This window comes from Notolepis coatsorum (assembly GCF_963971535.1).
Source record: "Notolepis coatsorum genome assembly, chromosome: 8".
Taxonomy (NCBI): Eukaryota; Metazoa; Chordata; class Actinopteri; order Aulopiformes; family Paralepididae; genus Notolepis; species Notolepis coatsorum.
The window spans coordinates 61,518,445-61,579,392 of NC_140172.1; the positions used below are offsets into that span (position 1 = coordinate 61,518,445).

A 60,948-nucleotide genomic window follows, 5' to 3' on the forward strand; every position below is an offset into this window, starting at 1 on the left:
CACCTTGAACGCCCTGAGGAAACATGAAAGCCTTAAATATATAGTCTACTTAAATACAATTACAATACAAAATTCCTGTGCTCAGACCTTCGGATTCATTTCTGTAATCATATTACTTTAATCCCCATTACAAATAGTCTGAAATTAAAAAACACTGGTTTAAATTAAACAAATATTACCTGGACAAGCTTTCAGTTGTATATGAGCTGGTCCAATGATTTCAGGAGAGCCATCTTGAAAATCTTAAGGATAATAAAATATATATATAATTTAGTTAACAGTAAAAATAATACTTTTGGTTAAAGTCGGTTTCATAAGTTTTTTTTTCTTTTACTTCATTTATTAATATTATAAATGTCTTAACTTTCATAACACAGAGAACACACCTGTTGAGGCATTTGTTAGCAAGATGCAAAGACATCCCAGGCCTGCTGTGAGGACAGAAGACAGGTTTAGACCGGAGCCGTAGACAAGACAAAATGAGTCAAAACAATATGATTACCTGTAAGAAGAACACGTATCAGCTGCATGTTGACTGTACCAGCAGATTGTTAGCATCAACTCCACGACTACCTTGTAATTAGACTCAGGCTATATATACAGTGTCTAGTACACAAACAAACACTTCCCTACACCCACTCAAAGTAGTTACGCATACTTGTGCCCACGCAATTGGTACAGCCATGGAAATTCCACAATGCTAATGTTTTATGGTACAGGCAACACATGAGTATTACCGGAAGACCCTCTCGTGACAACTCAAACAAACACGAGTCACAGTGTTCCAAAGTTAACCGGCAAACACTATGCCTACTGGTTTCTATGTACAGATGGCATCAGAGCATAATTCAAAGAGACCAGCGGCAACAATGGATATGTACATGAAAACCGTGTGACATTTATTAACGGACATCCAAGACAACAACGAATGATAACAAAATAAACAAACACAGGAAATGTTATAACCCTCCCTGTACAGTCTTTTACTGAGCACTGGACAGACAGAAGGACCCACTGTTTCAGAAGAGACTGTCCCTTTTAGAGTTGGCAGTATCTGGCATTTACTGAGACGTGGTATAATATATTAGAACTCTTTTGACTGAGATATAAGATGGATTACCAAATTGTCCAGTTTAACAGAATTGAATCTAAATTAAACAATTAAATTGTTGTGCAGTGAATAAATTAATTAAATCAGATGAATTAATCAACGTCTATTGATTGGTGGTTGCTATGGATGTCTTCACTCTTAAAAGAGATACTTGAAATAACTGAATGTGTTGTTCCTAGCTGAGCACACCCTTACAAAAAAGGAACAAGGTGTTTCCAAAGATGATATGGTGGAAACACCATGATATTGCCATCCATGGTTTAAATTGGATTAGACCACAGTATTACTTGACTACAAAAGTCAATGCATGGCTTTTACCATGGTCAATTATTTATGCAATGTCCAGCACCATGGTCAAATTTAAATTACATCAAACTACCATACTTGTGTGTTGAAAACATGTGTTGCTATAAACATACGTGTTCAGTTCACGCACATCTAACTGTGAAGCTATTTGAGCCAATGTTTTTATTATGAAGACCTGAGAAGTTATTTCATGATTTTATCTTTTTTTTTTTAAGTTAGCTTCCTGAAATATACCCCGTGCTTCCATAGGACTATAAACACCAGCCTGCCAGCAAACGCAGGCAAAGACATCTGCCGAGACAAGACCATAGACCAAAAAACAGACTGCCACCACCACCTCTCATTACACAAATGTTAAGGGTTATTCTGGCATTATAAAGGTTTCTTCACCCCAAATCTATGGTGTTCATCCATCTTAATTGTATATTTGACTTTATTTCACTGCAGTGAAATAAGAGTATTGTTAGCTTTTCACAAGTTTGGTTTTAAATTAAATGTCTGAGTTAAGAATGATGTATTTTTGTTTTTCAACCAAATATTTAAGTAAAATAGTGTTTGCTCTAGTAATTAGGACAAAACTGCCACATGAAAAGAACCATGACAATACTGGACTCTCACTGGCGAGATAGCAGCATATTCCCTGATTCAAATTATACAAAACCCACTAAGAGCCAACCCATAATGCATGTCAAATTGAATTAACATTAAGAAAAATGTACAAGTATCATATCGACACTAATTTTTCAGATTAAAAAAGGTCTCATTTTATTTCAGATGTTTCACCCATGGCTTCATAATCTACCAGATCCATTGAGTGCAGACTTCTGGATGTTTCTAAGGTTTAGATTCCATTCAATCTATCAACCACAAACATCAGAATTCAACTGTGTCTCTGATTTACTCACATTTTCAATTCAACACAAAAAACCTGGCTGATCTGAGGAACACGATTATTGACGAAGGGGTGCCAAACAAATCCAGCCCAAGAATTAAATCATTTGAATGTTTTCAAAGTTTGTGTTTTAAAAGTTTGTGTCTTACCTTACAATTGCGTTTTGGGTGTTACTAGCAGTTACACAGGCTAATCAGATATGTCTACAGACACTAGAGGTGAAATGATACATACCAGGCTAAAATACTTGTAGTTGGTATCGACAACAGCCACAGATTCCAAGTATCTGATGATAATTGGGGGGGTTGATTGGACTCTTAAAGGGGAACTCCAACATTTTGGGAAATTAGCTTATTTAACATCTTCCCTGGAGTTAGACAAGAAGATGCATACCTTTTTTGTCTCTGTGCGTGCATTTTAGCTTTGGGAATAGACGCTCCGTTAGCATAGCTTAGCTTCATCACTGGAAGTGAGGCAGGACAGTAGCCTTACAGTGCCTTACAGTGTATTGCAAGGTCTGACATTGACCGAACTTGATATGCATGACCTTGGTGGGCTCTAGGTCAACTCCTGAAAAGGGGGTCAATGTCAGACTTTGCAATCAAAAGTTAGGGGGCTAATAACCCTTGCCATAATTTCAGTGCGCCCCCTAACTTTTGATTGCAAGGTCTGACATTGACCCCCTTTTCAGGAGTTGACCTAGAGCCCACCAAGGTCATGCATATCAAATTTGGTCAATGTCAGACCTTGCAATACACTGTAAGGCACTGTAAGGCTACTGTCCTGCCTCACTTCCAGTGATGAAGCTAAGCTATGCTAACGGAGCGTCTATTCCCAAAGCTAAAATGCACGCAGAGACAAAAAAGGTATGTATCTTCTTGTCTAACTCCAGGGAAGATGTTAAATAAGCTAATTTCCCAAAATGTTGGAGTTCCCCTTTAACTTAAATGAAACTGTCTCTCTATAAAGAATATTTTCCCACACAAATTTAAACAGAATACACTTGCAGTCTTACATGATCAATATCAAGCAAAGTACTCATTTTGGTGCTTGGTATCAGTGAGTACTCTAAACAGTACTTGGTACTTGGCATCAATGCACCTCTAATGGACCCATCTCAATGCCTGCCCTCTTTTCTCAATGCTCCAATCCCAAATTGTCTGAGGGAAGCAACAGCTGTGATCAGAGGATCAATAAAAGAGGGCCGGGGCTGGAGATTGGTCAATTTATGCCGTTTCACCGTTTAGGGGCTCAATCTGTCAATTTGACAACTAACAAAAATGTAAACATCCAGGGAGTGCTTGGAATGCTCTTCAGAGGCACATGGAGCTAGAAGAGACGTTCTTACAACAAATAAAGTTGTTAGGAGTGGAAGTGAACAAAAAAGAATAAGCCCCTTCAACTACAGTATAATCCTTACCACTCACTGTGGACACCAAATTCATAAACGGAAGCATGGAAGTCGTAAGTTCATGTATATATATATTAAAAAAATTCAAAAGAAAAGCATAACCGAGAACCGCTTTACTACGGGCCATCGAGTGCAGTTTAGACGTAATGACGTATGAAGCAAAAAGACAACCGTAAAACTGGGACAGACATCCAAATTCAGATTTAGTCAAATTCAAATAAATCGTGAATACAGATACTTTGTGCCTATAAATATATACAAAAAGTACGTATATAGACACATTTTATATTGATGTTCTAGTCCTTCGAGGCCCCTAGTCTCTTGAGCCAGTCTGTCATCTTCTCTCCCGCAGTGGTGTTTTGTTGTCGAGTCCATCACTCTGGAGCCCAGGTCATTCCAGACCCAGAATGTAGTTGATGCCTTGTACAAATCCGATGATGACGGGTTGCCAGGCGACTAGGTATCGCAGCCAATCCAGGAGTTGTCCATACATGACATGAGGTCTCTCCCAGCTTAAGGGCAGGTTAAAGGGACAAACAAGTCATTGAAAACAAGTAAATATGCTCAACAAAATTTGCTTATACAATATATATTTTTTACCATTTCAAAAAAAAAAAAAAAACTCAATAAGCTTGATTGGATTTTTTTTTTCTTTTTTGTGATTGTTTTTTTTTTATCCACTTTTTCCTCCTTATTTTTCCTCCCATCCCAATTCTCCCCTCCCCTGTCTCCGGTACACGAGAAGGCAGCTGTGCATCTTTTCACCTGAACAGCGCAATCTCTCAGTGGCGAGGAGTAACGCGTGGGAGGCTCACGCTGCACCTGATACTTCCCGATTCTGCTGTACAGGCGCAGAAACCGACCTGTAGGAGTCGCTGTCCACAACGTCCAATCCCCACCCACCGGCTTTCCCACCCCTAACACTGCCAATTGTGTTAGTATGAACGACCAGCCAAGCCAGTAGCAACGACGAGAGCTGGGCTATAACTGAGCATCTCGTGCGTTAGTGGCGAGCGCCTTGCCCACTGCGCCACTTAGCCGCCTTTTAATGGTGATTGTTGTTAGTTGAGGTGTTGTTGGTGATGATGATGATGGCGATGATAAAGATATTCAGGGTTATACTATTAATCCTGAGCCTGGTAGATATGTTTAGATATTAATACTGGATAAAGATATTCAGGGTAATACTATTAATACTGAGCCTGGTAGATATGTTTAGATATTAATACTGGATAAAGATATTCAGGGTAATACTATTAATCCTGAGCCTGGTAGATATGTTTAGATATTAATACTGGATAAAGATATTCAGGGTAATACTATTAATCCTGAGCCTGGTAGATATGTTTAGATATTAATACTGGATAAAGATATTCAGGGTAATACTATTAATCCCGAGCCTGGTAGATATTTCTAGATGGGTGTTTTTGATGTGTTGTTTCCATTGTTGTTGGGTGTTATTGGTGCTGTATTGTACTGTATGACTTCAAAGTGTTTTTTCCCCGCAAAGTTGTCAAATCAATCAATCAATATATGAATGATGATAAATCACTACCTACTAAGGAATATAAAATATCTATCCATTCATCTCATACAGTTTGTGACTTTGGTTTGTTATGTAATGCAAGTATCGTTGCATGTGGTTGTCATGGTAGCCGTCAAAGACCATTTGTTCACACATAGGTCATAGGTTGTTTTTTTTAACCACAAAAAAAAGGAACAGGAACTTGGCAGTTTTACAACCCGAAAATGTTACAATGGAAAGGTTTCAGGTTGTTTGCAGATAATGTTCCTCGGAGTTCGTTGACCTTGATTGATTTACACTGTCAACTTCCCATCAATTTACAACACACAAACACGTTCCCATACAAGGTCATAGTAACTTTTGTATCGATTCCCAGAGGTCTCCTGACAAAGCAGAGTAGCAGACACTAGTGGTTTTCCCTGGATGTGGGTTGAAGCGTGTGACTTTTCATTGAAGAAAACACAATTAAAGGTGCAGTATGTAGTTTTGGGGGGCTATGTTTTCAGTTCAGAGTTGTGGAAAATGTTACAATAATCTATGCTCATGGAAAAACTGGGGCCCTGGGACATTTAGAAATTACCACTTTACAGCCGCAGGGCCAAGAGATATTGTTTACAAATATATTTACCATTAAAAAAAGCATCTGCTACGCTTCCCGTTTGATTTACAGTGTTTCAAAATATTTTCTTAGAATCTATGATAAAAATTTGATAGTCCAAAGTTGCAGTAGGGACTTGGGAGATAACTTGCGTTGCGTATGTGTGGGCTTGAAAAGTGATGCAGAGATAGCTATATTTCTGCTGGGCAGGTAAACTTACCTCATGCTAATTTCTCCAAAGTTGCCTACTGCAGCTTTACTACAAACAATTACATTATAGTAATGGGCTCTGCAAGTGTATACCTCTCAATAAATACCCTCTCAAGTCTAGCTACATATAAACAACTAGTTTATACCTAATATGAGACATCAATAAATACCCTCTCAAGTCTAGCTACATATAAACAACTAGTTTATACCTAATATGATATCAATAAATACCCTCTCAAGTCTAGCTACATATAAACAACTAGTTTATACCTAATGAGATATCAATAAATACCCTCTTAACTCTAGCTACATATAAACTAGGGGTGTAACGGTACACGTATTTGTTCCCGAACAGTTTCGATATGGGACCTTCGGTTCAGTACGTGCTGTGTGCCGAATTAATACGTTACTTTAACCACTACTTTAACGCAAGTGTGGAACTTTTTTTTGCATGCAGAACTTAATTCAAAACTCCAAGTCCACCCCCTTCCTAAAATATAACTTGTGCAAAGGGCCAGATGTTGTTCGCTCAGCCCACACACACCACTGAGAGATTACCTGTAATTTAGTATAGCCTCATAGTATGGTGACCGCAAAAGACAAGCCAGAGCTAGAAGATCTATCTACAAACCAAGTAATAGCTAAAAAAAATCATAGACACTCCAGGAAAACAGTGAGGTAATGTAAAGAATATGAAGACACCAAAAATCACTGTGCCAAAGAATTAAAATCAGTGAAAGGATACGGGTTACTGAACATCCTTTTCAGGTCCACCTTCTCTTTGCAGTACGGACATGTCTGCTTCTTCCCCACGATGCACCATCCTCTTATGCAGAACTCATGGAATCTGGCCAGGAGTTTAAGGACTAGAGACCGTTTAGAACATAAACAACATTCTAAATGGGCCCCGGATTCACTTCCTGTTGCATTCGTTAGTATCAATAGCCGACAGGAAACACAACCAAGATGGTGGCGTGTGCACAACGCAAGGCTCGGCGTCTCTGCAGTTTTTACAAATCAGCTGTAATATAATTGCTATTGCACTTTACTGTTACATCTGCAATCTGGGTGGATGCCAAACACATTTTTGTTGTACTGTACTATAATGACAATACATTTGAATCTAATCTAAATACATTTGTGCCCAAGCTGTTGACCTAAACATGCTAATGACAATGTCACGATGGCTACTGGTCATTGAGTGGTTAAAACTACACCTGAAATGGTTAAAACCTACACCTGAAAGGGCATCACACACACACAAAAACATTGTGCTCAGTATCAGTTAAAGGGATATTTCACAGCCTTACCTCTATCTGAAGTAATCTACCAGTAAACTAGCAACCACTGCTGTCACTGTCGTCCAGTGTCAACACCACCCAGGGGTCATTCACTTGCATTCATTTTGATAAATATAATACTTCTGAAGTATAGGTTTGAGAGCCTGACTCTTGGGAGGAATGGTGGTGTTGACAGTGGACGACAGGGTCACTAGCTTACTTGTAGATGGACATAAAATGGAGGCAAGACTGGTAGTGAAATAGCCCCGCACTCTGGTCGTCAGAAACAGGAAATGTTGTGAGGTCACTTGTATAGACTAAAGGTCACGTTTACTTGGTGAATTCCCCTTTGGCTTTTTATCGGACACAGTAGACAGTAATGTAGGGCTATGTGAATATAACACACATTGATGAGCTTTATTCTAAGGTGGGTTATTTACAAGACAGTCAATTTAAATTACTCTTCATGTTGGTTACTTGTGAACTCTTTCCACTAGGGATGCTCGATATTGGCTTTTTTACCTATACAGATATACCGATATTGTCCAACTCTTAATTTCCGATACCGATATCAACAGATACTGATATATGCATGCAAAAAACTGAATAATTTCAGGTAATTAACATTACATATGTCTTGTTGTGGAATTAACATAACATTATGCATACTTTTGACAATAAATAAAATCAGAATTTGTTCTTACTTGCTTGGGTAAATATAAAGGTTTTAGAAATGTTAAAAAAAAAAGAAAAAAAAAAAGAAAGAAAAAATCTTTTTTGAAAACAGATAGATATTTTCCGATATCACATTTTAATGCCAATATCGGCAGATAATATCGGTAGGCCGATAATATCGGACATCCCTACTTTCCACTGTTACACTCACTGTTAAGTAGCTTGTCTGTGCTGTTGCATGCGTTGCTCTGGATAAGAGTCTATTGCTCTGGATGAGAGTATGTTGCTCAGGATGAGAGTCTCTCAGGATGGGAGTGGATGTCGCTCTGGATAAGAGCGCATGTTGCTCTGGATACCATGGCGTTTTCGGCTGTCAAATCTACCACCTTCATCAGAAGTATGTTATGATGTTTCCTGTAAGTTCAGTCATGTGGCTGTCTAGCCAGAAGTGGCCAGCCAGCGTCTATTCTTATCCTAACGGATTTACGGCGATCTGATTGGCCACTGACGTTTCTGGTCATGTGACATGTGGGCCCAATCGCGTGACGCGCCCATTTCCGCCTCGAACAGCAGCAAACTACCCAACGCCTAGTTTATCACTGGTTAAGCGTAGGAGACTCTTTCGAAGTTGGTTAAGGTTAGAGTTTGGAATCAGGGCTGGCGTTCTATCGCCCTGCTCTAAGACAAACTCTAACCTTAACCAACTTCAAAAAAGTGCCTAAGCTTAACCGGCGAAAGAACTTGCCGTCACACGATTGGCGTGACCAGAAACGTCAGTGGCCAATCAGAGCGCGAACACGGAAGCATAAATCCGTTAGGATAAGAATAGACGCGGCCAGCCAGCCATTTGACCCCATGATCAAGCCAGCGTTTCCGTTAGCTGGTAATTACCGGTATTTGACCGGCAAAATCTGTTGAAGTCCGACATATTTAATCTCTCCGGTCTTAACACTTTCAGTGCCACTCACGAGATTTCGCGTTTTTTTTATAGGTGGTTGAATGCCACTCACGAGATTTCTCGGAATTATTATTATTATTTTGCGATCTGAAAAATGTTTGCATCACCCGAGCCTACCCGAGTATAGCCGAGGGGCGCCGGCGATCACTGTGGAAAAAAGCGCCACCTGTCGTCTCCCAGATGACATAAGTGATTTTGGAATGGACTCAATGAAAATGAATGGGGAAAAAAATCCGGTACTCCACATTTTCCAGTTCACTGATCCAGCCGGGGTTACTAGAGTTCATTCTGGAGCCTCAGATCCCCGCGGATCATGGAGTTCTACTGTATCGCGTTGGATCCATACACGTATCGATTTTTTCGAATGGTGATCAGGAATTGGAATATACCAGTTGGATACCATCTGATGTCAGGTAAGGACTATGTTATCAGTGGTAGGATAATCAGAGTAAGTTTGATGAAGTTATAAGCTGTTTTGTGAAATGTCTTCTTTCGGTTTCACTGTAAAAGTCTGCGAGGAAATCAACGGAGCGATTATCAGTGCGCGGCCGTAATGTGCGTGCGTGCACGTATAATATTGATCATCTAGCATTTATTTGAAAACGATTCATAAAAAGGCAGACGAATATCAACGTTGTGGAATATTCCACTAAAAGACGATTTTCATAGAATGCTCCAGAATGAGCTGTTTTTTATATCAAAACGGGGGCTTTTCTAACTGCTCTGAAACGGCAACGACGCGATAAAAAAACAATCTGCCTTCACAGCACTGACTGGAAAATAGTCTTTGATAATGCGATGGGCAGATTAGACACATAGCCATAATTTAAAACATAGATTAGGCGATATTAACGTTAACATTGGCGCCGATGGTGGCATTCAAGCGGTAAAACGGAAAACCAGGCGTGGCGCTGAAAGTGTTAATGTCCGGTGAAAATAATTCCCTCTAAGCACAATTTGATTATTTGAATTGTATTAAAATAGGCTAAAATTAAATAGCCTATGCGATGAACGAAACAATCATTACATTTGTTTCATCGTTGCTTCTAATAATGACAACGACGTTGTCAGCGAGAGCTTAGTGCTGGATGTGCGAGTGCATGTGCAGCTGCAGAGCCGGAGCAGCAGCGGCACAGTGCAGTACTCCAATTCAGCCATTGGCAATTCAGCTGTTGGGTGGGGGGCGCTGCTGAGCGGTCCCCAGATAGAGCCAGAAAAGAGCCAGAAAACAGCTGAATCTGCTGCTCTGCATCGACATACTCTCGCAAATAAGTCATTGGGAGGTGGAGAGAGAGAGAGTCGTCACGCAAACCCACGATAATGTTGCCGTCTCTCTGCTAAATTTCTCAGTTCTTCGCTTGATATAATTAATACAAATGTCCAATATAACGGAATTCGTTAGCTCATAAAAATGTGATTATAACAGACTGCTGTTTATTAATGTCGGGTGACTGCCCACAGACACCTATTTGATTTAAAGTCGGCGAGAGCACGGAGTCTCGGGACTTATTTTATTTGGAATATAATGACTATACGCAAAAGTAGCCTAGTTCTAAGTAAAAATATTATAAATCTACATGCCTTGATGATGTCGTTCTTTTGTTTTGTTGTCATTCTTTTGCCTATCAATTGTTTTTAAGCTCAATAAACTCTGACCGGAATTTCTCTCATTTGACCGGTAGATTGAAATCTACCGGACACTGAGGCCGGCACCATTTTTTTTTAATCTATTCTAGGCAGCATGGCAATATCAAAATCGTCACAAACAGAATCGTGACACTTAGGCTATATAGTATTTTAAGTTAAGACTAGTTTCCTATGCATATTTGTCAACAGGAAGGATACACATGGTTGCAGGATAATCTGTAGGTATTCTCGATGATTCCCTCTTCGCTGACATCTACCAGGATGGGCTGACCGCAGACGGCACAGATATTATCCGAGAGGTGCTTGGTTGGCATACCAGATGCACTGTAATACTGAAAAGGGACACCAGGTGGAGACATTATGAAAACTTGAATTACATGTGTACAGCCATTACACTGAGTGAGATGAAATTGAAATGCTGAAATGTACTGGAGTCTGGAGGTGTAACAAATCACAGATACAATAAAATAATGTTTGCTAAATGTCTGCACGTGCACTTCCCTTAAAATACAAATTTAAATTGTTATTTAGCAAATGGGGAGTCATCCAATTTGTTAGCCAAAGCATCCATATCATAATATAAAAAAATATATAATAATTCTGTTTGATTACATTCATTAATTCATTCAATCTATATTTAAACTTGAAAAATCATTGAGGGCACGCCCCCATTTCCAATAATGTCGAGTATACAAACAATATAAATACAATAAAATATACAATCCTAATACAAATGTGTACAATAGATTAAAACAATTACAGATTATGGTGGAATGGTTGGTGATCAAGGACTTAAACTGACCAAAGGATACCAAAGTATTGAATTTTAGAGTTTGTTGTATGATGTTCCATCACAGAACTATGTTTATCAATGAATCAAACAACTAAACATTCATTCGGATTACCAATGTTAACAGATTAATGCAGTTGGATTTCTACATTCATTAACATTCATGTTAATTGTTGCATCACAAAACATTATTTTAAGAATTTTTTCGAAATTTCTTAAATTTTAGATTTAAAAAAAAAAAGTGTACACCCCTGTGTCGTATGTGCTACACCTGTCTACTTACCCCCACTGTTGAAGCCATAAAATCTGCACACATCTCAGCAAAGTCCCGTCCTAGAACACCATAGTACAGACCGTAGAAGAGCAGAGAAACACCAAAGTCCATGGCGTCCTCTGGCTTTATTCTGGAAAGAAAAGGCCATGCTTACTTAGCGGTGAAACAGTTTTCCCCCTTCTTTGGACAGACACTGGACAGGTGGAATAGTACACAACATTGTGGTATTTTTTTGTATGTGCCAAGTATTTATTTATTTTTCCATCTTTAAAATGTCACCGGTTGAAATGTACCTATTGGTTTTTTTTTTTCAAATCACCAACTATCACCAACCCTAAGAACCAACTATGGACTGCTAAAAACTGCTTTCCCCTTTGATGCTTCCAACACCTGGAATGCCCTCCAACTGACTCTGAAGCTGAAGGTTCTTCCTTCTCTTCCTGCTTTTAAAAGTATGATCCCTGACCCTGACCACTGGATGTGTCGACTTAGCAGATTTTTATTGTTTATTCTTATTTGTCTATATGCACGAAATTGCAAAATGTGTCTTGTTTCATAAGCTCGTTGTCGCTGTAAATGAGGGTAACCTCACTGTCTTACGAGTTGAAATAAAGTTTTTTGCTTACAATATAGGTAGCATCATGGTATAATAATGCAATCTCAAATACATGCATAGGTTACAATGTAGATACATACAACTGCACTTTAAGTCTGAACAATAGGCTAGAACATTTTTAATATACAGAATTGAAAGCAAGGTGAAGACTAAAACTAACTAAAAACTCCAGCTTTCTCACGTGAGACCCCCGAAAAGAAATCCCCCTGAATTGCTCTCTTTAAGCAACACTCACATTTACATGTATTGCTACTGTGATCTCCTCTTTTATAAGAACAACTTCTAATATCTGAACAGAAAGTGTCACCCAAAGGCCTGGTGTTGCAATAATGTAAAAAAAAAAAAATTCAATACATACCTAAATATTAAGTTTATGCCAAAAAGCGTAAACATGACGACAGTGTAGCCAACTATTCCTGTGGCGTAGCTGATCTTGTAGAGGAGTAGGAACCATTTGTAGACCAACCTAACCCAAGAAACAAAGGAAAAGGAGACATTTCAATCAAAATGTGAGTTGTTAAATCATATATATTAAAATGCACTACTAGGAGGATTTCACCATCAATATATCATTGTAAATTGTATGTTATACAATGGCATGCAAATTTCTCGATTCTGATTGGCTGAAACAGTCAAGTTACACATGGTTATTTGTCATAACCCCACGCTCTTGGTCCCAGGACCCGCCCACAACCGAATTACTATCACTCCGCCGTGCGAGTTTTTAGAAATGCAAGCAAGATGGCGGACAGTAAACGTTACGAATGGATATGTTGATAGGGTCATAAAGACTCAATCAAAAACAAATCTGTCACGGCGAATGTGTTAGTTTCTTACACAATGTTGGATTATATAATTAGTGCGCCATGAGTCATTGTGGAACAAAATAAAAATCGCGCGAATTGATGAAAAATAAATTAGATTTTTTTTACCTACTTTCTATAGAAGCAGCTGGGAAGTGCGCTGTTTTAAGTGAGCGTGGATTATTGAATTGATTGATTGATTGCAAATTGTATTACTGTCCGCCTTGTTTCCAAATGGTTAAGCTTGGCGACTCTTTTGAAGTCGCTCTCTTTCGAAGTTGGTTAAGGTTAGAGTTTGTCTTTAGAGCAGGGCGATAGACCACCAGTCCTGATTCCAAACTCTAACCGTAACCAACTTCGAAAGAGCGATTTCGAAAGAGTCGCCAAGCTTAACCAGTTGGAAACAAGGCGGACAGTAATAAAATTAGCAATCAATCAATTCAATAATCCACACTCACTTAAAACAGCGCACCTCCCAGCTGCTTATTTTTTTTTTTTTTTTTTTAATATTTTTCCCCCTCCATTTTCCTCTGATTTTCTCCCATCCCAATGTTAGTCGTATGCCAATTCCCAATCCCCTTCCTGGTCGCTGCGCACTTACCCCCCACAGTCAGATCATCTGGGAGAGTGGAGGCTATCACGTGATTCCTCCGACACACGTCCAGCCAATCAACCGCTTCTTTTCACCTGGCAGCGCGGATCCTCCGCGAGAGGGCGTAGCGTGTGGAAGGATCACACTATCCCACTCAGGTCCTATCCGCGCTTAGCAGGCGCCCCGACCGAACTGTAGGAGTCGCTGTTTACAACGACCCGGACCCACCCCGCCAGCTTCTCCCACCCTCTAATACAGCCAATTGTATTAGTGTGAACGGCCAGCCAAGCTGGTGACAACGCCGGAGCTGTGAGCTGGATTCGAACAGGGGAATCCAGCTCACAGCTCCGGGGTTGGTGACGAACGCAATCTCCGCTACGCCACCTAACCGCACTCCTCCAAGCTGCTTCTATAGAAAGTAGGTTTTAAAAAAAAATGTCCCCCCTATAGGGCAAAGAAAACTCTTTTTTATTTTTTTACCTACTTTCTATAGAAGCATCTAAGAATGAAGTTCTATAGAAAGTAGGTTAAAAAAATGAATGTCTTAGTTGAAAGACAGTTGGATGTGTTAGTTTGTTGGATGTCTTACTGAGAACCGTTGGATGCACTTCCGAGCTGCTTCCACATGGAGGCAACTTCTTTTTTTTGGGAACTACTTTTTCTGCGGATGGTTGTCAATAAATCTTCAATTAATGTGTGTTTATTGTATAGCAATAAGGTTGGATGACATCGGCCATTGTATAAAAGCTCGGCTGCGCCTGGGGCCTAACAACCACCCCTAGGCATGGTCTAATGGTCTCATAACGCCACTCCTGCGAGTGATGTAATGCTTTATTCATACCTTGGCAGGATTAGGGAAAAACATGACATGAGAATGTAAGACAATTGACAAGATCGTGACAAATCTATTGATATCCTCTTATTTGTGGGAGTTCTGTTGAAGGCATTATGATGTAAAGGAAAGCTTCATCAACCAAAATAACTCCCATGTTCACGGTTAGCAAGGGCTGTTCACCTCATCAAAACAAATCCCATGCTGGGGGCTGGGACAAATGGCACAATCCTGTTGCAACAGGAAGCGCCGGGTTTATGGGACACATGGTCTTATGAGAATTAGGCTAGCAATTGTTTCGGCAATGGTGCCATTTGTCAAAATGTCCTTGTAGTAGCTTCACTAAATCAATTATTTTCACCTGGGTGTGGTACAGTTCAGTGGCTTGCGAGTAGCACGGTAGGAAACAAACGCTGTGACGACAGAGAAGATGAACCACGTGGTCAGGAACCTCCACCAGTGTAGCTTGGTGGTGAAGTAGAGGGGAACTACCCACATCTGGAAGAGAGTCACCAGCTACAAACACAGTAGAAAGCACGCGTTAGATAGAACACACGTCCCATAGATGGATCCTCTCCTACACATTACTAGCAAGGTGGGCTATTTTGATGCATTGGAAGTGTCCCGCTGCCCCACTCATACCTGTTGGAATAAAAGATGCCTCTGTTCTTTATCAATTTAGAGACAATTAAATACTCTCTTCGTGGCTTCAACAGAACAACTCTAAAGTCTGGCAGCCCTTCTTGGAGCATGTTAGGTCCCTTCAACTTACTGTTGTCCCCATTGACTGCGTGACTCCCTGCCTGCACTGCATCACTATCCTGCACTTTATGACCCAGTACTGTTTCCATGCTAAAAAAATTTATAATAATAATAAAAGGTTGTAGGAACGGTTTGGGATAGCCCCTTACGTGACTGCGATGTGCAAGCCAGGGGCTTTTGTAACCGCATTCACTCTCAGCTATATAGCTACCAGGCTCGTTTGGACCACCAAGCACTGCTTCTGAGCTCGGGGTGGGTAAAAAATATATCAGATTTGAAATTCAAAGGTACCCAGCGTACAATTAGGGTTTCACACAGCGACGCGCTGGGGTCTGAAAGCTCGGAGTTGCTAATAAACATTTAAAATCATTGTTATAAAACGAGTGGTACTCAGAGAGCGAGCAGTGTATTTCCGCCGTTGGTGTCACAGCGCATGCGCACCAGGCTATTTGGCTGCCTGATGCGCATGCGCTGTGACACCAACGGCGGAAATACATGGCTCGCTCTCCGAGTACCACTCGTTTTATAACAATGATTTAAAATGTTTATTAGCAACTCCGAGCTTTCAGACCCCAGCGCGTCGCTGTGTGAAACCCTAATTGTATGCTGGGTACCTTTGAAATTCATATCTGATATATTTTTGACCCACCCCGAGCTCAGAAGCAGTGCTTGGTGGTCCAAACGAGCCTGGTAGCTATATAGCTGAGAGTGACTGCGGTTACAAAAGCCCCTGGCTTGCACATCGCAGTCACGTAAGGGGCTAGGATTGGGAGGTAGGACTAGGGACTAGGAGGGTTTTTATTTTGTGTGGTGTGTTACAACAATGTTCTAAATAAATAACAATGTTGAAATTTACAAGTTTGGACTTACTTTAGAGAGAGTAAAGTACCAGGAAAAGAAATGTACTGTTGGGTGCCGGTATCGATTCCCATCAATATTTTAATTGTTAGTTATTATTTTACATTGTTTGAAATAAACCATTAATTTATTCACGAAGGCTGACAAATTTGCACTTATGGACCAGAGTTTCTTTTGTGTACAAAGTTCAAATGTGAGAAAAGGAAAGAGGAACCTACACTATAGCTTCCTGGATACTATGTTGCGAGTCAACAGTTTTGAGAACTCTACTATTAAAGTTGAGTGATTCAGGAAATTCTTTAGTGAACCAGAGGGTTTTGGTCTCTCCCCTCAACGGTTAATTAGTGGCACAGAAGCTACTTTCAATGTTAGGCACAAATATTGAGCACCCCTTAACTTTAAAATTCTTAATTTACTGATGATTTGTTCCCCTAGAGATGTAACTATGAAAATTTCACATCACGATTATGGTGACCATAATGATCACGGTTATCAGTATTAAAAAATTTGCAGAATTTAAAAATAAATCTTTTGATCATGTTTCACTCTGCACTCCAAAATACCAACCAAAATACACCCACACTTACAAATTCATTGTCATCATCATACAGCACAAGTACAGTACAACGGAAATAGGTTTGGCATCCAACCAGAGTGCAAATGTAACAGTAAAGTGCAATAGACAATAGTAATATACAATGTACAGGTGAATTAAACTGGCCTGGGTATAAAATATATCAATTAGCACTACTGAGTAATAGTGCTAATCAGATGTATGTACAGAGTTGTAGTATTACCATGTACAGTCAGTGATACAGATATAAAGATACTATGGTAGTAAGTCATACTGGCCAGCAGTGTAACTAGTAAGAGTAGGTAAGGGATATGTACAGATATAGATACATCCTCTCAGAAGGCTAAAAGATATCTCTGCATTCCACCATGTTTTCATTGCAAAACAAACCCATGTCGCATGCTGCACCTGTAAGTCTAACGTCCTTGGTTGATGCTGGACAGTATTTACCTCGAGTTTTTCAAAGCGCTGTAATCAAACAGATAATTACATTTTTGAGCTGTATTACTAACCGTCAGGGAGTTTTACCGTGGTTATCATTCAAATCTGTAACTGTTTCATCCCTAGTGCCCCCTAAAGTAAAGTGATAATACCTTTATTTGTTGTGATTTTATGAAGGGCTACAGTCATCAAGATGCCTAATTGTGTCAGTTGTTTCACAGCCTAATTCAATTGACAGTCTACTTTAATAACACCACAAGATATAATATCAGTTCAAAACTTCCCTTGTGAATTACTACATGTAATGAGTTTTGAACATGAAATGTACACACGCTATATGAAGCACTATGAATGACTGGGAAAAGTCCTTAACAATTAATTCTTCAATTGAGCCAGTTCACTGACACAAAGATAGTTTGGAAGCCTGATACAAAGACACTGAAGACAGACAAAAGACATACACACATAGACACAAAGACTAGCCGGTACCAACTATGGTTTGTATAACTACCAGCAAACGCTTTAGCCGTGTGTGTCTTTCGTCTTACATTGTATGACTTGGGGTGCCTCTGTTTCCACTGGACGAGGACCAGCTGTGCGATGACCAGGGTGACGATCAGGATCAACACCATCTCAGCGTGCATGGCCTCGTGTCCCTTGTGTTTAGCATGCATTCTGGCATGTTCCACTCTATGGACACACACACCATCACATATTAAGCTCCACTCTATGAATACAAACACACACACCATCCATTCAATACACACCCCATTAGGGCTGTTTGATATGACAAGATAAGACGACAATACGAAGAGAAAAATGACTATCTGTGTAGATATTTTTCTCCATTGTTTCGATTGCTATTGTTGTAAAAAAGCAGCAGAATTGCTTAACGTCTGTATTTCACTTCATTCCCAACCCTGCACACTTGTGCTGGAATAACAAACAAACATGGAGGAGCGTGACACAGAACAAAACACCGCACAGCTGGCCTGTGATGGAATTAAAGCGTGTTATCTCACTGCAGTGCACGCAGCAATATAAATGTCTCACAAGAGCCCATCTGCATGTGGATATTTTGTAGAGAAATGTTTTATTAAAGTACATTATAAAGTTAAAGTTTATCTGAAATAATATATATATATTTTTTTTTTATCTAACCCTAACTAACCTTATTGTCATGCACTTGGCCTAATATACTAACCTACACTGTAGCACTCAACACTTTGATGAACATTGTTACTCAGCTGATGAGAGTTGTGCGCTTCCTGATGAATTGTCGTACAGAACTTGTAAGTCGCTTTGGATAAAAGCATCAGCTAAATGACTAAATGTAAGTACATTTAGAGCTGCCGCGGTTACCGCAATGCCGCGGTATCGCTGTTACGTCACGCCCACCGCAGCGTTTAACTGAATACCGCATCAACGCTGTTTTTTATAATAATACTCTCAACCAAAGCAATGCAAGGGGAACATTTTGATTGACAGTCGAATCTGCCAATTACGTCACACCGCTTGCACCCGCCTTTGCTGTTACCACCAATCGGCAAGCGCCTATTCGGTTTTTACTTCCTGGATGTTAGCCATTGATCACAACAAGGCTAATAACATTAGCTTCCGTCCCCGCCGGAGTGGACTACCAGAGCTCCAGTCCACAGGAGTACTAAACGAGGCATAATGATTTTACTGCAACGAATGTTATAATAAAAGCCCTTCGTTCTATACACTTGTCTGATTGAAAACTTTATTAACAGACCGCAGAATGTGCACAACTCAGCAGTGCACGCTCTGAGCAAAGGAAGGAACGGAGATATGAATTGAGTAATGCTTGCCTTGCTATGGTCCGGTAAATACGCTGATGTTATTGAACGTGTAACTATATAATGTTAATGCCACAAAACGAATGCCTTTGTTAATCAAGTAGTAACTTTATAATAATAAGAAGAAAGGGTCGGGGGGGGGGGGGGGGGGTAACCACCGGGCGCTACCAGCCTACCACCCCTGCCCGCGACACAGAGTGAACGGCGCACGACCAGAGGGGAGACTTCGAATCCGTGTTTCACTTTCAATAACGAATGCATGCTTGCCGAATCCCAAACAATATTCATGCTGCAAAGTCATCCTCTAAAGATAGACATTTAGACTAGAGGCAGGCTATATGCTATAAAGAGTAGACTACTAAAAAAATAAAAATAAAATGCATTCCAACTTCTTTTGCGGTTATATTGCGGCGGTATGAAATATTACGCAAATTTGTGCGGTAAGGAAAATATCAATACCGCGGCAGCTCTAAGTACATTATATAAAGTACTCTATACACACACCCACCATCACATATAAAGTACATTATATGAAGTACTCTATGGATACACACACACACCATCACATATAAAGTACATTCAATTCATGAGCACACTACACATTAGGGAGGCCAGTGGCTCTGTGGTGGCAAGAAGCACATGTAGAAGCGTCCGAGGGAATCCCACCCCATCAGATCTATCATAAACATATATTCATCACATATGGTCAGTTGTTGTTGGTTAACCTCTTAACTCATTCAGAGCCACGCCCTTTTGACCATATTAGGGCTAGCGTGCCAACACTGAAGTCAATGGGAGGACGGGGAAATTTGCAAACGCTTAAACTATATCTTAAATCATGGCTATGAGTCTAAAACACCCCTCGCTTATCAATGACTTGCTTGCAGTCAACATGTATGAAACAGATGTTTTTTCATTGGTACATTTTCGTTTTATACCGTTTTGAATATGTGTATAGTTTTGGAGATGTCTAGTAATTCCGCGATAATAGCTCTTTAGTTGAATACACGTTGTCATTTTTCGGCTGATTTATGAATCGTTTTCAAATAAACGCTAGATTATCGATAGTATATGTGTACTTATGCACGCTAGAGAAGCAGGCTGAAAAATCGATTACCCATGCCGTGGTCAGTGCTAACATTACGCACACACACTGCGATGGCGGAGAAAAACACATCTGATTAACCCAAGACTGGTAAAATAGAGTCCTTACCTCACATCAGATGTTCTGCAAAAAGATTAATCCAATTCCTGATCACCATTCCAAATATTGATCGTGTTTATTGATCCAGCACAAAAAAAAAATCGACTCTGCTCCGAGCCTCCCCAGTGAATGTGGTAACAGCTACTGCTTGCCCAGGAAGGGAAACCCCGGGACTGGAGTTTTTTTCTGATGCAGTCCCACCCAATCCAATCCAATGATGCGCAATACCATCCGGGAGACGATAGGAGGCAGTATTTGCCCTTTTCGAGCTCAGACCCATTCCCAATGATAATGTCAGGCTGGATGGATGAAAAATTAATAGATATTGCTAATAAAAGAAATAACGATTAAAACCCGAGTTCTCGGGTCTTGGCACTCAACGCATGGCGAGTTAACCCGACTAATCTCGTGGTTGGCACTTAATGGGTTAAGGTCGAGCGGTCAGGTACCGGTACGAGAATGACATCACGCCATAAATCCATCTTTACAAAATGTATGAATTAATGTTGCGTTTCTTTTTCAAGAGTAAAGACCCTAACCCTGTCAAAACAGCAGTCAAAGTGCATATTTTCAGCACTACGTTTGTTTACCAATGATTTTAACTAGGGCTATCAGTTTATCGCGTTAGATTAATTAATTACACAGCTAATTATTGCATTATGGAAATTATATTTTTTATCTCATTCATTCCATAAGCACGTAGAATACACATTTGCAGATTATTATAATTTTTTTATATGGACCATTTGCATGTTCTTGGTATCTGATTCTAGGGACATCTATGGATCTCAGGGAATGTATTCCCAGTGTCAGAAAATACTGTGTCTGTTACTAGGCTTGAGTAAATTGTAATGAACCAAATGAGAATATCAATACAAAAAAAAGTATCTTTGACTGAATAACACCATGCTAAAATTTACCAGACCTGAAAAATCTAAGCAAATGAATAAATGGAAGATGATTAAACAGAAGGTTTTGTAGATACAGTACTGAATTCTGCCATCCGGACACATGCAATTTGAAATATGATTATAGAATATAGAATATCAGGCCTAAAATGGTTATGCGATTAATTAATTACAAATCCTGTAATTAATTAGATTGTTTTAATCGCCTGACAGCACTAATTTGAACTGTTATTAGTAAAAAGTTAAATATGAGTTTATAGAAATCTCAGGGCATAGAGTCAGAAAAAGGTGAGGATTGACGCAAGGATTTGGCGCAACCTAACTTGAGTGTAGTCTTTTGAGAGAAGAAACCCAGGGCTTTCGATTATCAGACTTATTTTTCATAATTTTTTTCCTCTTTATTTTCAAGATCATATCTCACGGGTGGAACAAACCTGAACATTATTGCCATAAATTAGAATGCAGTTAAGTGTCTACATTTCTGTGAACGTCTAGCAAAAAAAGGCGTTGCAATCTGATGAAAATGGTAGAGAAATTTACATTATAAAAAAGTAACTGTAGTTACAGTTCATTACGGTTTTTGCTGCATGCCTGGTGATACTAAATCCAGATTGAACTCTGCCATTGGAAAGGGGAGATTTGGCCGATCCATAGATGTGCGACTTGACCATAATAAGGTAATTTATAGGCCTAATATTCTATATTCTATAATCATATTACAAATTGCATGTCTCCGGATGGCAGAATTCAGTACTGTATCTACAAAACCTTCTGTTTAATGATCTGCCCTTAATTCATTTGCTTAGCTTTTTTGTACATGTGATCTCAAGAAGGTGCTGAATGAGCCCAGTAGCCATTTTTAATTTCTGGTCAAATTTAGCATGGTGGTATTCACCACAAATTTTCTGAAATTAGGGCTAGGGTTTAAGAGGTTATGGTTAAGAGGACTAGCTGGCTTTGATAAAGCTAACTTCTAACTTAAAAATAAGAGCTATTATGAGGAAGAGCATTCTTCAGCCAGTCCTTCATTCAGCAGCCATCAGGCTATACAACCGTGGACATGGACGGCTGCCAGCAGCTGGAGAACTAACGTCTGCAGAACTTGAGACTATTACCTTGCCCATACCTGTACCTCTCCTCCCACATGTTGCTAGGACGCCCAGATTTACCCAAGGGGATCAATAAAGGAATATCTTATGTACCTTTTTTCGGTACTTTATTCTCAAGAAATTTAATTTACCTACCTCGGTCGTAAAAAAAAATCCAAACTTTTCGGCTTTTCATTGCTCCGACTGCTTTGTTGTTGAATCAAGTCAAATCCTAGGTAAGCATATATTGTGCGTGTGAACGTTGACATGAAAAGAAAAAAGTAAAAAAAAAAAAAAAAAAACGGTTTCTCACTTGATTCGATACTCTGTAGTACCGACGTGTTTCGGTTCGGTGCCTCAAAAGTACCGAATTCGGTACCCATCCCTAACACATATACTATCGATAATCTAGCGTTTATTTGAAAACGATTCATAAATAGGCCGAAAAATTACAACGTTTGTGTATTCTAGAATATTCCAGTACAGGGCGTTTATCATGGAATCTTTTAATTTTCCTTGAAAACAAGGGCTTTTCAAAATGCTATAAAACGAAAATGAACCGATAAAAAAAAATCCACTTCGACAATGTTGACTGGAAAACGAGTCATTGATAAGCAACGGGCAGATTAGACACAGCCATAATTTAAAACATAGATTAGGCGTTATTAACACTAACATTAAGTGGATGGTGGGCATTCAAGCACTAAATCGTGCGCCCCCTGCTGGCACTGAAAGTGTTAACAAAAAAATAAAAAAAAGTTTTTCTAGACTTCACTCATCTGTATTATTGATGCTCTCATTGATACTATGTTTGTTTCTGAAGAGTGTGTGTGTGTGTGTGTGTGTGTGTGTGTGTGTGTGTGTGTGTGTGTGTGATATAGAGAGAGAGGAGGGTGAGAGAGATGAGGAAGGGGCAAGAGAGAAAGAGAGCTGGGAGTGTGTGTGAGAGAGAGAGAGGGGGGTGTGTGATTACTCAGCCCTTGTGTGGGTGAATGTAACAAGTTCCCAACGTTTTCTTTCCCCTATTATTTCATGCACACTTTATTCATTGTTTTAAATTATTATTTTCTTTTAAATTATTTTGTGCATCACTCACAATCACATTTGATGCAAATTTGCAATGCATGATGGTCATCCTTTTGTGTTAAATGGCTGCATAAAGCAAGCATTTGTTGACTCGCATGTTGATAAGAGTATTAACACTTTAACTGCTGAAGGTTAAATTCATGATATACCATCCCTTGCCAGCTCTATTTGTCTATGGAGAAGTTCCCCTTCTTTGCAGGGCTATAACTTTTTAAATTCTATTGCTAGATTGCCATTATTAGGGCCCATTCAATGTCCTATATGTATTGTTCAGGGTGTATGAACGTTAAACTTTTTAATTCACATATTCATACTAAAATATGATCTAAAGTATAAGTATGTTTTCATCTCTTTCTGCAGCTTTCTCCAGAACGTGATTTATAGCCCCAAATGCATTATATTGATGATCAAATACAGTTTGGTAGCGATCGGTGCCAGATGAAAAATGTCAAATGGACGTGCTTCTAGAAGTTTCTACGTATCATCTGATGATGACCGGATGGGCGGGGGATCGTTTATAATTCCGTGGGCAACATTATACCATTCATCTAATGTGGGTCAAATGTTCATCATAGCAGTTAGTGTCGAACACGGTAATACTACACGCTAAAACTCACCCCAGTCTCCGCGGGCCGTTGGGCGATCAGCGTGGGGTAGACAGTTTTCCATATGGGATGTCGAAATACCCGGTCCATTTCCAGGTTGTATAATAGTATATACGTCCAAATAACGTTGTTTATTGAGTTAGGGCGAGCGGTCTATTATCGAGTGTTTCAAGATGGAGTCGCGGGAGCTATAGAGAGTGGCCGGAAGTAATATGGGTGATGATCACTTCATCCACATGACTTCCTGTTTGGGGCTTCTGCCGATCGGCCACCAGATGGCGCTCTTGAACCGCTAGAGGGTTGAGAGGAGGCCAGCACTGTGTCTCAGGGCTGCGGAGGAAAAATATGATTTCGATCACAGATTTTTTAAATATTGATATTAAAGACGAGTTAGGGCGTCCTCTGCAACTTTAGCATGGCTAGGAAAGATGCCTAAACACGTTTTCGGCACTTAAAGTGTTAAGTTAATCTGTAGACTGTTTTCGCCTAAAGGTACATGCCTAAGTAAATGGAAGATTGCTCCACTTCTGCAAGGTCAATTTGCATGTTCTTGGTATCTAGGAACATCTAGGGACCTGGGGGTATGTATTTCCAGTGTCAGAAATAACTTTAGCATGGCTAGGAAAGATGCCTAAACACGTTATCGGCACTTAAAGTGTTAAGTTAATCTGTAGACTGTTTTCGCCTAAAGGTACATGCCTAAGTAAATGGAAGATTGCTCCACTTCTGCAAGGTCAATTTGCATGTTCTTGGTATCTAGGAACATCTAGGGACCTGGGGGTATGTATTTCCAGTGTCAGAAATATTGTGTCTGTTACTAGGCTGAGTAAATTGTAATGAAGAAAAGGAGAATATAAATGATGATTTATGATTTTTGCATCTTTGATCAAAAATGTATACGGGTAGGAGAAAATGCTCACTGAGCTCATTCACCACCGTATTGAGATCATGTGTACCCTTACAGTAATGAATGAATCGATTTTAATTATAAATTCATATTTGACCTTGAACTTGACCTTGACCTTATTATGGCCAAATCATACATCTATGGATAGGGAAAATGCTCCTCTTTCCAATGGCAGGGTTGAATCTGGATTTAGTCATTTCCTTGCGGTTTTTACGATAATTAGCATTTTCCGATAAATCGTATAAAACATCTGTAAAATGAAAATATACACTTTGACTACCGTTTTTGATAGGGTTATGGTCTTTACTCTTTGCTACAAAAAAAATATTTAAAAACATTAACCTCTTAACATCCAAGGGCCCACATGTGGACGATTCTTTGCCGACCTCTAGATATATAGATAGAATTAAAGCCCTATTTGTTGTCTGTCGATTGCCCTTTCAGGTGACAAAATCCGTTCAGCGGTTCTCGAGTTACATGCCGATATGTGAGGCGTGCCCCAAAGTACGCAAAAGTACACATTACCACCCCCGACTCCCGGGGCTCTAGTTCCGTCAATCATTTGGCAATCTCGAAAATCTTTGCACAGGGTTGTAGCCAATGTGTGGCTTTCCAATGATACCCCATGATATGATAATTGGGGATCTATAATACGGTCTCTATTGATGATTAAAAAATAAATTAAAAAAGCAGTCAAGCCACTGAATTTAGAAGCAGGCCAGGCCAGTGTTTCTAGTTGCAGCAGCACAATAGTTAGATAACCTAGGTGGGGAACAACCAGGAGATCACTGCAACTCACACAAGTTGGAGAACTCTCTCTCTCTCTCTCTTGCTCTCACACACACACAAAGGGACCCGCATGTGATTGGTGGAGGCGGGACCCTTACAAAAAACTGTTGTTGCTAATCATTGACACATGCTAGCCTGTAATAATCCCCCCGAGAAAAATCTACTTTGCATTTGATATATTGCAAATATATGCCATCACACACACTGGCATTTAAAGGGTTGGAATTATAAAATGAATATGTGGTGTTATGATCAGGGCTGAAGTTGAATACAAGATTGTATTATTTTCAATCCGACATTACCAAAAAAAATTTAAATCCATCAAAATCAGTGTTGTTGCTAATCATAATTATGCTAGCCTGTTTAGCAATAATTTGTGATGCCATCACAAACACTGGCATTTAAAGGGTACAAATAAAAAAAATCCTGCACCAGAATGCAGGAAATGAAGTCTTTGTAACAAGACATTTCCTGGTGGGGGACCCCCCTGCTTAAAAAGTGGCCTGACTGGGGCTATATTTTGCACTATATTTCCTGGCCTGAATGATTTCCCCAGTCCGGCCCTGGTTAAAAGCCTCCAATGCTTATTAGTGTGTGTGCGTTTGAACGTGTGCATGTTTCAACCATACATTTCCATTTATAAAAAAAATTATAATTATATATAAAAAAAAAAAAAAATTACCTCCTATAATAGTGGGGGTCGCGGCTCTCTGACACCGTTATTTGGGGGTCACGGCCTGAAACATTTGGGAACCCCTGCTCTAGTGCAACATCTAGTGACTGAATGGTATCTATAGCACCTTTAATTCAGTTATTCAATGCATTTCACACCGATTACTAAAACCCTACTATACTCTTAAATCAAAATAGGCGTCTACGGGTAGGTAAAATATAGGGATGCCCCGATCGATCGGCCACCGATCGTTATCAGCCGATAATCAGTATAAATATGCGATCGGTGATCGATGATTATGCTTTATTTTCGCCGATCATCAAAACCGATCTCACTCGCTGAGTTCTGTCTCAGACACCGGGAGCTGCACACAGAACTGCGGCGTCTACTCCTCCAGCCCCTCCCGCACGCATGTAAACACGGGTCTAGTCTAGTCTAGTGGGACGGGACCTCCATGAGCTAACGTTAGCTACCGTTACAAAATGACCCAGTCAACTATTCACTTTTAGTTTAATACATGATGAGGCATTGTCTAACTGAACGGTATCTAGCCGGCTAGCTACTGATAGCTCCTGATATCAACAAATGCTCCAGCAATAGTCTAGTATAGTGTATGATACCTCAGTTAGCTCACGTTAGCTTAGCTCACTGTTCAAAACGAAATGTCCCATTCAACTAAATAGTTCACAGAGGGGTTGTCTTAACGTTATATTTCTGGCTAGCAGTAGCTACAGATAGCTCCTGATGTCAATGTCTTATAACACTCATTCGATGCGTATTCGAGCCCCGGCTTGCATCGCAGTCACAAACGGGGATAGCTGAGGGAGTAGGGTATATCTGCAGAGCCTAGGGTATATCGGCAGAGCCGAATGCGATTTGATCAAAGCAGAGTATACACACAGAAAAATAGCGAGCATTTTGACTTTGCGTGGTGGCGTTGTCTCGCAGATAATACAACTACAAGTACAAGTCTAATTATATAATATATATATTTTATAAAAAAAATAAAAAAAAAATATAAAAATAGTTTAATTTTTTTTATTAATCAAAAACGATCGGTATGGGATCGGTATTGGCCGATATGGCTCAAGACGATCGGTGATCGGTATCGGTGGCAAAAAACGTGATCGGGGCATCCCTAGTAAAATAACAAATAACTAGTACACTACTAGATAAAGATGTCTCCATGGTGATAACCTACAACTATTTCTAGAAGACTTACCTCCACTTCTCCTCTGGCGAGAGCTTGGACAAGTCAACCTGCAGAAGGGGGGGGGGAAATAATTGAACAATCGTACCATGCATTAGGGCAGGGAAGTATACCGAATATGAAGGTATACAGTCATGGATCCGCACAAAGGTATGTATTTTTTTACTAGACCATCATTCACAATATATATATATATATATATATACATATTACAAATATTTATAAAAATATATACAAATTATATTCTTTAATCAAAAGAAAATCCTCACAGCAGTATTTAAAATGTTTTATATACCTTTTTGAATGAAATAGAACCATGACAATTGTGTTACAAGATAAAGACATAAGAATGTCATATCACAATGTAACATACCGTTATACCGTCAAAACTAAGGAAAATATGGTGATATAGGGATGGGAATCGAGAACCGGAATAGTCAGATTCCTGGAATCGCATGCCTCCGTGACTATCGGTTCCTCTTATCGATGCCATGTTTTTCCGACAGTTGCGCATTTTAAAACAATATCGTTACGCATGCAGCCATAGCTGACTATTTGATTCCTTGACTAGGAAAACCTAGTCAAAAGGGCTCGAAATTGCGACCGTTTCTATGTGCAGTGAAAACTGAAAGTGCTTTGAATCCTAGTCATTCATTTACGACGTGGTAAACTAAGTTAACATTAGCGCTAGCTAGTAGGGGTGCACCGATGTATCGGTCGGGTATCGGTATCGGCCGATAAGTGCCTAGTTCACTGCAATCGGCCTATAAGCTCGAATGTGCCGATGGCAGTAGCCGATAAATTCAGTCGCGTCCTGCACAATGCCGCCCCCACACACACACACAAGCTACTGCATCAAAGTTACTACTAAATATTCAACATTCTCTTTTGAGACTCCGCTTCAGACTCTTGTCATTTGGCACTAAAAGCTAAACATTGTCACCGATATGGCTGTCCGCAACATGTCATTAATTGTGTACGCGAGGTGGTCGCTCAGTGATGACGCTAACATGAGCTAGCATGAGCTACCGGGAGATGGAAAGACTAAAGTTACTGGTGAAAATGTGATTTACGTTGGAATACTCCTTTGCCAACTTGCTGTACTTTGCTTGCAGGTCTGCAGCCATTATTGCTGGATTATGAATAGCCCCAACTTTAGCCAAGGTAACGTTATGGCTAAACCTTTAACGTTAGTTAACGCTAGCTTTCGGTTAGCTGTTCAATACTAATAACACAACCAAGCGAACCCATCACAGCTCCCCGTCAACACCCCTCTCTCAGGAAGATGGCATTTAAGAAAGTATCTGCTGTTAAAATGACACAAACATTCGTTTTGTGGCATTAACGTTATATAGTTAGTGTTACACGTTCAATAACATAAGCATAGTATTTACCCGAACTACTAGCTCAGTTCCTTCCGTTGCTCATAGAGCCCTGAGAGTTGTACCCAATCCATTCTGCAATCTGTTAATAAAGTTTTCAATCAGACAAATGTATAGAAAGGCTTCGTTTTATTATAACATTCGTTGCAGTAAAATCATTATGTCTCGTTTGGTCATCCTGTGGAGCGCTGGTCGGCGGGCAGCTAACGTATTAGCTACGGTAAGCTTGTTGTGGTTCTCGCAAGCAGATCAATGGCGGCATGCCCGGAAGTAGAAAATGAATAAACGCTTGCCGATTGGTGGTAAGAACAGCAGGAGGTGGGTGCTAGCGGTGTGACGTAATTGGCCGAATAGACTGTCAATCAAAATTCTTCTATTGCATAGTAATAGTATCCAGCTGCAGGCCGCCAGACCATACTGGGAGAGGGATAGTGCTACATGGCATGGTGGAATTAATACCATAAACATATTTCTTGATGTTTCCTTTTTTTAAGTAAGTAAAGAGGCCTACAAATACAAACATACACATACTTACAAATATACAGTAGTTTCATTAAAAAAAATTATATATATATAAAAAGAATTACAAATATCTTTTTTGCCACAAATATCGGTATCGGCCGATTGTGTTAGTTGAACAATCGGTATCGGTGGCAAATTTTCATATCGGTGCATCCCTACTAGCTAGCTAAATAGCCATGCTGATTGCAGAGAGAGACAGAGGCCCCGTCCACACGAACGCTGGGTTTAATGTAACCGTGATTGTATGTGCGCAGTTGCACTGTTCGGCCACACACAACCGGGGATTTGCTACACTGCAACCGCGGTCTTTTGAAACCGGTGGCCAGGGTGGAGTTGTGCGGTTTTGCAGTTGCATGTGGGCATAGCAACCGAGGTTATTCCCAGTGTTTACAGCAGAGCTGTCGCAATTATTCCCCATGTTCACGGCAGACCGCGGGGTAGAGAGATTAGAGCAGAGCCAACTACACCAGTGTTTACAGCAGAGCTGTCCCAAGTAGCGTTATATGAAAATGATTGTAACAAACTTTTGTTCAAAACGTATCGTCTGTGTTGAAGAGTGTTGTGATCGACTGATGTCTGTTGACGCTCAGAGTAAACATGTAGCTGCAGCTAAACTCAACTCATGTGTTGTCAAGTTATTGTTATAACTTATAAGGAACCCAGTCCAGACTGCATCCCCTTAACAATTGTTTGTATTGAGCCGTATTGTATTGTACCCATTCTGCAATCTGTTAAATAACGTTTACATCCATTTCATATCGGTAACGTTACTTCTTCTTCTTCAGTTAATTAATGGCAGATCGCGACCCAACAGGAAGTTTAGTGAGCGTTCAGTCTTTTCTGATTGGTTGAAATGGCCTTCATGTCTGAACAACATCGCCGCCTACTGCTTTGGCATTGTATTACATTGTACTAAATGTATCGGTTGCTGGGTTCCAGCTCTGCCCGTGAGTACGCAGTTATACACGGTTGTCCACCTGTGTTCACCGTGTGGACGGAGTTTTATTTTTTCAAACTTCGGTCATATTAAATCCAAACTCTCGTGTGGACAGGGCCAGAGAGAGAACACTTGAGCTGGCATGGGTGGGGGCTCGGGGGGAGGGAGCCGCGTGTGTGTGTGTGACATCAGAGGAGGTAGAAGCCTTGGAATTTCGGTAGGTGAATTGCTTTCCTAGATGTTACTTATGTGTGTCAGTAAATGTTTTTACTTTTAACCTTTATTTATACAGGTAGGTTATTGCTAACGAATTCTCTTTTGCAATAACGACCTGCTGAATGCAACTACAGTTCAATAGATTCAATTAGTTTAAAGGAAAACTCCAACATTTTGGGAAATTAGCTTATTTAACATCTTCCCTGGAGTTAGACAAGAAGATGCATACCTTTTTTGTCTCTCTACATGCATTAGGGCTTAGGGAACGCCCGCACCGTTAGCGTAGCTTAGCTTCATCACTGGAAGTGGGTCAGACCTTTACCCTGACGTTCCCTACAGTCCCGAAATACACTCCAAAACGTTCCTGTAAACATGTTGTGACCTGTGTATTTACCATGTGGAGAAATAAAAAATAATTGAATTCGACATTTACGTTTTCTAAGCAAATATACTCAGAATTTTTTTGCCGAACCACTCCTCTCTGGGCTCAGTGATTTCACGTCACCAGTGCTACTTTCTAACGTGAGGCCAGTGTTTGTTTACATTTTCATTTCATTCAAAGGATCCGAACCGATTGAAGTTTATGGATACCATGACTGTGGTAAGTTTTCATTTATGTTTTTAGATGGAAGGCTGTATTCCATCTGTCTAACGTTAGCGAATATTGTGAGATTGATGAATAGGACAGTCACAACGTTGCTGGACTATCGACCTAGTTAGCCCCTTTCATGACTGCGATGCACGGCTACAGGGTTTGGGCGAGTGAATCCACACTTGTGGTATTATTATAACTCATTTATTGTGTAACGCTAGCCCCTTAAAACGTACCACAGTCATGGTACCGATAAACTTCAATCGGTTCGGATCCTTTGAATTAAATGAAAATGTAAACAAACACTGGCCTCACGTTAGAAAGAAGCACTGGGCCCTATTCCTCGTACCTGGTTCAACTAAGTCGATCAAAAGTCCCATTATCCAGATTCAATTAACCCGATGTTTGAATCCGGGCTTTCCCTGTTCCTCGAACGCTGATTCAGTCTCGTTAATTCGAACCAGACTTGATACTCAGGATAATTGCGCGCGGCCGCCTCACCTGAAAAGACAGCAGGTGTTGATCGCAGAAATCCTCATTTTCTAACGCCATTGATTGATTGATTTAAAACTTTATTAACAGATTGCAGAATGGGTACAATTACAGTACGGCTCAATAGCCTCGCCGACAAATTAAATGCATAATCTATAGGCACATTTTAAATCCCTCATTACCCCAATCAATCAGATTATATTTATTTAAATGTGCCTGCTGGCAATAGGCTTAATGGAAAGAATAATCGAATGAGATCTTGCTAGCGAAAATAATTATTTCAACTCTTTCAGAATAAGTATACAAAAACAAACCCAAAGATAAAGAGTATATCTAATTGATACGAATTAATAGATACTTATGATGATATCTGTACTGTATGAGCTTAGGTATCATGTAATATAATAAATACATCGTTCCTAAAGTTTTCAGGCCGCGACCCCCACTATTATATAGAGGTGGTTGAAACATGCAAACGTTCACACGCACACATATGCTACACAAAATAACAATAATCAAACAGCCATAAAATGAATACATAGCGTGTTTCATTTAGAAGGCTATAATGTTCAACTCACCTAATGAGATGGATGGGCATAGTCTGGGTTTAATTTTGGAGACAGCGACTCGGAGATCATCCTCCACATTCATTCAGACGTGATATGTACTTATTTTTTATATAAGTCAGTGCAGATAATGTTTTTTCGAATAGGTAGGTATAGCTGTGCGTCAGCGTTTCCGTTAGCCGGTAATTACCGGTATTTGACTGGCAAAATCTGTTGAAGTCCGACATATTTAATCTCTCCGGTCTTAATGTCCGGTGAAAATAATGCCCTCTAAGCACAATTTGATTATTTGAATTGTATTAAAATAGGCTAAAATTAAATAGCCTATGCGATGAACGAAACAATCATTACATTTGTTTCATCGTTGCTTCACCAAGCAGGTATAATAATGTTTAGCGAGAGCTTAGTGCTGGGTTTTGCGAGTGCATGTGTAGCTGCAGAGCCGGAGCAGCAGCGGCACAGTGCAGTACTCCAATTCAGCCATTGGCAATTCAGCTGTTGGGTGGGGGGTGCTGTTGAGCGGTCCCCAGATAGAGCCAAAAAACAGCTGAATCTGCTGTTCTGCAGCGCCATACTCTTTGCAAATAAGTCGTTGCGAGGTGGAGAGTCATCACGCAAACCCACGATAATGTTGCCGTCTCTCTCTGCCAAATTTCTCAGTTCTTCGCTTGATATAATTAATACAAATGTCCAATATAACGGAATTCGTTAGCTCATAAAAATGTGATTATAACAGACTGCTGTTTAATAATGTCGGGCGACTGCCCACAGACACCTATTTGATTTAAAGTGGGCAGCAGCACGGAGTCTCTGGACTTATTTTATTTGGAATATAATGATTGTATACGCAAAAGTAGCCTAGTTTTAAGTTAAAATATTATAAATCTACATGCCTTGAGGATGTCAATTATTTTTAAGCTCAATAAACTCTGACCGGAATTTCTCTCATTTGACCGGTAGATTTAAATCTACCGGACCCTGAGACCGGCAACAATTTTTTCTAACGGAAACCCTGCTGTGCGTATTCCCCCTCAATTGATATCTAGTCGGCATCGGAGGTGGGCAGCGAGCTGGGACGCATTCTCCATCAGAAACAAGCGCGCCTCATCCCGCAGCTCAAACAGGTGTCGTGCAGTATGTAGGAAATCCATAGGCTGAATATGATTTATCATCAGCATTTTAGGTCTATTATTTTACATTTCAAAAGCATTTCTTTGACCAGTTTAATGTATTTTAATTGTTTTTAATTATAGGCCTATTTCACACATTCTATGAAATCAATACATTGTGGAAATCATCCCATCTCAAACCCTGCCCTCTTTTCTTGATCCTCCAATCACAACTAGAGATTTTCCCCTTTCCGATCCGATACCTAAGCTTTGGGTATCGGCCGATACCGATATTTATCCGATACCAGTGCATACAAAAAAATATATATATATATATAAATTATAAGTTTTTTTTTTTTTACAGATACTGTTATACTGTTTTTTAGTAATAACTAGAAAGTAATGGTATTTATTCAACAACAGGTGATTGTATAGATTTGTATTAGTATCATTAATCAATGAGTATGGGCTGCAGCACTGCAGATATACCCTACTCCAATGATCCACACGGACATTAAACAGTGTTGCACTCGCTACTCAGTGGCTCTGCAGATATACCCTATTCAGTCTGTAAGCTAGTGGCAGATAGAACGTTCATGTTGTGATTTTTGATGCAAAATAAATATTCAACATTCTCTTTTGAAACTCCGCCTCAGACTCTTATCCTTTGGCACTTGCTGTACTTTGCTTGCAGGTCTGTAGCCATTATTGCTGGATTATGAATAGCACCAACTTTAGACACGGTAACGTTATCAAGCTAAGCTAACTGACCTAGCTCGTCTTCCCGCATTGACATTTGATAACGTTTAGTAATAGTCAGCTAACGCTAGTCAGTAGCTACTTAACTTAAATACAATTCACCGTGGGTGCATTATTGTTGATAGACTAGGGCTGGGCGATATGGAAAAAAATCATATCGCGATAACGATATGATAATTTTATTTTATTTCTCGATATCGATAATTATCGAATTGTTATAAGTATAAAAAAAATAATTTTTTTTTTTTTTTTTTTTAACAACAGATGTATGTTTATTTTGTAGCAATTCTTTGTCATTGCCGCCATCTTTAGTGTTACATCCCCTCACACTCCAGTTCTCAGGCTGCAGCTGGTTTAAAAGCTAAAGTAAACCGGCTTCTCTGCTGGCTGTGGCTCCAGAGGAGTTGAACAATTCTGGCTCTGCTCGTTTATTTTCGATCTTTTGGCGCTTTTTTGGTGGACAAACCACCGCACATGTGCACTGTGACTCGTGACTGGAGTCTAGTTCTGCTAGCACACATAGCCTACTGTGTACAGACGGTTTCAAAATGTATTTTAAATTAGAAAGCAAACAAAATAAATGGACAAGAGAAAAATAAATCTGAATTTGGTCAGTATTGTCATTTGGACAAGCAAAGCCATTACTTTAAGTTGCAGGCAAGAAAGACAAGTCTGTCCACTGTCTCTGGTTTTAAAACTGCCCTGTTGCAGGTTAAAAAAAAAAAAAAAAAAAAAAAAAAAAAAAAAATCGATTTTTTTTTTTTTTTGATATTCGATATCGATTATTAAAATATATCGCGATATTTATCGTTATCGTTATATCGCCCAGCCCTATGATAGACGGTCACGGACAGTGTTAGGTCCTGGAGAAAGGACAGGCGATCATCTGATTTGATGTAACGTTAAAGCGGATGTTGTTCCAACTAGCTATCTTTCCAGCTAATGCTATCATAACACCAGCAAAACACATCCCGTCCGAGCTCCCCGTCACACCGCACTGTCGGGGATAATGGAATTTAAGAAAGTGTATCTGCTGTTAAAATGACACAGCATCACACTTTAAAACATGTTCATTTTATAATCCTCACTCTCCGCAGGACTTGGCAGGAGATAAATTACATCATGGGATCGGCGGCTACAATTCACGTGTATCGGCCGATACCGATACCAGCATTTTAGGCAGTATCGGCGGCATTTCCGATACTGGTATCGGTATCGGAACAACTCTAATCACAACTGTCGCTTAGGTAAGCGACAGTTGTGATTGGAGGATCAAGAAAAGAGGGCAGGGTTTGAGATAGGTCTATTCTAAACTGGCCCCCGTAAATGTCCAAACACCCCCTCCCACCCACCCACCCCCTCCCAATGTAGTTTCCTCCCCCTCGTATATATATTTTCTGTTAGGATCTCCAGGGCTGTACGCTAAGCTTTTTCACTAGGGGCACACTTGCCCCTAAATGAGAAATTTGGGGGCAAAGAATATTTTTTAGGGGCAAATTTTTAAATAACTATTTTACCATTATAGTAGGGCTGGGCGATATGGCCTCTAAATGATATCGCGATATTTTGACATTTCCTCTAAAGCACTTAAAAATGCTTGATTTAACCCTTTGATGCATACAGTCACGCCAATATGATGATTATAATAAGTCCCTGCAACATATGTTTGCATTATTAAACCATGAAGATGCTTTAAAAAATAATTTAATGAAAATGTACTAAGAGTAGTCTACTGACACAATTATTTACATCTAAGACAATTTATATAAAAACTCTTGGGTGCCTTTTACACAGTACTGTGTTTTCTATCCACTTTAGCCAAACACACACACACATATATATATATATATATATACACACACTACTGTGAGAAAATAATAATCACAGACTTAATGATTTTAGAATATTTCAGATAATGAAATTAAATGTTTATATCATCAACTATCCAGTTAGTATTTATACTGTGTGTAACATTTGGCTACTTTAAATCATTGAATGTAGAGAGAGCGAGTCTAACTTGTTTGTTGTTGTTGTTGTTGTTATAATATAAGTTATTATTGAAGCAGCTATTCCCACCACTCCACACAAATTTACAATAATTCAATAATTTCTAATCTTTACTGTAGGGAGATGACCAATGCTCTCAACTACAAATATAAAAATCATAAAAAAATAATAAAAAAGAACCGATAAGAGTATCGATAAAGTACCGAACCGTTAAGCAGTATCGATAAGAGTAGTAGTATCGATAAAATCCTAACGATACCCATCCCTAATTGTGACGAGCTAGAATGCCGGGACCTATAGCGAGTGCCCGGAAGTAATACGGCCGTCCAGCACAACCTCTATGGCACTTCCTGTTAAGCGATTGCGCCGATCGGCCACCAGATGGCACTCCTGAACCGCCAGAGAGCTCAGTGGGTCCTCCTGGTGGATCTCAGGCCAGCGGAGGGGAAATATGAATCCGGTCCCAGATTTTTGAAATATTGATATCAAAGACGCTGTAAAGCGTCTTCGGCAACTTGAGCATGGCCGGGAATGACGTGTTTCAGCGTTTCCTGGCAGCCAAAGTGTTAATAAAAAAAAAATACAGTTTTTATATTTTTCTGACATGGGTGCTCAACAATAAATGATAAATGACAATCAGAAATGTCAAGTTGCATGTTGTTATTCTAACCAGCTTAGTTCTGTCGCATTTCCAATTTATTTATCCAATTATACATTTATCAGGAATCGATAAGCCATAAGGGAATCGATAAAGAATCGGATCGATAAGAATAAATGGAATCGTATCGATAAAATCTTATCAATTCCCATCCCTAGTGATATATTATGGTCATATCGCCCAGCCACATCATGCATTGCAAATCCAACAATTGAAATTTGACAACCTGCAGAGATCACATTACCTAGTTAGGTCAACAAAAAACTAGCTAAGAATAAGACTTCCAGTTTAGATATTTCAGTTTACAGACTTGTTTGAATACATCAACAAACACTATTATGTGGGTGTACACTGTACAGTCAGCAGGCATTCTCAAAGTGTGGCCCACAGGCCCTTGGAAGTGTTTCTGTTGGCCCACGATGAGTTGTTAAGATGTAAATGCATGCGTTGCGTTATATTTGATCCGGTTCCAATACAGTTTTAAACTAACCTAAAACGTTACAGAGTACTTTGCTTTTAAGAAGGTAAAATTGCACCCCATGTGCTAAGCTGTCAAATTAGGAATGACAGCTTGTTGAAAGTTGTTTATTACCGCTGGTGTCAAATAAATAAATACTCAGTCTCTCAATATACAGGCTAGGCATAACAAAAAATATTGTTTGTTTCCGGTTGCCGACCGACCCTGCCGATTTAGGTGCGACCCAATATATTTTACGAGTTTATATATATATAAAAAGAAACTTTTTTTTTTTTTTTTTTTTAGAATAGAGTTTAATAGAAATCTTAGCCAAACCTTTAGTATTATGGATATTAATTATGCTGGCAGAGTACATGCATCCATGTTGTTGTGAACATTTTAATTAAATAAAGAAATTCCCTATCCATAGTCGCAGTGGGAAAGTATAAAATAAAAAAATTAAATAAATTCCCTACCTACCCATGCCTTAACTGACAACCAACAGGAAACAAACAATATTTTTTTTATGCCCTACAGTAGCCTAGTCCCCCCAGACTCCCCACTGATTTGAAATATTATAGACGCTCTGATCGGCAGGCCGTTGACTGAAGTCACACCATGTGGCCCACTGGTACAGATCTTTGTGTTGCACTCAGCAAGTATTGCCCCACAAATGCATGGATAGGTAACTGCAAGTAAAAATGGCACTGGCATTGTGGGTGGACTGAAAGAAAGGGGTGGGCCAGTCGCAAGGTCAGGTTTAGGTTAAGGTTCAGGTTTGGGTTAGGTTAGGTCAGTGCGTGGTTCTCAAACCTTTTCTGTCAGACCGCAGGGCTGTACGAGTGTACGTACGCTAAGCTTTTTCACTAGGGGCACACTTGCCCCTAAATGAGAAATTTAGGGGCACAGAATATTTTTAGGGGCACATTTTTTAATAACAATTTTACCATTATAGTGCAAAAAAAATTTGTTCCTCCTGCCTCATTACTGTGGTCCTTTTATTTAACATTTAAGGGCAGTTTTCAGGTTTGTATCTTTTATAATGAACCAACTGAGAAAGTGTGTAAATCACTAATAGAACAAAAACAACAAACTGTGTGTGTGTGCGCGCGCTTGTAGTGCTCCTTGAATGAGATCACCACAACACACACACCATTGCATTAATCAGGAGGACAAGAAACTCTGCATACCTTTGTTTCACAATGAAAAGTGCTTTATAAATAAAATGAAATTATTATTGTAAATAACCCCATGAAAGGTTTATTATTTTTATGGGTAATTACCCGCTTCATATTTGTGATGTTACTGGTTTCAGGGTGTGCCTAAAGTGATCAATGTGTTGGGCCGTTTATAGAGATCTATGCCAATTAAAGTTTATGTATATCCGGGATTTTTTTTTTATACGAATTGAGAGGCCTACTATTTTGAAAACAGTGTTGCGACGCAACCTTGTTTGCGCTTTTGACAGTGAAATGTTCAGTTCAACTTAGCCCGAAGGAAAGACTAATCAAAAAGCTTTAATTGACCCGTATGAGGCTCTTATACGGTAGGACTTTGTTTATAGAAGTGGAATGTAATACTATGCAAAACGAGAAATAAACAGTGATTTTACCAGCAGTAAGTTGCAAGCCACTTTCATACGGGGAACCGTGACAATTATTAGTATTATCTTATTTGCATATTGTCTCATTATTAGATAGATAGGTAGGTTGATACTTTATTGATCCCCGGAGGGAAATTTAAGTAGACAGTATTTAAGTATTGAAAAACGTCCTAATAGTGGGCTACTCACCTAATACATGGCTGAACGTTAGAAGTGTCCGTGTCCCCGTCATTGTAATCATCACTGCCAGATCCGACTTAATTTAATCGGCTATGGTCTCTTATCATCTCTCCACATCGGACGTGGTTGTCATAAGAAGGACTGATATTCGCTCCGTTGTTCTTGCAGAGCAAAATTAGCGGGTTAAACGTATTGAAAGAAGTTCTTATTTGGCGATGCATAGCTAGGGATGGGTACCGAATTCGGTACTTTTGAGGTACCGAACCGAAACACGTCGGTACTAACCCTAACCCTATCGATTCAAGTGAGATACCGGAGAAGAAAAAAAATTAAAATAAATGTACCTTTTTTCTTTTCATGTCAACGTTCACACACACAATATATGCTTACCTAGGATTTGACTTGATTCAACAACAAAGCAGTCGGAGCAATGGCAAGCCGAAAACTGTCGAAATTGTAGTTATTTGAAGTTTGGATTTTTTTTCACGACTGAGGTAGGTAAATTAAATTTCTTGAGACTAAAGTACAGAAAAAAGGGTAACGGTATCGATTCACAGGTACCGGTTCAAATGTGAAAGGTACCCATCCCTATGCATAGCCCACATTCAGTTTCGATGGTTCTCTAGGAATTATGGGATTTGGTGTTGGATGTATGGACTCTACGCAGACGGGGACATGGTATTTAATCGCACGATAGACTTCAACTACCAAGTTGCGTGGTCCAGATTCACTTCACACGCAAATCTTTTTTTCCACACAGGCTATCGCAGTAAGTTCATTTGCGGACAGATTCTTTCATAGCACCGCAACATAATGTCGCACTGTACAGCCCTGGTTGTAGGCTAATGTTTTACTATTTTTTTTATCCAATTTGTATGGATTAATTTAGGAGTGAAATGCGAATGAAGGGTTGAAATCACTACTCGCAAGGTTGCCCCCAAATATTATTTTCCACTCGCATTTTTAATCTCGTCGCAGTGTACAGCCCTGGACCGCCCTTTGGCCTGAAATAACATCAATAACATGAGCTTTCAAATTGTGCAACCACTTAACAATAACCAAAAACTGAGGGAAAGAAATATGAAATTGTGCAATCCCTTTGCTAGAACAACATACACAATACAGTTAATATAATAATGTTTCTGCTAATGAAGTAAAATATTTATCATCATCAACTATTCCGTATTTATAGTGTAACGTTTGGCTACTTCAAATCATTGAACGTACAGAGAGAGCGAGCGAGCGAGGCTATCGGCCTTCCATTCCTCAATGTTGAAGCTGGAGTAGACGTCAATAACGAAAGTTATCGAATGCGAATGAAACGTGCACTGCAGAGTCCTGGCTTTATGCGGAATCACAAACAGTGGTTTAAGATAAGTTATTTATATTTTTAACGTGATTCATTCATTGCGCACTAGTTAGATGTAGGGGTGGGACGATACATCGATCCAGATCGATATATCGATCTATTATCAATTATCAAATAGGATCGATGCAACGTAAAAAGATAGATTCATATTGCGATACTCTTATTTTGAAAATCCCCTGGTGAGCATATCCGCCCGGCCGCAACAACATCTCCATGTGTGTAGACGTTAGACAGCATTGCTTCAGAGTCCGCCTATTTTGCGACCCGAAATAAGTGCCTGTTGTTTTTTTCCCCACAACGGGTAAAATGCATCTAACATGCTTTCCATCCTCGCCATTCCTTTATGCCCACGTCGCGTTAAATACCAAAATTAACATTGCGTTAGCGTAAACTAAGCTAAGCTGATAGAGCCATAGAGAGAACAGCAGAGGTCCATTAGGGACTGGGAAGGACTGCGTTCTCGAGACAGCGCCACTACCAGGATCTGGCCGGTACTGCACCTTCGGACTCCCAATATGCCTTTTCCAGCCAAAATACAGCTCTGTGACAGTGAATAGGATATTAATATTGGAAAAAAAAACGAACCAAAAACAGTGAACAGGAGGTCTATTTGTATTAAAAACAATAGATTGTTAAAGAGCTCAAAAATGGCAAATGATATTTCCATTGCCTTTTTTTTGTTGATTTAAATGTTACCGATTGTGTTAAATGTAGGGATGCACGATATTGATTTTTTGACCGATATTTATTGTATTATAATTTTTTTTTATAAATGTATATATATTTTTTTTGGATCAAATTTCTTTTTTTAGTATTTATAAGCTCCGACGTCATCGGTACTGCTATCGGTACTCGAGAAATTATGGAGTTTTTTTTGAGGAATTTTTTTTTTTGTATTTTATTTTTTTATTATTTTTTAAACAAACACATAAACAAACATAACACACAATAGGATATACAAATACACATATGCTCCAGCTCGTACCCCCCTCTCCCGGACCCCCCATTGGATAATCCAACCATTATAATTTGTTCCTAACCAGACACTACCATTATATGCTGGCTTTTATTCTCTCCACCACTTCTAACCACATTGCCATTTTGGATTCATTGAGACCCCAAATTCTAGCTGTTGATATTTCTTGATAAATCACATCGAGATATGTAAGAATCCAGACCTTACGGCACATTTTTTCCGGTTGAAACCATCGTGATGCTATCAGCTTTTTAGCCACTGTGATACCGGATAAAACCAATCTCTTTAGCTGTGGAGGTACTGCATGCTCAAAGACATCATTCAGCAGTAATACAGAGGGGTGTACAGGTATATCCAGAGTTAAGAGATTTGACAATTGCTGGGTCACTTCTTTCCAAAATATCTTAACTGGTGGGCAGTCCCAGTACATGTGCATAAATGTCCCTTCATCCCCATTTGTACATAAGGAGCATTTGGAGTCTTGTTTAAGACCCATTTTGTTCAGTCTTATAGGAGTTAAGTATGTCCTGTGAATATAGTTAAGATTGATTTGTTGATGGTCCGGGTTCCTTGATGCAAGGCGTACATTTGCCCAGGCTTCTTGCCAGTCAAAGTCTATCTCCAGGTCTGGTATATCCCTCCTCCAGACTGAGTCTAGATGTAGGGTTTCATACGAGGCCGTTAGTAATTGATGATAAAAATCTGAAACAAAACCTCTCGATGTCTCTCTTTCATAGAAGAATTTGTGGTATCTGTGGTGTACAATTGGTATCCTTAATGGAACACCGTGAGCCTTCAAACATGCCAATAACTGTGCGTAAAAATAATATGAGGACTTGGTGAGATTAAATTTTTTGCATATCTCATCAAAACTACAAAAACCCTGTTTGTTGAAAACGTCTCCTAATGTGTGTATGCCTTGCTTTTCCCATCTAGGGAATCTTATAGGTTGTTTTCCAATCAAGAGTGCATTGTTATTGAATAAGGGAGTATGATTATGCCATGTATGTGGGATAGAGTCTTTTTTTTGTGTTTCACGCCATATCCGGATTGCATGAGTGATTATGGGGCCAAATTTCCGTTCGCATTGCTTAATTGATAATTTGGTGTACACTATGTCCTTCAGCCTATGTGGAGCTACTATATTTTCTTCTAAATTTCTCCAGGATACTGATGCTTGGGGATCAAACCATGTTGTCAGTGGTCTTAAAGTGTATGCCTTAAAATAGTGGTGGAAATCTGGAAATGCCATACCACCGTCTGCTTTGTTTCTCTGTGCGGTGGATCTTTTTATACGTGGTGGTTTGTTATTCCAAATAAATTTGTATGTGGAGGAGTGTAATTCTTTCCAGTAACCCTTTGGAGGGGGTAACGGTAGCATTGAGCTGAAGAAGTTGATTCTAGGTAGGACGTCCATCTTAATTATTGATATTCGTGCTTGTACTGAGTTTTTAAGTTTTGACCACCTGACAAGGTCGTATTTGATTTTGTTTTGGATTTTTATGTAATTGTGCTTCACCGTTTGGCTTATGGTAGGGAATATTTCAACTCCCAAACATCTAAAGTGTTTTACCATCGGTATCTCTTCTGGGAGGGTTATATTTCTTTTTGCAGGGGCGTTAAGTGGGAGGAAGGCCGACTTCGGCCAATTTATCCTAAATCCCGATAAATCTCCAAAGTCCTCAATCAACTTGAGAATATGCGGCAATGCGGTGTTGGGGTTTTGCATGAACAGTATTACGTCGTCCGCATATAAACTAATTTTGTGTTGTGTGCCCTTGATTACGATTGGTTCTATGGATTGGGATTGTCTTATATATTGTGCTAAAGGCTCTAATGATAGATCGAATAGTCCGGGACTAAGGGGGCAACCCTGTCTGGAAGACCGTGATACTGGAAAGATTTCGGAGGTGATTGTACCTGTTGTAATCATGGCCGATGGGTCTTTGTATAATACTTTAATCATATCAATGAATCCTTTTCCTAACCCCATCCTTTCTAACACTGCCCATAGATACGACCATTCCAACCTGTCAAAAGCTTTCATTGCATCCAGGGACAGCATCGCCTTAGGTGTGTTGTCTTCCTTGTTAGCATCTAGTACGTGTAGTAATCGTCTTATGTTATCAGTGATCAGGCGGCCTCTTATGAAGCCTGTTTGGTCCGGATGAATTAAAGACGTCATATGCTTTTGTAGTCTGATGGCTAATACCTTAGAGTACAGTTTGATATCGGTTCCGAGGAGGCTTAAAGGTCTGTAACTACCGCACTCGGTGGGGTCTTTGTCTTTTTTGAGGAGGACTGTTATGAGTGCAATATTGTCATTCTTATGGAAGTTCCCCTCCTTGACTGAGTATAAAATCATATTTAGTAATAAGGGTCCAATTATGTCCCAACAAGAGAGGTACATTTCTGGTGGGATACCGTCTCTTCCAGGGGCCCTTCCACTTTGCATTTCAGATATGGCCTCCCTAAGTTCATCTAGTGTGATCGGTGTTTCTAACTGTTTAGCGTCATCCTCTGAAAGTTTAGGGAGGTTAATTTGATTAAGATATGTGTCCATCTTGTTTTGATCGAAGGTCGTTTCTGATTTGTATAAGTTGGAGTAGAATTCTTTGAATGTCGTGTTTATTTCTTTGGGTTCTGTAACAAGTCCTTGTTGTGCTCTAATGGTAGTTATATCTGCAAATTTTGCGTTGACTCTTAGTCGCATAGCTAATAGGTGACTTGGTTTGGAACCTTGGGAGTACTGCTGTTGTCTTGTGCTACGTATTTGCAATTCAGATTGTTGTCTGTATATGGCGTTAATCTCTTTTTTTAGTATATTGACTTGATTTTCCAGTTGAACCGAGTTGTTGTATTGCAAAGAATTAAATAACGTTGAGTAAAGTGTTTCCAGTTCAGCCAGTTTTGAGCATCGATTCTTGCGTATTTGGGAGGAAAAGCTATCAGTGAAATCCTTGATCATTCCCTTTGTCGACATCCATAATATTCTGGGGTCCTGCACCGAATTCACATTTATCCGTAGGAATACCGTAAGAGCTTCTTTGATTTGTGTAATGAATTCCTTGTTATTAAGCAGCATCGTGTTAAATCGCCATCTTGGGGCTCGGGATGATAGTATACCAAATGTTCCTTTTAAGAGTAAATAACAGTGATCAGACAATGCATTGGGTATCATTTCCACATCGTAGTTATCAAATAGTCTCGGGGTTGTGAAAACGTAATCTATTCTGGATAATGTATTATGTCTCGCAGATCGACAAGAGTACTTCCGGGTCATGGGGTTGAGTGAACGCCATAAGTCATTTACACCTGTAATCTTCGACCAATCCTTTAATGCATTAGATGCATTTTTTTGTTCATTGGAAAAGGAGGGGTTTGATTTGTCCATCCTTGGGTTCCAAATGGCATTAAAATCCGCACCGATTATAAATGAGTATTCGGGAAGGTCTAACATTGCTCTGGTAAGTGTAGTGAAGAAACTAACTTCGTATAAATTTGGGGCGTATACCGCTACCAACGCTATTTTTCTGTTCTTATGTAAAATCTTAGCTATAGTTATCCGACCATCTGCATCAGACCATACTCCCTTCAATTCAATATTCAACTTCCGTCTAACGACTATGGCTACTCCCCGAGTTCTCGTTCCAAAGGAAGAGTGACTGATGTTATGATATGTGTTGTCCGCTAACATATCTATGTCTTTCTCTAAAATGTGCGTTTCGCTTAGCAGAGCTATGTCCACCTGTTCTTTTTTCATCAGTGTGAGCACGCTTTTTCGTTTGTGTTGTTTATTTATTCCACCAGTGTTCCATATCATTATGTTCAAACTAGCCATAATCTATACATGTTGTTGTATGGTTGTTGGTAATGCAATATTTTTTTTGACGCTTCTATTGAGGCTAATGTGGGCAGGTCTCTAAATGGCTGGAATAAGGAGGAGGTGAACGGAGGGGGGAGGGGGTGAAGTACATAAAACAAAATAACCCTGCCGTCTTGTACAGACGGGTTACACATAAAACACATACGGACCATCCCTAATGGATGGGCTAAAATGATTAACATCGTTCCAGTGAAGCTGAGAGGAGTCCCGCCGCGGGGGAGTAAAAGGCCAATCTATCGAGTGATAAAATCGGCCCCTCTCCGCACACCCCCCCCATCCCCACGCCGTATCAATTGGTAGTAAATAGTTACAAAACCCAACAGTACTGGAGCTTCACTCCTTGTCTGTAGGTGTAATTTCAATCAGATATTTAAAGATAATATAGGCTACTCGCATCCGATAATTTGACCAAAAATAGTATGACCATTTTCTTCTGTTTAATCCCCCCCACCTATTACTACCATTATTTTTGTCCACATATTGTGGCCCTTATGGATTTAAAGGAAAAATTGCAATCAGGAGAAAAATAATAATAATAATAATAATAATAATAATAATAATAATAAACTATGGGAATGAATCATATTTTTTTGTGTATATATTCAAATTGGAGTTACATTGGTCTGTTTGTTTGTCTGAATTGCATGAATACGGTGTAATAAATAATAATAATAATAATAATAATAATAATAATAATAATAATAATAATAATAATAATAATAATAATAATAATAATAAGACAAAGATAGTTGTACCACTGATCTATAATCATGATTTTGAATCCATTGTTTGATATCTGAAGGAGTTAAGAGTATTTAAACCATAAATCACGTGACTAAAGCATATCATGAAACTGTATAGCCCATATCAGATAAAGTGATACAAATTAAATTAAAAGAAAAGAAAAAAAAAAGAAGAAATGTGGGGAGAGCCCGGGAGATTACGGTGACTATAAAAAAAATATCATCCTAACCATGAACTACTGTAGCACTCCATAGGTTATAGATATGCTTGCCATAGTTTTATCCGGACTACTCCATTCCAACTCATTGTGGGGGTTGGGGGAGCCCCAATATTTGTGTCTGAAATCAAAGCTGGACATTTCAATCATAAAAACTAGTCTTTTAATACATAATAATTAATAACCTATACCAGTATAATGTGAAGTGAGCCAGGAAAAAAAAAATGGGGAGGAAAAAAAAAAAAAAAAAAAAAAAAAAAAAAACAAGCAACAAAATGAGAGAGAGAGAGAGAGAGAGAGAGAGAGAGAGAGAGAGAGAGAGAGAGAGAGAGAGAGAGAGAGAGAGAGAGAGAGAGATCTCAGTCCGTTCTGCATGAGCGCATTCCATCAGTCCGATATGTGTTGGGTGGGCAGTACCTTTAATCCCCTTCTTTCAGAAAGTCTTCCGCTTCTTGTGGGGTCTTGAAAGAGTGGTCCTCGCCGTTGTGTGTAATGGTTAGTCTCGAAGGGAAGCGCATTTTAAATCGTATCCCTTTTTTGATGAGCTGATCACACACGGTGTTGTATTTACGTCTTTCCATCCTGGTCTGATAGGAGATGTCTGGTCTGATCAGAAGTTTATTGCCCTCGTAGTTCAGTACGCCTTTCGCCCGTGCTGCTGTCATAATTCGTTGTGCATCTCGCATGGTTTGAAATTTTATGACCACAGGTCTGGTTTTATCAGGCTGGATGTTTCCTGCAGCCCTGCGACACCTGTCAATCTTCACACTGCCTTTTTCTGTATCGATATTAAGCAGAGTTGGAAGCCAGGTCTCGAAGAATTTAACAGGTTGTGTGCCCTCTGTCCCCTCTTTCAAACCCATAATACAAACGCTTTCACGTCGGCTTTGATTGTCGGCATCTTCCGCCCGCTGTTGCAAAGTCGTCACTGTTTTTTCCAGCTTTTTCAGTCTGTTTTCTATTGTTGATGAGTTGTCCTCGGCCGCTGAGATGCGGGATTCCGCCTCTGTAATGCGTTTGGTATTGTCTGACAGTCGGCTATTAAAGCCCTCCAGTGTTGCAGTCAGGGCAGTAAGCTTTAGGTCCATCAGGGCACTTAACTTTTCAGTCACATCGCGAACCACACGGGCAGCGATGTTTTCCCATTTACTTTCCTCGTCGCAGCCACCCGCAGCGCCAGGTTCAAGTTCAACGTCGGCGTCGTCCTGTTTGTTTGTCGCTGAGCGAGTTTCAATTGTGGCGCGTCCTTGTCCTTTCTTCTTCTTTTCCTCGTTGGTTGACATTATTAGGGTTACTTCAACTCTACCATGGATTAAAACTTTGTTGACTATAAGTAGTGTTTAAACTAACATTTTCTCGGTGGGGTTTGGGGAGAACAGCAGAAGCGTCTCTCTCACACTGACGTCATCACCGGAAGTTCTTCTGAGGAGAGTGACTTTGAGGAATTTAAACGTCGCAAACTAATCTTGTTGGCCGTTTTCTATATCTCTCCTGCCTCGGTGTCTCTGCCTGCGCGAGGAGCGGGCTGTGCTCACACACACACACTCACTCACACACACACACAGGTGCTGCCGAGTACAGACAGCTCTGCTCCCATCATGGCGGACAGAACGAAACGTTCAAAAGTCTGGGTCTATTTTACTAAAGTCGATGCCGACAACGCTCGTTGCCACAAGTGCAACAAGACATTTGCCAGTAATGTATAAGCGCTGGTACTTGTCAATGTGGCTGGCGGGGAACTAACGTTAGCCCCGAGTAGAATAATGGCTGACAATCCGGAAGTAAATAAACGAATGAGAGCTTCGACTACGTCACAGCCAAGAAAGGGAGCGCTGGATTTGTGAAAAACTCCCTGTTCCTAAACCACACGCTATCAGTCGTACCACAGTACTGGCAAAACGGGAGGAGGCTATAATAAAAACAAGCTCCCTTCATCCAAATCCACCCACACCGGATTTCTTTTAACCAAAAAATGTATTATATATTATCGGAGCTATCAATAACGTTATCGGGTTTATCGGGATGACGTCATAATTGCTGATATCGGCCCGATAATTATCGTGCATCCTAGGGCTGGGCGATAAAACGATAAATATCGCGATAAATGATTTCCTCGAAATAAACATGGTCGCAAAGTTTTGATATATCGATTTTCCAAGCTTGGATATGAGCACACGCACTAACAACCAATCAGTGAAGGAGATGGCCGACAGCGGAAGGAGACCCGGAGGTAGGACTCAACAACAAGGCTGGCTAGGCTAATTAGCTTGCACAGCGCTATTTTATATATTTACGTGCCGAGTATGTGTGTGGCGTGAATTCTGATGCCACGGTTATAGTAGTGTGTGGTATATATACGGTGGACGTCGTTGCAATGTATTGGGGCGGAACAAGAGTATTTTAGGGATATATTTAGTACTTTGTCATGGGATACACTGCTCGCTCTGGCTAACTGCTAACGTGCGCGGACTGATGACGACATCAACTAGAGACATTCGCAGCAGAAAAACAAGTTTATTAATAGCCCGTCCATCGGCGCTGGGCATAATAAGTTCAATATCGTTGATGTTGGATAACAGTTCCATGGTGAGTTGTACCATCATATTGCTGATGTTAGATAACAGTTCCATGGTGATTTGTACAATCATATTGCTGTGATGTAGATTATAACAGTTCCATGGTGAGTTGTACATCATATTGCTGTGATGTAGGGGTGGACGGTATGGTCTAAAATTTATATCACGGTATAATTTGAAGCATAGACGGTAACGGTATATATCACAGTATCAGTGTTTCCGTTAGAATAATTTTTTTTGCCTGATAGGCAGGCTATATAAAGAATGACATCCTCAAGGCATGTAGATTTATAATATTTTAACTTAAAACTAGGCTACTTTTGCGTATAAAGTCATTATATTCCAAATAAAATAAGTCCCGAGTCGAGACTCCGTGCTGCTCCCATTGCAACAGCGGGGCTGGATACTGGATTTTGCTAGAAGCATATGTAGCTGCAGAGCCGCAGAGCCAGGGGCTCTTTCAGGTCAATTCAGGGCAATTCAGCCGTTGGGTGGGGGGCGCTGTTGAGCGGCCTGTGACCAGACCTGAAAGAGCCCCTGGCTCTGCGGCTCTGCAGCTGCATGCTATTTCGCAAATCCACTGCTGCTCTAGCCGTCCTCCCGGCTCCGCTGCAGCCATCGTTATCATAACACTACACACATCATAATGTTTACAGCAAACTGTAGTTGATCACCAGGTATGTTTTATTAACGTAGAATAATTCATATAAGAAAAACGATAGGTAAGATCTCTTACCTTTCTCCACTGGTTAAAAATGCCAGGAACTGAAATTGAAACTTGCTGTGCGCCGCGGTGATATGTGTTTATTATGAAATGACAATTGCGTGTTGACTGCGGCCACTGCGCGAAGCCTCCTAAATAACTTTTTCCAGTTTGCACATATCTATTATCTATGACTAATTCTATCTATTTTTAGGGGCAAATGCGATTGAAATAGTCGCGCTGTGGTTACATGACGACGACGTCATTGCTATTTTAGAGCTTCTCTACCGGTTACACGGTATAGTCAAAATCCATACCGTAGAGCAAATTCATACCGTTTATACCGTATACCGTTTATACCGTCCACCCCTACTGTGATGTTAGATAACAGTTCCATGGTGAGTTGTACATCATATTGCTGTGATGTTACTTAGATCATAATAATAATGCAGGACCTGCTCAGAGGTCTTTAATTGGCATTGGCTATTATCCACAACACGCACACACCGGAACACACACGCATGCATTGTCTGTAGGATCGCTGATGCGATTCGTCTCTGCGATTAACCCATCCCGTCGTCCTTCCCCCCAAGGGCAGCCGGGAGCAGACAGGCGTCAACGTGAGCCGCGCCAGGGGACCAATCCAAGTGCTCCTGTCCGTCTTCGTCAAGGACGCCACAGCGTTAGCGATCTGTTGTTGTGCATGTTTTTCCATTGGGTTTATCTTATCGGGGGGGAAACTCTTGCGAGCACGGGGAGAACATGCAAACTCCACACAGAAAGGCCTGGGAGATACCCCACCTGGGTACCTGGCATCATGGAAACCTGGTCCCCAAGCGGGAATCGAACCCTGGACCTTCTTGCTGTGAGGCGACAGTGTTAACCACTACACCACCGTGCCGCTTAGATAACAGTTCCATGGTGAGTTGTACCATCATATTGCTGTGATGTTAGATAACAGTTCCATGGTGAGTTGTACCATCATATTGCTGTGATGTTAGATAACTAGCCTACATGTTACACTTAGCCATATTCCTCACTGGCTCGGTTCCTCTGTACTGCACTTTCTTTGATAGCCTGTGTGACTGCCATTGAACTATCTAAACTGGTCTATTTGTAGATCTATGTAGATCTATGCAGACAACAATTTCAGCAGCTCTACACCCAGATGCTAATTACTGCACGAACAGGCCATTTCAGTTCTCCTTTAAGGTAGGGAACGGATAATACCCATTTCCACACGCCTCCTGCTTTCAGTTCACCCACAAGACCAGGCCATTTGTACTATAAATGGATCATTAGTCTTCCACTAGAGCTGGGTATCAGCACTGATTAGTGATGATGATTACCCCATTTGATTTTGATTCACAAGGTACAGATTTGATTCAGATTAATTAAAATTTGATATCGTTTCAATTAAGCTTGACGGTGCTGGTTTCAATTAAGCTAGACGGTGCTGGTTTCATTTTGGTGAACTGTAGTAGAACTGCAGTCGTTCCAACAGAAAGTCTGTGCAAGGTAAACTAGAGATCTGAAGGATAGGAAGCATGCTAGAACTAATGTTTAGCCAAAAACAACAAACATCCCCTGAAAAAAGGGCACATATTTTCAATTATTAGAAGAATAGATTAGATGTGATTAAAATGTAAATGTTTTTCAGTTTACCCTGCCCATATCTTCCATGGTCGAATGCAAATATGACAGGTGTTGTTCTTACGCGTTAAATTGGACACTTCAATCACCCATTTATTGCTCAATGTGGGTCGCAGTGGCACAAGATGTGGTGTCCAATTCTGTCTCTTCTTGCTCTATACATTTAACATTTGGATTATGGGGGGGGGGGGGGTCCACCATACTAGGTTTCCTACATCCACTTAAAAAAAAATTACATTCCCTAAACGGGGAGCATGACGCATGAATACTGATTGGCAACCGATTAGAATGTGCCATGACCCCCCCTCACCCCATTGACCACATTAGCATGCTTAACATGTTTCAAACCAATGCCAACTTTTTCTGCTTCCAATATACATTCACACACAAGTGCATGAAGAGCTTTTAGACTAGTCTTCTGTTTATTTGTTGGTTTGTTTATCTCACTAATAATACCCTCATACCAATGTGGCTCTAATTTTCACAAGTGGACATCCTGAAGATGATGCAGGCCTAACCATTACTACTGTAGCTAGAATTCTGGCCAAACATTTGACAATACCCCATCATCAGTCTTTGAAGAATTTATATAAATTACGCCACAGAGTTTATGACTTTCCGTGCATGTAGATGTGTCGAACTATAACGCAGCCAACTATGCCCGTTTATTCACTCAAACATCACACAACGTAGCTACCTGACTAGCCGGCGAGCTCATAAATGATTGGCCCAAGAATTTAGCCAGCTAGGAAAATCAACGTTGGGCAGCGAAGCTAACGTTAGCCAGCTACTGGCCGAGGGCGTTAACACGACTAAGTTGCAGTACAGAATAGACATGTATAATAAATTAAAACAAATGCTTTCAATGTGCGTGAATATAGCGCACACCCGTTTCAAGAGAACAGATGACAAAATAGCCCTGTTCGCATTGCTAATACGTGTTAGCAATGTCGGTCTTGGTCCTCCTGACCCTAATGTAATCCAGTAGGACGGTTAGATGGAGCTAACTGTTAGCTTCAGGGCTATATCACCGTGCAACGGCTAGTAGCCGGCAAGATAAATATAATTTCACGACGGGAGCCGTTTATATCCGTTTATCTCAGCACGTGCAATCGTTTAGCATGTCGTTTCTAACCTGATTCAATTCATCGTGATGTCCCAATCCATGGTCGTGTTCTACACCATCTACCTCCACCTCAAACACCCCTGCCATCTTTGGCCGGGGATAACTAGCTAGCTTGCTACGAAAGCGAATTCATTTCCGGGTTTGTCGGGTAGCGGATTTATCTTTTCAAAATAAAGGTCGTAAGGTTTTATCAGACTTTGTATGTTAAACTGGTTATGCTGTAAACATAATTTAATCGAGACTGTTGTGTATTTTACTGTATACATATTTATATTTAGCGTATATATATGTATCCACATATGTCTGTACATCCACAAATCATGTCAAACCCAGATTCGGCTCAAACAAGGGATTAAACACGTTTTGCAATTATGCATGAATGAATGAATGAATGAAAACTTTATTTAACAGATTGCAGAATGGGTACAATACAGTACGGCTCAATACATACAATTGTTAAGGGGATGCAGACCTGAGAAAGACGTTTGTCTTGTTTCCATCAGGGTCCCCCATTTTCAATTCATATAGACATATATGACATACATGACATACAGATAGTCAGTACTGCTACATCTATACATTTATGACATACCAGATTTGCAAATACAGTACTGTTTGTGATACAGAAGGAGTCAAGAAAAGGGAGTATATACATTTGACGTAGAAACTGTACATTGGAGGAGGTTGGGTGGGGGGGGTTGGGTACATTGGGATATTGACAACCATACTGGGTAATTTACATTGGAGGTGGTTGGGGGGGGGGGGGGGCACACTGTAGCCACATCAATGCCACATCAATGTGGAACGCCCTACCCAAAGCTGTAAAGGAATGTGAATCACTACCCACTTTCAAAACCACTCTCAAAGAACACCTACAGGAGACTGCAATTCGAAACTGGCCCCTGTAAATGTCCTAACCCAACCCCCTCCAATGTACAGTAATTTACCTAGTATGGTTTTGTCAATATTCCAATGTACAGGTTTGCTTGTTTGTACAGTGTCCCCCCCCCAACCCCCTCCAATGTACAGTAAATTACCTAGTATGGTTGTCAATATTCCAATGTACAGTTTTGCTTGTACAGTTGTACAAGCAAACCTCCTACTCAACCCCCCCCCCCACCCAACCCCACCCAACCTCCTCCAATGTACAGTTTTTACGTCAAATGGATATACTCCCTTTTCTGGACTCTTTTTGTATCGCAAACAGTACTGCATTTGCAAATCTGGTATGTCATAAATGTATAGATGTAGCAGTACTGTCTATCTGTATGTCATGTATGTCATTGTCATATATGTCCTGATGAATTGAAAATGGGGGACCCTGATGTAAACAAGACGAAAGTCTTTCTCTGATCTGCATTCCCTTAACAATTGTGTGTATTGAGCTGTACTGTATTGTACCCATTCTGCAATCTGTTAATAAAGTTTTCAATCAATCAATCAATCAATCAATCAATCAATCATCCTTTTCCATATCTGTACAATACATATCCCTGGCACTGTACTGTTACATTTGCACTCTTTATCTGGTTGGATGCCACATTTATTTTCGTTGAACTGTGCTTGTTCTGTATAATGGCAATACATTTTAATCTAATCTGATCTAATCTAATCTGATCTGATCTGATCTGATCTGATCTGATCTGATTTGATCGAATCTAATCTAATCTAATCTAATCTAATCAATCTACTTTTATTGTCTTTTATACCTATTCTTATGTCTGCATTTATACATTGTTTTTATTCTGTCGAATGTATGTTGATTTTATGCCCATGTTCATTTTGTGCTACTTGCTGTGGGGCACTTTGTGTGAGGTTTCTGTCCTTGCCTTCTCACTCGTTCTGTTCCTTTAACCACCCTCGCTTTGTTTTCATTCATTTTTTCTGTCAAGTATTTCAATTCCCTCGTTCACACGTTTCTCCCCGCTGACGTCATCTGAGACGTCGCTGATTGGTTCCCTCACTTCCCCACGCTTTTCAATCACATTCCCCAGCTGTCACTGCCTTTCAATCAATCGATCCCTCATTATTTATACCCCGTTTTCCCCACCCTAAGTTGTTGGTTCGTCTTGATTTGTCGCTGGATGTTTTTCCCCGTTGCTTCTGTTTCACTGTGCTAATCTCCAGGAATTCCTAGAAGCCTTCGCTTGGATACCTGCTCCGTGGCGCGCGCTCGCCTCCACTGTTTGTTCCTGTTCCTTTACGCAGCTCGTCTGGGTGAGTTTTTCTAGACTGACTGTCTTGACCTAATTCCGATTTTCGTGTGTAACCTTTACACTGAAGTCTACCACCTTTTGTCAGACAGTCACTCACCCAGCCATTTAACGTTTTTGCTCTTTCCTTTATGGAATAATATTTTGGGATCTTCCACCTCCCACTGTGTATTTACACGAAGATATTATTTCACATTTGGACTGTGTTTGGATTTTTGCTCACTGTGTATTTACACGAAGATATTGTTTCACATTTGGACTGTGTTGGATTTTTGCTCACTGTGTATTTACACGAAGATAGTATTTCACAATTGGACGGTGTTTGGATTTTTGCTCACTGTGTGTTTACATGAAGATATTCACTTGGGCTGTTTTTGGAATATTGCTCATCACTGTGTTGTTTAACACGAAGAATATAACACCCTGTCCTCCAGCTCGTTTCAAGTCTGCTCTGTCACTGACCCGTTCCCTCTCTCCCTCTCTCGGTCTTGCACAACATCTGAGAGGTCCGCCGTGAGAGTCTGCAGAGCGGTACAGAGGTCTGCTCCTGCTTCCCAAGACTACCCTTCCGGGAGAAGCTGCAGAGCAGCAGAACTTTGCCCCTTGTTCATTGTACCTGTTTCTTGTTGACCTGCTTTCCCTGTTTCACTTATTCTAGTCACCAAATAAACAAGCCCTTGTATTTGGCAACTCTGAATCCAACTCTCTTGTGTCGTTGCGTTTGGGGTCGGTGTCAAACCATAACATTACGAACCAACCATGACGACCCCAGCCGACACAGAGGGGGTCAGAACCGCACTTGCATTTCAAGTCGAGTTGACCAGGGATCACGGTCTCCAACTAGAGCGGGCTGCGGCTGCGGTGCAGAACCTCAGGGACCAGGTCCTGCCTATGCAGGGTTCAATGGCCGCTATGGCGGGACAACAGTCCGAGATTCTCGCCCAGCTTAACTCGCTGGGCGACGCCGTTAATACTTTTCATCTCTCACACCCTCCAGGAACATTCCCCGCAGCCCCAGCAGATCTCGCACCTCGGGAACCCCTTCTCTCCGTCCCACGGCTGTTTGACGGTAATCCCGAGGAGTGTGCCACATTCATCATGCAATGTGAGTTGGTCTTCCGTCATCAGCCAAGCCGTTTTTCAGCTCATGGGTCCCGAGTGGCTTATATAACCAACCTACTTTCAGGCCATGCTGCCCAGTGGGTCACATCCTCCTGGGCAATGGAAGCAGATTTTTTGTTCTCCTACCCAGACTTTGTGGCGGAGCTCCGCAGAGTGTTCCACCATCCAGCCCGAGGTCTGGACCCTGGAGCCCGGTTGGGGACCTTCCGGCAAGGGAGCAGCAGGGTGACGGACTATGTCATGGAGTTTCGACTGGCGGCGGTGGAGAGCGGATGGAACGAACCTGCTCTTCGCCTAACCTTCATAAGGGGGCTCAGTGACGCAGTCCGGGACCAGCTCGCTACCAGGGAGGTGCCCGACTCCCTCGAGGAGCTGTTTAGCCTTGTCATCCGTATTGACGGACGCCTCCTGGAGAGAAGGCGCGAGAGGGCCCGACTGTCACCTCCTGAAGCACCCCGGACTCCTGGACGCCCCGTCCCCAACACTACTGTGGGTAACAGGCTTCCCCGTCCGGTGCGCGAGGAGGAACCCATGCAGCTGGGACGCTCTCATCTGAGCCAGGCGGAGCGTCAGGCAAGGCTCAGGTCCGGTCTCTGCCTCTACTGCGGAGGTGCGGGACACCGTATCGCCGACTGCCCTACCCGGCCAAAAGATCGGGCTCACCAAGACCCCGGGAGATCCTGGTGAGCCGTTTTTCCCATTCCCAGCGCCGCGCACCACCTGACCATCTGTTGAGCGTCACCCTGGCCTGGGGGGACCAACGTGCCACGGTGGAGGCCCTCATCGACTCTGGGGCAGACGAGAACTTCCTCGACTTCGAGTTTGCCACCCAAGCCAACATACCTCTTGAGGCCCTTGTGAGGCCCTTGGAGATCTTTTCGTTGGACCAACACCGCCTGGCCGACATCTCTCAACGGACCGGCCCAGTCTTGCTGACCATTGCTGGTAACCACGTAGAGAGGATCCAGTTCCTCATTACCCAATCCCCCCTTGTCCCGGTGGTCCTGGGTAGGCCCTGGCTCGCGCTGCACGAGCCCCACATCGCCTGGGCCTCCGGTACCATCAGGGGCTGGAGCTCCTCCTGTCACGCCCGCTGTCTACAGGCGGCGTCTTGTCCCCCGCCCCGGAGACCGGCTGGTGAGTTGCCCCCGGATCCCTCGTCCGTTCCTCCCGAGTACCACGACCTCATGGAGGTATTCAGTAAGACCAGGGCTCAGTCCCTTCCACCTCACCGCCCCTATGACTGCGCCATCAACCTCCGCCAAGGGGCTCCCCTTCCCGGCAGCCGCCTCTACAGTCTGACTGCCCCGGAGAAGAAGGCGATGGATCTCTACATCTCTGAGTCATTGGAAGCAGGACTCATTCGGCCTTCCTCCTCCCCGGTGGCGGCCGGGTTCTTCTTTGTTGGAAAGAAGGATGGGGACCTGCGACCCTGCATCGACTATCGTCAGCTCAACGAGATCACCATCAAGAACAAATACCCCCTACCTCTCATGAGCTCCACCTTCGAGCCACTGACCCAGGCCTCGTTCTTCACCAAGCTGGATCTCCGAAGTGCCTATCATCTTGTCCGTATCCGTGAGGGCGATGAATGGAAGACCGCCTTCAAGACCCCCAGGGGCCACTATGAGTACCTTGTGATGCCGTTCGGTCTCACCAACGCCCCGGCGGTATTCCAGGCACTCATGAACGATGTCCTCCGTGACATGCTGGAGGTGTTCGTGGTGGTGTACCTGGACGACATTCTTATCTTTTCCAGGACCCTCGAGGAACACATCCTGCATGTCCGCCGGGTGCTGGAGCGCCTCCTCCACAATCGGCTCTTCGTCAAGGCGGAGAAGTGCCGTTTCCACTCCAACTCCGTCGACTACCTGGGCTTCATCGTGGAGAAGGGCTTGACCCGAGCGGATCCTCGCAAGATCCAGGCTGTGGAGGATTGGCCGGAACCCACCACTCGGAAGGAGCTACAGAGTTTCCTCGGGTTCGCAAACTTCTACCGAAGGTTCATCCGGAACTACAGCCAAGTGGCGGAGCCTCTTACCAAGCTGACCTCCCCCGCTCTGCCGTTCGACTGGTCCCCAGCGGCATGCGCTGCGTTCCGCTCCCTCAAGAGAAGGTTCACTTCCGCTCCTATCCTGCTCCACCCTGACCCCGAGAGACAGTTCATCGTGGAGGTGGACGCCTCGGATTCTGGCCTGGGCGCTGTCCTATCCCAGCGTTCTCCTTCCGACCAGAAGGTACATCCTTGCGCCTTCTACTCGCGTCGCTTCCTCCCCGCCGAGAGGAACTACGACACCGGCAATCGGGAGCTACTGGCGGTCGTGGCGGCTCTGGAGGAGTGGCGTCATTGGCTAGAGGGTGCCGAGGAGCCTTTTACCATCTGGACGGACCACAAGAACCTAACGTTCATCCGCGCTTCCAGGCGCCTCAACGGTCGGCAGGCGAGATGGGCCAGTTTCCTCAGTCGGTTCGACTTCTCGCTGACCTTCCGCCCCGGTTCCCGCAACACGAAGGCCGACTCCCTGTCCCGGATGCACTCCAAGGGGGCTCCACCCTCTGAGGACCCATCTCCCATCATCCCGGAGGCCCGAGTGGTTGGAGCCATCACCTTGGGCATCGAGGGTGTGGTGAGGCGTGCCCTACGCTTCCAACGTGCTCCAAGCAACGTCCCTAGGAGCCGTCTCTTCGTCCCTGACTCTGTCCGGTCCCAGGTACTGCTGTGGGGCCATACCAGCCGGTTCGCCTGCCACCCAGGCGTCCATCGCACGTTCTCCTTCCTGGCTCGTCGTTTCTGGTGGCCCACCATGCGAAACGACGTCAAGGAGTTCGTATTGGCCTGCGCGGTCTGTGCCCGCAGCAAGGCCTCTCACCAGGCACCCTCCGGGCTCTTGCAGCCACTTCCCGTTCCAAGCCGTCCGTGGTCACATGTGGCGCTCGACTTCGTCACTGGACTACCCTCCTCCCAGGGGAACACCTGCCTTCTGACCGTGGTGGATCGATTCAGCAAGGGGGTCCACCTCGTGGCCCTCTCCAAGCTTCCCTCAGCAGCCGAGACGGCGGACCTCCTGACGCACCACGTGTTCCGCCTTCACGGTTTCCCCCAGGACATCGTCTCTGACCGGGGGCCCCAGTTCACCTCCCAGGTTTGGCGGGCTTTCTGCAAGGGATTGGGGGCAACGGTCAGTCTCTCCTCCGGCTACCATCCCCAGACAAACGGGCAGACGGAGAGGATGAACCAGAGCGTGGAGTCTGCTCTTCGGTGTGTGGCAGCCGAGAGGCCGGCATCCTGGAGTCGTTTCCTTCCCTGGGTTGAATACTCGATCAACTCAATGGTCAGTTCCGCCACCGGCCTCTCCCCCTTTGAGGCCTCCCTAGGCTACCAGCCCCCTCTTTTTCCCGCACTGGAGACGGAAGTGGCAGTTCCCTCCGTGCAGGTCCACCTCGACCGCTGCCGTCGCGTTTGGGAGATCACCAGGACCGCGCTGCTCCGGACGTCTGAGCGCGCCTGTCGTGGTGCCGACCGGCGCCGGGTTCCCGCGCCGACTTACCGCCCTGGGCAGAGGGTGTGGCTCTCCGCGAAGGACCTCCCGCTACGGTCCTCGGCCAAGAAGCTCAACCCTCGCTTCGTCGGTCCTTTCGAGGTCCTGAAGGTACTCAGTCCGGCGGCCCTGCGCCTGAAGCTTCCTGCATCCATGCACATCCACCCCGTGTTCCATGTCTCCCGGGTTAAGCCCGTCTCCCTCAGTCCCCTTATGCCTCCGGCTCCTGATCCACCGCCTCCTGTGCTAGTGGATGGTCACCCCCAGTGGCAGGTCCGCCGGTTGATGGGCGTTCGTCGGCGGGGCCGGGGATTCCAATACCTGGTGGACTGGGAGGGTTACGGCCCTGAGGAGCGTAGCTGGGTCTCCCGGCAGCTCATCGTGGATCCCGGCTTGATCACCGACTTCCATCGGGCCCATCCTGACGAGCCGGGTCGGCCTGGTCGCCGGGCGGCTCCCGTTGAGGGGGGGGTACTGTGAGGTTTCTGTCCTTGCCTTCTCACTCGTTCTGTTCCTTTAACCACCCTCGCTTTGTTTTCATTCATTTTTTCTGTCAAGTATTTCAATTCCCTCGTTCACACGTTTCTCCCCGCTGACGTCATCTGAGACGTCGCTGATTGGTTCCCTCACTTCCCCACGCTTTTCAATCACATTCCCCAGCTGTCACTGCCTTTCAATCAATCGATCCCTCATTATTTATACCCCGTTTTCCCCACCCTAAGTTGTTGGTTCGTCTTGATTTGTCGCTGGATGTTTTTCCCCGTTGCTTCTGTTTCACTGTGCTAATCTCCAGGAATTCCTAGAAGCCTTCGCTTGGATACCTGCTCCGTGGCGCGCGCTCGCCTCCACTGTTTGTTCCTGTTCCTTTACGCAGCTCGTCTGGGTGAGTTTTTCTAGACTGACTGTCTTGACCTAATTCCGATTTTCGTGTGTAACCTTTACACTGAAGTCTACCACCTTTTGTCAGACAGTCACTCACCCAGCCATTTAACGTTTTTGCTCTTTCCTTTATGGAATAATATTTTGGGATCTTCCACCTCCCACTGTGTATTTACACGAAGATATTATTTCACATTTGGACTGTGTTTGGATTTTTGCTCACTGTGTATTTACACGAAGATATTGTTTCACATTTGGACTGTGTTGGATTTTTGCTCACTGTGTATTTACACGAAGATAGTATTTCACAATTGGACGGTGTTTGGATTTTTGCTCACTGTGTGTTTACATGAAGATATTCACTTGGGCTGTTTTTGGAATATTGCTCATCACTGTGTTGTTTAACACGAAGAATATAACACCCTGTCCTCCAGCTCGTTTCAAGTCTGCTCTGTCACTGACCCGTTCCCTCTCTCCCTCTCTCGGTCTTGCACAACATCTGAGAGGTCCGCCGTGAGAGTCTGCAGAGCGGTACAGAGGTCTGCTCCTGCTTCCCAAGACTACCCTTCCGGGAGAAGCTGCAGAGCAGCAGAACTTTGCCCCTTGTTCATTGTACCTGTTTCTTGTTGACCTGCTTTCCCTGTTTCACTTATTCTAGTCACCAAATAAACAAGCCCTTGTATTTGGCAACTCTGAATCCAACTCTCTTGTGTCGTTGCGTTTGGGGTCGGTGTCAAACCATAACACTTTGGGCTGCAGTCCATATGTGAAGGGTGCTATATAGATACAGTTGTTATTATTTATTATTATTATTATATTATAAAAAATATATATGCATTGAAATGTCTGTATATCTCGACAACATTGAAAATGAGGGTGACCTCAATTGTCCTTTTCGAGAATAAATAAAGGTTTGAATAGAATAGAATAGAATAGAAATACTTTTATTATCCTGTGGGAAATTTGACACTGCAAATCGCTCAACATTTAAACATTTAGACAGAACAGGTCACGAATTAG

General features: G+C 41.7%; 2 protein-coding genes across 2 annotated transcripts in view; both read right to left on the reverse strand.

The window, feature by feature from the left end:
- The window catches only part of LOC311232979 (interleukin-1 receptor accessory protein-like), a 7,429-nt gene extending 6,849 nt beyond the window's left edge, over positions 1 to 580 (reverse strand). Inside the window, exons 1-3 of the mRNA XM_084319825.1 lie at positions 503 to 580; positions 387 to 431; positions 180 to 242 (exon numbers count right to left, since the gene is read on the reverse strand). Coding sequence (XP_084175951.1) covers positions 180 to 242; positions 387 to 431; positions 503 to 530 — 136 coding nt within the window. The 5' untranslated portion in view covers positions 531 to 580. The remainder of the gene's footprint in view (positions 1 to 179; positions 243 to 386; positions 432 to 502) is intronic.
- A 3,189-nt stretch (positions 581 to 3,769) lies between these two features.
- On the reverse strand, positions 3,770 to 52,296 carry rnf121 (ring finger protein 121). Its single transcript, XM_084320142.1, has 9 exons — positions 52,185 to 52,296; positions 27,458 to 27,495; positions 17,704 to 17,845; positions 14,882 to 15,036; positions 12,652 to 12,759; positions 11,687 to 11,807; positions 10,812 to 10,945; positions 6,799 to 6,900; positions 3,770 to 4,232 (listed from the first exon to the last, which is right to left on the reverse strand). Exons 1-9 carry the CDS (start codon positions 52,260 to 52,262, stop codon positions 4,112 to 4,114), a joined length of 999 nt encoding a protein of 332 aa, XP_084176268.1. The 5' UTR covers positions 52,263 to 52,296; the 3' UTR covers positions 3,770 to 4,111.
- Positions 52,297 to 60,948: the final 8,652 nt, after the last annotated feature.

Excerpts from the sequence above, each read along its gene's own strand:
- rnf121 (XM_084320142.1), bottom strand. The coding sequence starts at position 52,262 with ATGGCAGGGGTGTTTGAGGTGGAGGTAGATGGTGTAGAACACGACCAT. Across the intron at positions 27,496-52,184 it reads ATCACGATGAATTGAATCAG|GTTGACTTGTCCAAGCTCTC; the intron begins GTTAGAAACGAC and ends CCCCTTCTGCAG. Across the intron at positions 10,946-11,686 it reads TTATGGCTTCAACAGTGGGG|TATTACAGTGCATCTGGTAT; the intron begins GTAAGTAGACAG and ends GTCCCTTTTCAG.